The 60,948-nt window shown below is 41.3% G+C and overlaps 4 protein-coding genes across 4 annotated transcripts; 1 reads left to right on the forward strand and 3 right to left on the reverse strand.

Moving 5' to 3' along the window:
• Positions 1 to 4,868: 4,868 nt before the first annotated feature.
• Positions 4,869 to 7,277, forward strand: LOC146566124 (uncharacterized protein C11orf87 homolog). Its single transcript, XM_085289684.1, has 2 exons — positions 4,869 to 5,251; positions 5,730 to 7,277. The coding sequence occupies exon 2, from the start codon at positions 5,816 to 5,818 to the stop codon at positions 6,245 to 6,247; it is 432 nt and encodes a 143-aa protein (XP_085145810.1). The 5' UTR covers positions 4,869 to 5,251; positions 5,730 to 5,815; the 3' UTR covers positions 6,248 to 7,277.
• Positions 7,278 to 14,747: 7,470 nt separating this feature from the next.
• mybbp1a (MYB binding protein (P160) 1a) lies at positions 14,748 to 41,505 on the reverse strand. Its single transcript, XM_085289685.1, has 27 exons — positions 41,272 to 41,505; positions 40,592 to 40,687; positions 37,281 to 37,364; positions 37,124 to 37,198; positions 36,757 to 36,864; positions 36,471 to 36,661; positions 36,123 to 36,290; positions 35,508 to 35,625; positions 34,781 to 35,070; positions 34,559 to 34,669; positions 34,349 to 34,474; positions 34,013 to 34,219; positions 33,817 to 33,925; positions 33,625 to 33,718; positions 32,855 to 33,012; positions 31,848 to 31,970; positions 31,472 to 31,657; positions 30,540 to 30,713; positions 30,264 to 30,421; positions 28,419 to 28,553; positions 28,234 to 28,303; positions 24,947 to 25,078; positions 24,798 to 24,866; positions 21,948 to 22,061; positions 18,242 to 18,343; positions 18,036 to 18,160; positions 14,748 to 15,567 (listed from the first exon to the last, which is right to left on the reverse strand). The coding sequence occupies exons 1-27, from the start codon at positions 41,446 to 41,448 to the stop codon at positions 15,225 to 15,227; spliced, it is 3,843 nt and encodes a 1,280-aa protein (XP_085145811.1). The 5' UTR covers positions 41,449 to 41,505; the 3' UTR covers positions 14,748 to 15,224.
• A 667-nt stretch (positions 41,506 to 42,172) lies between these two features.
• Positions 42,173 to 48,260, reverse strand: tbl2 (transducin beta like 2). Its single transcript, XM_085289687.1, has 7 exons — positions 48,072 to 48,260; positions 45,877 to 45,998; positions 45,440 to 45,624; positions 45,007 to 45,158; positions 44,465 to 44,591; positions 43,972 to 44,124; positions 42,173 to 43,833 (listed from the first exon to the last, which is right to left on the reverse strand). The coding sequence occupies exons 1-7, from the start codon at positions 48,196 to 48,198 to the stop codon at positions 43,374 to 43,376; spliced, it is 1,326 nt and encodes a 441-aa protein (XP_085145813.1). The 5' UTR covers positions 48,199 to 48,260; the 3' UTR covers positions 42,173 to 43,373.
• Positions 48,261 to 50,741: 2,481 nt separating this feature from the next.
• Positions 50,742 to 60,096, reverse strand: pom121 (POM121 transmembrane nucleoporin). Its single transcript, XM_085289688.1, has 13 exons — positions 59,495 to 60,096; positions 58,632 to 58,838; positions 58,327 to 58,476; positions 56,554 to 56,634; positions 56,270 to 56,441; positions 56,091 to 56,179; positions 55,931 to 56,010; positions 55,115 to 55,233; positions 54,927 to 55,026; positions 54,265 to 54,543; positions 52,698 to 54,173; positions 52,050 to 52,148; positions 50,742 to 51,487 (listed from the first exon to the last, which is right to left on the reverse strand). Exons 1-13 carry the CDS (start codon positions 60,067 to 60,069, stop codon positions 51,387 to 51,389), a joined length of 3,528 nt encoding a protein of 1,175 aa, XP_085145814.1. The 5' UTR covers positions 60,070 to 60,096; the 3' UTR covers positions 50,742 to 51,386.
• Between the last annotated feature and the right edge of the window lie 852 nt (positions 60,097 to 60,948).

Below are 60,948 nucleotides of genomic sequence, written 5' to 3' on the forward strand. Positions count from 1 at the left end.
CTCCCCAATAAATGGCTGATGAGCCTTTACAGTGTAAACACCCCAAAGCTTCAACGAGATTAATGATAAAAAAAAAAAATATCGGGACATGGATATGAAACCCATTTGTTCTCATATTCATACCCAGCTCTTTTTGCTTTTATGCTTGTCAAACTTTAGTGAGTATTTCTTTCAAAAAAAAGAAAAGTATAATGTTGTCAGAACCCTCGAAAGAAAATGACTTATGACTTGTGAAAAATACATTTATTTAAAAAGGAAAATGTGAAAGATCAGCTCATATCAGCTCATCAGTAATGTGTGTGGATCTGTGATCAGTGCAAAAAAAATAAATAAAAAATCAAAGAATAAAGTAAACCAAACGACTTGGAATGAATGCAATGGAGACCGATTGCAAAGGTCCTCAGTTGAACAATTAACCCAGGTGACAAACATCACTCTAAATAAGCCACACCTCTAATCCAGGTAGCCGCCACAACCTGTGAGTGGATACAGAAGCCCCATCACATTGATGTTAAATGATGTTAACATGTTTTCCCTTCTTTCAAGAGGTTTCTGAGAACTTTGGAGATTATTAAAAGTCACATTAAGCAGTGACAGCTGTGCAGCTATAACACATGAATTTCTACTTAATATCTCAGATTACTCTGCTCTTATGATATGCAGAGACCAGTGCTTTCAATACAGCTGCTGTGGTTGCGTTTCAGAGAGGTGTGGGCTAAAGTGTCTGAAAATAACCAACTCTGTGGGGGACATCAGAAGAGAGAAGACTCACACCTCTAGCTCACCTCTACCCAAGGCTGTATAGGACTAAAATAGCAAGTATTCTGCACATGTAGAGCATCATTTAACCTTTAATAGGTTCTTCAAAGTGTTTCGGAGGAACGCACATGCAGCCAACTCTGCGATTAGCGAACACATGGGTCTCGGCCACCCACTTGTTGGCTCTAAGCACAGCAATTTCCTGTTGATGCTCTTATTGTTTCATAGGCTGTGTAATATGACAATGATTTACATTCATACTGGGCAATTCAGCATCTCTTGTACTGAAGTTTAATTCCAGTGTGCAAACCCTGTGGCTACGATAATGAACCCAAACAGATTAACTCTATTCAATTCAGAACAATTTAATTTTAAATACGCGATTTTAAATCATATGTCTCTCGAATGAGGTCAGCACTTTAAAACTAAGAGAAACCAAACAAGTCTCCAGTGAACATGGACTCAGAATTAAAACTGTCCTTTATTTGTGGAGTTTCTTTTTAGAGACTTCTAGCTTATGTTTTGCTTTTCCCAGCGGCCTCACTAGCTGCTTAGATTCACTTACAACTGGGGTGTCAAACATAAGGCCCGAGCAGGCTGAAATTACTCAAATCTGGCCTACTGGTCAGCTTTGTAAAGTCTAAAGGAGGACATACATTTCAGACATTTAAGTGCATTGTCATAGGTTTTATAGCTTTTTCTGTTAATAAAGACCTCCCCCATGGCCATTCATACTGTACCAAACTAATTAAGTAATTACTAATTAGTAAGTTATTGTAATTCCAGTGCTAAAACATTCATCTTTCCTATGAAATATGCCCTCCATACATTAAAAATAAAAAGACCAAAAATAAAAATAATAAAAATTAAATGTTGTCAAACAATAAAAACTTAACTTAAAGAAGAAAATGCACCCTGGAAACTAAACTGAATTAAAAACATATAGTCAAAGTGGAATAAAAGTAAAATCTAATTAGAAATTCCAAAACTACAACAACACTAATTTGTGGCAACCCATAGTTTTACAGACCTGCCAGATGTTGCCGATCCTGTCTATTGACAGAATCGATCACCTGGTTACTGTGTTGCTCTACGACGTGCTGAACCAGCAGCAGCTGACACCATCACAATCAACAAGACTCAACATGAGGAACTCTGGCTCTGTCCAGGCGGTGGGAGGGGCAGGCAGCACTGGATCTTCCAGTCTGCTTGAGGTATCATGAACAATGGCTCTCAACCCTTCGATGAATGTAGGCGCTATAAACTAGAATACATGAACTCCACAGAAGCTCCTTTTACGCTTTTCCTTATCTTTTGTCATATACCTATATACGGCTAAAATGGTGGATGCTTGTGAAACATCACTGAAGATTCAAATAATGAGTTCAGCGTATGTAAAAGTAACCTTTGCACTCTAATTGCTCAGTTTCAGGCAGAATTTGCTACACTTGGCTCTGTATCATGTTCATGAGAAGAAATATAGTTAATATGGGGCATCACTTAAGGCCCAGGTTCAAGTCTGACCTGCTGCCCTTTGCTGTGCGTCTTCTCTGCTTTGACCTCCACTTCCCTGACTAATCTTCACTAATAAAGGCAAAAAATGTTTTTAAAAAAACATACCTAATATGGTTACTTCACTCAAAGCTCCAGCTGTGAGCACAGAAGCCCCACCCACCTGCAGTTCAAACCTTCTCTTTGCAAGAAGCAGCCAATCAGAAGAAAGCTGGCTAAAAAGAAGTAACAACAACTCCTCTAACAGAGGGGACAATGATGAGTTGGATGAAGGCCTTGAATTATATAAATAAAGATTATAAAAAAAATTGTGTCAATCATGGAATCATGCACAGCTACTCCAGTAGAATTCAGGTATAAACATGGCGCTGGAAAATATTAATAAAGGCTGCCTTTATAAATAATAAAACATTTCATTTCCCCTATGGGGCATCCTGTTGACGTTATTAGCATCCTTAATAAAGCAGTCTGCAACACTCTGATGGCACAGATGTAATCTGAGGCCTCGAATCCAGTTTGAGTAACTGATCCAGCATTTCAAAGGTTAATGAACACCAAAGGGCTGCACAGCAGCTCCTGCTTCTTAATATTTTTTTTAATCATTCCAGCAATCATTTCATCGTTCCTCTCCCTGCCTTTGAGTTGAACAGCAGACATATGGTGATTACATTGCAAAATAATGTACCAGCCTGGCAATGATATTGTATCAAAGGCTGAGTGACTTTTAAAGCTGTGTTCACACCAATTTGAGAACAGTGCGAAAAAGTGAAGCCCTCTCATTCATTTGAATGACAACAGTCTAGCAACACAGGGAGGGTGTGAAGTTTATTGCCTGTTAAACCTCACAAATAGACAGCATAATGTTTACTGTGCATAAATTACCACTTTTCACACTACGAACTCAAACCCTCAAGCTGAGATACAAGGCTGCAGATTATCAGCGTTACGAAACAAAAGAAAAATGGGACTACGCTCATCATGAAATAAAACAGAAGCCCACTGTTTGCATGAGAAAGCAGTATTAGTGGCATACGGCATATTCTCACAATGCTTTAAAGTCTCAGTAGGTCGAGGTGTCCTCGTTGTAGAAGCGTCTCCTCACTTCTCCTTCACCCACACTTCTATATTTGGAGTTTGTGTCACAATGCCTGCAGTAATCTTCCAGTCAGGGAGTTGAGCTTATCTCGGTCGTGATTTCAATTAGAGGCTTTTTTTGTAAACTGTTTCTACAGTCATGTGAAAAAAATAAAAATATATTTGAACTAATAAACACCTGAATTTCTTTGAAACAGTAGTAGAAGGTGTCAAAAATCAACAAAATGTTAGTTTTTTTTAGTCATAATGTAAAAGAGTTATTACATAGATAAGAGTGAACAAAAAAGCCTGACGTTTATCACAAATTCAAATGCAGAAAGTCTGAATCAAAGGTTCAAGAGTCTGCTAAACGTTTTTTATCAACAACCTCCAGAGAAAATGAGCTGTGGGTGTCTTCGTGGATAAATCATTCTACCAAGTGAGGTATATTTCAAATGATTGTCTAATAGCACGTAAACGGCAAGAAGAATCTACCAGAAGTGATGAGCAATCCTAAATGTCTTCATAGGTTGGGCAGGTATCTCAATCAGAAAGACTGTGCACAGATTTTATTGTCGTGGGAGGCGAGCCATTAAGAAGCCCATTATGAGAGCTGGACAAAACCTGAACTGGAAAAGTGTCAGTCTCTGACTGAACTACAAATTCTGCTTGAGCATAATGAGATTATATCTGTATCAAATTAAAGCTGAACCAGAAAGTGAACTTTCATCAGGATAATTATGATCCTAATTGCACTAAAAAAAATCCACAAAGAAATACACTCGGTAGTCACTTTTATGGTGAAAAACTTGCAAAGAAAACTTACAAAAATTGTATTACTTACGCCTTGCTAGGACCAGTCAGACTCCCTTCTACCTTTACTTTTCATGCCACAGATTTAAACAAAAAAAACAGTTCAGTGGAATTTTGGTCCATCGCCACCAAAACCTGCAATCCATATTTAGAGGGCTAACTGTATCTGGCTGTTCTAGGCTGATATAAAACTTCAGCAGTGTGAAGATCATGTATTTGCCCCCAGAACCCACACACTGAAGCAGATATTGATTTCCAAAGTGTTTACTTAGCAGAGTTACACCTGCGACAGCTTGATTTAATGAAGAGTTAAACTGATTTTCAGCTGTAGATCTGTGATAAATGCACAGAGATGTTCTCCGAGCACAAATCCCATAAAGTCTCATGGTAACAAGTGTAGGTGTGGAGCTTTCTAGCAACTTTAGAAGCAAATGAAATCCTCACAGCATGCACAGACCTACAAATGAATGCAATTTCTGTTATTATAAAGAAGCTTAAAATCTTCATAGCATGTAGGTTTGCAGCATTTGACTGACCACACCCTCAGGAATGCCACTGATAGCTAATTTTCCTCCTTATTTAGTCACCAGGATGATTAGTGTTTATTAGTTTGCTGATTGGAATGAAGCGCACGCACCGGGGTCATGTTAATACATAAATTACATCTCAGGGTGAAGAGGGGGGGGAACAAACAACCCTGCCAGCTGACTGGTATAGGAGACCTTTAATGCAGCTGCAGCTCTTCATTCAGATGCTGAGTGGAGCAGCGGACGGCTGGAGGAGGAGGGACGCTTTTCCAGGAAAACCAGACACAGCTCTATTCTAATCGCATTTTTGAAAAGCCCACTTTGATGCATAGTGAGGGAGTTTCCCTCTCTACCTGAGATATTTAGCTGGGGGAAAGCGCCGTCCTAGATGCAGACTGAGCGGATTGCGGCAATCAAAGCGTCCTGAATGATCGGAGCTCAGCAGCAGCAGCAGCAGCAGCAACAGCATCACATTGTATGAAATGCGTCACCGCGATCCAGTTTTCCCATTTACACACATCGGCTCGCCACTCACGGACCGCTTCCCGCACTGACTGTTTTATCAGGTAAGACTCCAGCTTTTTTCCTCCTCCTGTTTAAATATAGCCTACCTGCCTGAGCTGATGCAGATTATTATACTCTGCGTAAAGATGACATTCTTATCTTAAAACGCTGCTGCGTGGAGCGCAGAAAAGGGCTTCTGTTGGGTCTAAATCTCGAAGGCCTACACATTACAATAGCTGATGTATTGTCCCGACTTCTGCTGTGTCTTACATTCAAAGCAACGTCCGAATTTAATTCATTCATTTATTTTCAACCTGACCTGGGCGTATTATCTGTTAGGAGTTGGCACATTTCATCTAACACTGGGATTCAGTGCCATCACAGTGCCATCACAGTGCCACTTGCCATCTTAATTGTCTCGGTTTGGTTTTGTTAATGTAGAATGGATCAGCTAATGGGGAAACTGGAGGGCGGGTTTCTAATGTTCTGCCTCCACTGGAGCTGATCAAGCGGGTCTCGTGTGTCTTCTTTTCGGTGCAGGTAACCACATGCGCGGGCCGGTGTCACCGCGCTGAGCCCGGAGAGCACGAAGGGTACAGGGGTCAGTGAGACTTGGAGTGGCCGGGATGACAGCCAGAACCGCCGAGGCCTCGGGGCTGTCGGTGCCGCTGCACCGCTGTCACGGGGGGTTCCAGGCCAGTAACGGCACCTGCGCGGAGCAGCTCAGCCTATTTCCGCCGTTCTCCTCCACCCTCGCGCTTCTCGTGCTGGTGGCCGTGCTCGTGGGGATCGTCCTCGTTTCCCTGGCAACCTTCCACTTCCACAAGAGGAAGCTTCGGAATAGGAAGATCCAACGCGCGCAGGAGGAGTACGAGCGCGACAGTCGCAACCCCGCGCGCGCCGGGGCGAGCGGGGAGCCCGTGAGGCCGTGCGTCATCGTCCGACCAGTGAGATGTGAGGAGAAGCTCTCGTGTCAGAGCGCGGAGAGCGCGGAGAGCGGGGACGTGGAGGCGGAGGACAAACAGGCGCTGCACGAGACAGTTTCTCTTGACTGTTAACTTAGTGCAACTTCAGGGAACGAGACTGTGGAATAAACAGGAAAAGCAATAAGGCACAAAGAACTCCCACACCCCTCTGCTGCTTGTAGATGAATTAGGAAAAAAATGCAGAATACTGAGCAGAATAGGCCTAGAGGTAACATTTCACGGACACACAGATTAGCTGTGATGCCACACTCCTCCCTAAAACACCACTATTTAGCCAACTCCTTTTGGGACTATGTAAAGTATTTGCCTGCTTTGACTTTTGGGCCTCCCTCTTTCCCCTTTCCCCCCCAGCCCTAAAATGTTGTTTAAACCTCAAATATGTTGAAACTTTAAATCCTCCCAGGGATGTGCACATCGTTGTGCTTAAATTATTGAGAGCTGGTGAGATAACACAGACCATAATGGCTCGCTGATCTTCCTTGGCATGTCCTCTGACACACTACCAGTATGTAGTTAGTCTATAATGGATGTTGTGGTGCTGTTAGGCAGTGCAAAGCTGCACATAGGCTATAGACAACGGCTTATTTGTTTGCTGTAGTATTTTTCCTTCAATCAAGTGACTTAGCATATTTGCATAAAGTACTGTCCTCCAATGTCTGATAGACATCTGTAGGTAGCTCTAGTTAGCCTGACAGGATGCAAAACCTTTTTGCTGTAGTTATGCACATAAGATTTTTTCTTTTTTCCTTTCAAGTGTCTTTAACGTAACTCTTTGGCGCTAATACAGTATTTTAATTTTTGAGTATTTATAATGTATTCTCTGAGATGTAATAAATTGAGAAATCTTCCAAGAGAGGCTTTCAGTTGAAGCCAGTCTTTTCTCTCTCTCTCTTTGTCTCTCCTGATCCTTAATATTGTATAATAGTGGGCCTACTAGAAATTCTGTGTCATTTATTATATGAATTCACTGTAAATGTATGCCATTATGAGAGCTGGAATGTTTGCAGTAACACCATCTTTCTGGAGTTCATTTAACCTGCCTTATCAAAGGAAAATGTGTAATATTCAAAGTTTCTAAATAAATACATGATATATATAAATACTTTATGTTAATCCCTTGAATGTGTCAGGACCACCTTTACTACTGAAGGAAATGTACAACTACACTGGAAACTGAATTGACAGGTACAATTTATCATCATGATTGCAGTACTGTATAGGTGACTGTCACGGCGGGGTGCGCCGGTGTGTTTTTTGAAACAGGACCCAAAAGCAGATGTGGACGAGGTGTTGCAGGTTTAAACAGAAAGTGATCCTTTATTTGGATGATTGCAGGGGTTAAACAAGGAACCCTAAGCAAACTAAAAACACACTAAGAAACAAATACTATGAAGGACAAGGACTATGACTATGACTATGACTATGGTGGGGATAACAGACAACCCGACAATGACATTCAGAAAACAGAGGACTTAAATAGGGGAAGTGGAGACACATGAGGAAACAGCTGACTAGGATAAACATAATGATGCACAGGGAAGAGTAAAACTAACCACATGAACACAGAACACAAGACCCTTTTCAAAATAAAACAGGAAACATGCAGACTTAGACACGACAACACAACTTAACAGGCCTAACACACGACAGACTAGACAAGGAACCAAACATAACCACACAGACATGACGTATGAACCAGGGAGACTTAGTACAGGGGAGATGACATAACTAAGAAACAGGACTACACAGTAATCTAGAAATTAACTAGGTGAACTAAGCTAAGGCACAAATAAATACAAAAGATACATAAACTCAAACACTGGGTCGCTCGACCCAGGACCATGACAGGTGACATTATGAAAATGTTTACATTTACATTCTTACCATTGCCCAATCCTCTTGGAGTGAACAAATGACCTTCCCAAGGGTCTCTAAGAACCCATGAGCCGTGAACTACTGGTGCTGAAAGCTGTGTCTACTGAATACAAAATCACATTCACTGCATATAGGGCAATATCGTCCATACAGACCCTATCAGTCTTGCCCACAGACACACCATCCTTGAGCTCAACTTCTTTCTGCAAGCCCCATCACATCTTATTGGACATTGGTGGCCATGAGTCGGCATCAGACAGCACGTTGGCTGGGTACCAGGACACCATGTTCCTAATTGTCCCCAGCAAAAATGCTTGGGAATAAGAAGCAATCTTTGGCAAGATGCCCCCTCTGGAACATGCACTGACAGCCCGCCCATCTATCTTATCTCATTGGCATAAGTGCAACAAAATGAAGCCATTTATCCTCACAGGAAAATTGGAAAAAGTCAGTGAAAGATGACTGATGCATCCTACATTTAAACATATGTTTACTTCACAGCAATTTATAGATTTGAAACCAGAAGGTCAAACAAATTATTGACATTTAAAATAAATACGTAATAATTAGAAGGATACGGTGCATTAAATGTTGCAATTCTATGTAGCTAGATCTGGCCACAACCTGCAGCAATCATACTCATAATTACCTTGTGCAACTCTTGCCTCTGATAAATGTGGATCTAAATTTTATTTATTTGGACGTGCAGGCATCTCTTGCCAACAAGGCAGGATGAGGAAGTACACTGACTTGGTGTCAGTAGCAGTGAAAGAATGAATGTGAGTGGGCATGGGCGGATGGAGATCAATGATAACTAGATAGTTTAAATGATTGAAGGTCAGTGTCTCAGAAGAGGTGGAGGGAAGTGGAACACAGTAGCTGGGGAGGGAAGTGGGTTCACCAGCCAGGACTCTATTGTGCCCAATGACTACAAATTAGTGGAGGTCTGTGGCTAAGTCTTTTATGATGATTAGTCCCTAAGAAGGGGAAGTCTGTGGCTGTCAGTTGTGGGCAATTCGTGGGAGTGTGTGTGTTGCAGTTGGTGTAGATTACTTGTGGGGTGCTACTACAAAAAGAATAGGGTGACTAGGCTAAGTACCCAGGTGGAAAGAAGTAGCAAAGGGTGGATAAAGGTGATTGACTAATGGTAGGGAGTTCAGTATCTAAGAATGGATAGAAGGCTCTGGCTATGAATGGACAGAGAAATGGAAGGAGGTCAGCTGCTATAAAATGACGAAGTATGTAAATAAGATTGAACAGAAATGCATGGCTCAAACTGTATGAAGTACTGGAAGAGCTTATCAGCTAGACTTGGCTAGGGTTGTCAAAGTTCAGTGACTAGAAATGGTTGGAAGCTTTGAATCTTTTAAAAATCTGAGTCTAGGAACTGACAGTGGAATGGTAGCTGGGGATGGATGGAAATCAATGGCTAGGAATCATTTGAGTGTCTAGGAATGGACAAATGAATGGTGGGAAGCTAGTAACCATAAATGGATGGAGGTTACTAGATAGAAATGGACAGATACATGGAAAGATATCGGTTATAGTGAAAGAATAGTGAAAGTCCATGGATACAAGTTAATAGAAGTGTCTGGCTCAAAATGTACATGGTAATGGAAGAGCTCAACAGCTAGGTTTGGATAGAGCTGTCACAGTTCTGTGGCTAGAAATAGTTGGAAGTTAAGAATCTATTAAAAGTCAGAGTCTAGGAGTTGACACTGCAATGGTAGGATGGCAGTAGCTAGGAATGGATGGAAATCAGTGACTGAGAATCAGTTGAGTATCTAGTAATGGACAAAGGAATGGTGGGAGGTTAGTAGACAGGAATGGGTTGAAGTAACTGGATAGTAATGGACAGACAAATGGTGAGGGATCAGCAGCTAAGAATTGATGGAGGTCAGTGGCTAGGAATTTACAGAGGAGTGGAAGGGGACACTAGGTAAAGATGGAAAACGGTTGGTGGCTAGGATGGAAGTCAACAGCGTACAAAAGGAAATGGAAAAAGGGCAGTAGCTGTGATTTAAGTAAAGTCATTGTCAGTGCCTCAGAGTCACTGAGGGTTGCCAGTCTGGAAAGATTTAAGGAATTATGAGGTCTGTTTCGAGGAATTATTTAATCAGTGAGTTGAAATGGATAGAGATCAGTTGACGAATGTAAGCTGAAAGTCAATAGCTTTGAAATGGAGGTCAGAAGCCAGTAGCCGGGAATGGATTGTGATCAGTAGTCAGTAATTGGGAATGGATGGCGATAAGAGGTCAATAATCAGTAATGAATTATGACAGCTATTATCTATTATCAGACATATAGCTGCATTAGAAAGGCAGAGACAGAGGGCAGACAGAGACTTTTGTGACATAAGTTCACTTTGGGAATAGCCTACTTATCGTGTATAACCTAATTTAAAATTAATGGGGCCAGTTTTCACGGTTTTGTTGTCTCAGGAGGCATGCTCATCACCGCTCCAAATAGACTCTGCAAGGTGCGCTGGTTGGCCAGTAAGTGGAAATAGGGGCTCTAGACATTGTTTAATGTCTCAATGATGGTGCCATTATGGTTGTGAGTACTGTGTATGTCACCTAAGGCAACATGCCTTCATATAGGTCTACACATCAAAGTAAAACTATCTATATTAGCTTGCACCACCTTCTCAAAGGAAATGACTGCATTTTTTTTCTTTCTTTTTTGTCTTGTGGGATGATGTCCCAGCATAATTAGTAACTAAACATAATTTAAGGCTAAGCGGATAGAGAGCGACATCATCCAAATGATGATTTATAAATTCAATTCTCAGTTGTGAAGTAAATGAAGTGAAAATAATACAGTAAAACAGCTGCTAGTTTCACTTCTTTTAAAACATTAAAGTGACTCTACGTAGGTCAGCAAAAGGGGTGTGGCAGTTGGCATAATCGTTGCACAGAGTGTGCGCTTGTGGATGAGTGAACTTTGTGGTGTAGGATGTAGCACTTAATGGCATAACTCGAAGATGCATGGCGGGAGAGGGGAGAGAAAGAAAAAGAGCTCTATTCAGACGAGGGTGTGTGTGTGCAAGGATTTATGGTATAGAAAGATGCAGTCGCTGGTTTGGCTTGTTTCTCTGTTCCACACTGAGACATTGTTGCAAACTGTGTAGCTTGATGTTTGAAAAGAAAACCCAGAACATAAGGAATATTACCTCTGAATTGTCATGTGAAAAACAGAAATGTTTCTGCAGTGCAGGTGTAACATTACATCGAGACAGTGTGAAGATTTGGACCTTCTCCAAGCGGTGAAAGAACTCAGCTCAGGTTGTTCCTACAAGGCCTGGCAAGTAAACTACTGGGCGTGCCAATTAATGGGCTTCCGGTTGCACTCAATATAAAACCAACGCTTCTGCCAACCTGCCTGCTGTGGAGCATCGGACTTTAAAGGGCTACACATTAACAGAAGCAGCATGAGTGGGGGATTAAAAAAAAAAAAAAATTGAGTGATAAACACTTCACAGTCCACTGCGTCAGAGATTGGAAGATTTCTCAGTCTTTGATATGCAGCAGGAATTCACTGGAATTAAAACATTTCTCAAGGTGAAGGGATGAATTAGACGCGCGTCCGGTTACAGCTTTCTCATGCTGATAAGGCTTTGCCTGCGACTTTACAGCTCGCTCCGATTATTCCACTGAGCTGCATTAGCAGATTGGTTCTGGGCTCCATATCTCGGCTCAGAGTGATGACAAGTGTCAGTTCACTGTCAGGAAGAGAGGGAACCACTGCTCCCGTTCTCACCCCTGCTGTCAGGGTTTGAGGAGGATGATTTGTCACCACCAGTGTCTGTGTATATGCTTCATTACTGCGGGTTCAAGCTGTGACTGTGAGGGTACATTACCAAGAACTCAGGCAAGTACCTTCATGGCTCTGTGGGCAAGAAAGAAGGAATCGAAAATAAGATTTGTTCAAAGTGTGTATCATTTTTGATGTGCTGTACTGTTCTGCCCTCATTCTCCTGTAATTCATATAGGCCTCAGTTTAACTAGAACATTACTAACAGAGATGCAGTGGTCTCTAAGAAAATGGGTGTTTTAAATGGAAGCCTTAGAGTCATTGAAAGAGTGGAGTAGTCGCATGTATGTGTGTGAACTACAACACAGTGTTTTCTGATCATGATAGTATGTAAGATGCTTGGTCCATAATTTGATCTAAACTATATAAACTACTGGCTACAATTGTAGCGACCAGATGATGACTCCAAATGTCTACATTGTCTCATGCAAATTATCTCTGCTGATCACAAAATGACAGGAACGCTCATGTGGTTATCAAAATATCATGCAGGGAAAAGGGCAAAAATAATCCTTATGGTCTGCATCTAGTTAAGTTCCTTAAGAGAGGTCTGTGATTTTTTTTAATGATTAAAATATATTTTTCGCTCAAGTAAATTATATCCATCTTATAAAAATAACTTCAAGTTAAAAATCACATTCGGTGGAAAACCAAAGCCTCTTTAGTGGGAATCGAAAAATTTTTGTATTTTTGAGAAAAACTCAACCAGTCCAGTTAGCTTCTATCAAAAGATTGTAGGGAAAAACAAATAAACAAACCCCAAAACAATGGCCTAAAAGAGACAAAAGTTCTGCAGAGCTGTGGGATTTGTTACTATGACTGATACAGGCAGTCACAAGATCTATAGTTAGTAAATAATTCAATAACAACATGTTATTGATCCATTGTGAGATTTTTTTTTTGTTTCTCCTGATGTTGTGTATGGCTGTGTTCCTCTTACCTTCACCTAAATAAAACTCATGATGTGTATTGCTTTACTGTGTGTTCACCCTGCTTGGGTATTACAGTGGGTGCATTTTACAGCCATCGAGGCCCCACAGGACACCAGAATGTGAGTATAGGCCCGAACAGCAAATATGTTTCTCGAATGTAAAACGGCTCCAGTTGATACCCTCCACTGAATTTTCTCGCGGTGGAGAGGGGCTTTAAGATGAGATTACTGATGGATGGGGCTGCTGCCTGTTCACACTTCTGGAGATTAATGGCTGCATGGCTTCATGTCCTGTATAGTAATCCATTTGTGGGACACTGCATCATTTTCTGACAGCTGAATTAGGGTTCTGTGTGATTGCTCACCTTAGTTTATAGCACAAAGGCTTGGAACATCATATCCTGTGAAAAGGACATTATGTAATGGATACACATTTCAGTCTACACACGGTGAAGTGAATTGTCAGAGGTTCTCCATTTCACAGACGAAATTAAACTATCCTTAAAGAAAACACAGATTATCGCTCAAAGCAGGAGTCTTTGATGATTTTCATGACTGGACTACAACCAGCAGTGAACTGGTTCCAACGCTAACATTATGCTGAACATTTTGATGGTTTTCTTAAGTCAAAATGGATGTGCTGTTTTTTGTTTTGTTTTTTTAATTAGGGCATTAAATAATGTTAAAAATGTTCATTTATAAATATGTGCACTCTGTGCTGTCAGACACAAATACCTCTTCTCCACTGGCACACTGCACATCTGGATCTGGTTCTAGCTTCTGAGAATGAGCCTACAGCTACTTTTTTTTCTCCCAAATATAATTTGGCTCCTACAAAAGAGGCTTTGGTCTTCCCCTGAAAGAAAATCCCCAGGGCTGTGATTTATAACCTTAAGGGATTTTTTGTTGTTGTCATTGTTTTGTTTGTTTGGTTTTTATAAATGGATATCATTTACTTAAGCTTAAAAATATATTTTGTTCACCCCCCAAAAAATTCACAAATCTCTGTTGAGTCCCAAACTTAACTCTATGCAACCCAATCAAGCTTAAGTGCAAAGCTACTACCACAAAGGCCCATTTTGAGCCACAAAGACCCATTTTTTCCAGCTGTACAAGCAGCAGCAGGGAACTACACTACCTGACCAATAAATAAATAAATAAATGAATAAATAAATTATCTGGAACTCTATGTGTCCCAAAATGAGGTCAACTAACTGCCTCCTTCCCCCCCCTTTCTCCTGGTCTGTCACTTTAACCCTCAACACACTTTCTTCACTACAAAAGCAGTAAATTCTTTAAAGATTTAAACGTTGTTTTTTTTTAAAGTAAGGTCTTATATTGCCATGAATACAAAAACAGCATACTGTCTTATTGAATCACACTGCTGTATTAATCCCCCAGCTACAAACAGTCCCCAACAAATGCACCATTTAGTCCTGCTGGAGTAATGTTTTCCAAAACTCCAGAGCGCAGCTGTTTTAGGAAAATTATTGAACCTAATAAGCCTGGAGTACAGACATAATGGGGAAATCTCAGTGCACCAAGAAAGAAACGAACATATTTTGATGCCAGAAGAAAATCAGAACATTACCATAATGCTGATTCTTTATCTCTACATTACATTACTCTGTGAAAGGGCTAAATTGTAGTGATAAGCCTCAAGATTTATTAGTATCCTGCTGTTTAGTTTTTGTTCTCAAAGTCTTTTTTTTTTTTTTTGTTTAAGCCTGAAAATCTGCTGCACACTACCTGCTCTGCACCAAACAGAAATGCAGCAAAAGAGCCCAACTTTGTGGAACAGCAAACCCAAAACAGAGCTAAAAGAGACGAGCTGGCCACAAAAGTGTGTCCAAAGTAATGACAGTGGGGGTCCATAAGAGTAGGATGAGTTAACCATTTGCCAACAACCTCATCATATTAATGAAAAAAAGGCAATGAGATGTCAAAATTGCATTCTCAACATACTTTTATAAAAATTTTACAGGTTTAAGATTATTTCATAAGCCCATGACTTTCCAGTATACAATTGGTTTGTAGCTCAGCCAGTAATCAGGAGCTCCAAAAACATTACACCAACACCTCAAGCCTGAACTTTTGATCCAATGCATGATGGATCCATGCTTTCATGTTTTTCACACAAGTCCTTGCTGTTTCTTTTTAACATTTTACATACCTGAATAACAAAACTACATAACTGTTCTGAAGTGGAGGCCAAGTTGATTAACTTCCAGGAGGAAACATCACATTTATTTTTCTCATAACAGCAGTCATATACTGGGAAAAATATAGTCTCTTAATTCACTTCCCACACATTAAAAGCCTTGTAATTTGACATAGAAAGATGTGAGAACCAGAGAAAGACGAAAACAAAGCGTCTTCAAAGGAAATTACAAAAACGTTTCTGTGTCCATTTAAATAGGAGTCTCCACATTACATCTGCCCTCCTCCCTCTTTCTTCTGTTTGGGCTTCTTCTTCTTCTTGGCTGCTTTGCTCTCAGACTCCGTTTTACTCTTTTTGGCTGGGTTGGGCTGTGATGCTGTCGCGCCACCATTGGGTCGTTTCTGTTTATTTTTCTTGTCTTGCTTCTTTTTGCCTTGTCCTTTCTCCGTCCCTGGTTTATCTGTGGAGGCCGTGTTGCCTGCTGCCGGCTCCAAAACAGGCTTATTGCGCTTCTTACGTTTTTTGGTTTCTGGCAGAAAACCCTTCTTCTTTGCGGGGCCCGACTCTTGTTCTGTCTCCTTCTCAGGCTTCGTTTTTTCAGCTTTAGGTTTCCTGCAACACACACAAGGTCAACATGACAGATTTTATTTTTAAAAAACAACTGCTGTGGTCAAGAAATAATTTGTTTATGTAAATAAAGTGCTGTATGAATCTACGGTTAAATGTGACTCGTTGTTTAAACTGTCGTCAGCAGGACTAGAAAAGCACTACATAAACACACATTAAGTATGCTAATGAATTTATGGAGTGCAACATTCGGCATCTTTCTTTAAGACACCTTGAGGTGTGGGCTGGAGTACCCAGGGATCGAACCACTGATCCTCCGATTTGCAGTCAAACTGCTCTACCTCCTGAGCATCGTAATCAAAGCACCGAAAACTGAATCATCAATCAATTTGAAACTCTATTAAAACACAGATTAACTACCCCAAACCTAAAACTTCAGAACAGTTTGTCCTTTAAATGTCCTTTACTCAGTATGTGAGGATTATGGAACTGAGGCAGGAACTTCTAATGGACATGAACAAAATTCAGAACAATCTAATCCAAAGAACGAGAAGACACTTAACATTCGTCCTTGATAAAATGCTGCTACTACTAACACTTCAAAATCCTTCCTAGTTATGACTTCCCATTTATTTTTACATTTTATTCTAGCAGAAATTACAGCAAGTCATTTATACCTGCAGCACACAAAAGAAAGGCTCAACTTCTTTGTCCTAGATTGGATCTTTGGATATTAAATACCATCACAGGCTGGCTTTTTTACATCCAGAAAAACCCGAGGAGATATAGAACAGATGGAGGTTTATTTAATCAATACTGGATATTCCCTTTGAGCAAAAAGAAAAAAAAGAAAAAAAGTGGATACTTGGCTCAAGGTGTAGAAAAGAATAGTGTCTTATCGCTCAGACAGGAAATAGTGTTTCTATTACTCAGTCAAAGGGTTTCATAATGGCAGAGAGAAATGCGTATGCTCATCATCTGAAAGTGGAAAAGTGATTTCTCTCTCCCCGTCTCTGTGTAAAAGTGTTTTGTTCTTTCCTTTTTTTTCCAATAATGCTGGTCATTCTCATTTTTTATGCTATCAAATAAAACATTTGTACCTTCAAATGCCTTTAAAGACATTTGAAAATAGAGCTTTAAATCACATCAAACGATACTGGGGTATATTAATAAATGAATATGAGTTTTTACTTTACCATCTTTTCCAATCTGGGCATTTGAACTGAATATCAATCTTATACAGACTCAGAAATTTAGATTGTGGATGGCTAGCAACATGATCCATTTATTTCAGTGTTATTTGCTGTGCTTACTATTCAGCAGCAGTGGCTGCTGGCTGATAGAAGGAGAGCTAACATAGCTTGGAGGAAGCATACCACACTGCTTTCCTTATCCTGCTGTCTTAAGTGTAAAGCGACTTGTTTCATGTCTGCTCCACTCCACACAATAAGGAAGAGAACTACTGCAACCATGATTAAGAGCAGAATGCAGGAGATACTCAGGAGTCAAGATACATTTGGTGAATAATAATGCATACATGCATGCATGCATTATTTTTACACTTTCATGCATTTATCTCCCAACAGAGATAGTAGGTGGGGGGGTCACATCAGGAAGAGCATCTGGTGCAAATTCAGTGTCAAATCAAACATGCAGAGCTACCCGCTGTGACGACCATTTGTGAATAATGGAGTAGCTGAAAGCCGCTTTGACTTTTGTTTTAAAGTCAGGAAAGCAACTGTTATTTGAGCCTTTATTTGATACCGGATCAGTACTCGGTCATCGGTAGATAAGCTGAGCTATCAATATGAGGATCCAAATTGAAAAAGTTGGATCCCCGAAACTTTAAAGTAATCAGCATATGAAAGGAAACGATGGTTTGCAGAAAGGTTTTGTGAGGTTACAGTCAGCTAGACCTTCAAACACCAAAATGTTATCAGTTCATCTTAAACAAGGGAAGATTTTTGCCATTTATCAACAAGACGACCCATAAATCAGAACTCCTATAATCAGTGCAGAAGCAAAATCATCGCAAGGATGTCCATCATTAAAAAAAAATCTCTGCCACTGAATGAATCTGTGCTGTTTAATACGTGTCAGTATTACAGGTTGAGAAAGTCTGCAAACATTAAAAAACTCCAGAAATACGACTTAGTGCACCGATCTTTCCCACTGAGTCCTTCTTGGGGGTTGGCAGCAAAGTAAAAGCCTGAGGATTACAATATGCACCCAAGCATGGTGTGATTTATACTTGTGAGCTCCTGGCACCCATGCGTAGCATTTAACAGAAGAAACGAGGATCGAGAACATACCCTTACATTGAGCTTCATTAATACGAGTTAAAATAAGCGACCCCTGGCACCAAACTGGTGTGTGTGGGCGAGGAAATCTGATTACTCACTTGCTGCACGGACACAAGGACTTTGCACAAACCTGATTTCTTCCTTTAATCTGATTTCTGCACAAGAATCACCTCTATAGCTCTTCATTTCAGAGATGCCGAAATAACTCACGTTACTCCAAAGTGTTTCATCACAGCCCAGTAGGTGTCTTCCAGCTTGCCGGTCTTCTTGAAAGCAATCACGCTGGTCAGGGACTGCAGGACCTGCTGGAGGGGCTCCAAATCCACAGACAGCTTCTACACATAGCATGCAACAGAGTCAGAAACTGGAAACACTTTACCTGCTTCTTCTCATCTCAACACTCCATGCAAACCTACCTGCTGGTGAACGTGCTTGACTATAAACTGGCAGAGCTCCAGAGTTTTCACCGCCTTCTCCTTCACCACCTTGCTCTCAGCATGACCAACTTGTCGAAGACTCTAGAAAGATGATGATAATGGGATTAGACTCATGTCCATGTTGGCCTTAACGCCTGATCCTGCTGTTTTCATTTGCTTCTGATTTGACAGCTTGGCCCATTATGTAACTACTGTTTATGGCCGCTGATTTAAACCTCTTGGTAGGTGAAGATGAACCTAATCAGTCAGCATTATCTTAACCATGTCTCCTGTGTTTATTTAAAACATGAGCTAATCACATATATACACTATACTCTGGGACCTTTTTCCTTTCAGATAATGATGAATGAAGGGGCTGCTCACAATCAGAGCGGTGTACCTGAGAGGACCATTTTATATTAGATCCACTCTCTTGGATCCAATAGTGGGAAAAAAAACCCCAGTCTGAAAGTGAGTATTTGGCTCACTTGCACATGGCTTCAGTATTTGAACTCCAGCCATGATTAATAGGAGTATCTACCATTATATTGGGCAGAAATAGAGGGGAAAACATAATAGCTCCACTTTAAGTTCTCTCTTTAGTTTCTCAACTCTAAACTGTCTTTTTATTCCATTTCTGCCACAACAAAACACAGTACAGACTATAGAAACCAACTGCATCTCAAACCTCCCCCCACCTCCCCCTTAGAGTACCAGATGAAGGATATAAACATAATCAGACGTCATCGAGTAATATATAAAAATAAGTGGTCATTTTGTTGCAAACCTCACGTACAATAACGACATTGTGGTTGCGTGTTAATAATAGCCGCTGCAATACCTCCAACAAAGGATATAAATGGTAGGATATAATTTCCCAGCAGATCGTCTAATGGTGAATCTGATCTTTTCTAAATGAATATGACACATAACGTCTCTAATTGCCAAATGTTAGAGACAAAGAGTCCTTTTCATCTAGAAAGAAAACAGAGAAGACATCACATTCATAACACGCTCACAGTAAGAGAGATATCTAATGGGATCTATGTAGCTTTGTACATAGCCAACATATGTAACAGTGCAGCTCTGGCCCATCTGCATTCATCACACGTAGCATCCAGGTCTATCTGCATTTCTGATAACCTGACCAATAAAGACCATGTGCAACCTTAAACTCCATTACTGCGTGTCAAAGGCATGCTGAAGATGTATATATCCTCTTTATGACTTTTTTTTTTTTGCCAAATTGAATCTGGGATGTTTTCCCCAGTTTCCTATTTAATTTAAAGATACTACACTGGTGAGCTGTGCATTGAATAAACGATACATTCTGCTCAAGATTTTCTTTGAGTCCATCTGGCCTTTAAAAATCAGATCTATAACTGACATCTGAGGACATAAAGGGAATCAATCTGAATTAGATGAAACAACTCGAAAACATTTTGACCTGACTTCATCTGGACAGCTGCTTTCTGTGGCACTGAACACTTCTGCTACACTCAGTCTGGCTACATGTCACTGCCTATCCCTTCATACAGATGGAGGTGGAACTGGAAGGTGAGCGGGGACCTTCTCATGCTACCAGTTAGGGCTGGGCCATATTATAACATGGTAATACCGGTACAATGTTAGGAAAAGATAAGAAAATGGAATATCGCGATAGAATGTGGGTAAAAGGCGAGTGCCAGTGCCTTCGTTTTCATACGCACACGGCCGAAAAAGCATGACGGCAACGGAGAATGAGAAGGGAGAAAGCGGATCATTGAGTGAAACTGATGAACCAGAATTAGTTTGTAAAAATGGTGCCACTTCAGTGATGTGAAATTGGAATTTGTCCGTCAGACACATTTTTTTGTAGAACATGCAAGGGGGCCGTCATTATTGCCGTATTTGTCGGACTAAGGCGCTCATAAATCTCGGAGTAATCTGGGTCCTAAACTCCCAAAGTCAAACGAACACTGCAGCATCACTGACAGTTAAAAAAAAATTGTCTAAATTCTTTCATCTGTAATAAAACGATCAGCATTGCTGCTTTACCAGGTGTAACTATGAAGTTTAACATCCAGGCATCCATAAAAACAGAATTTATTACACTTAAAGGAGTTAGAAGCTAGCAGGAAGTTAGCTCGCTAATTTCGCTAGTTACCTAAGTATGATATAGCATGTTCTGACTGAGAGATTTCTGAAAAAATTCAAACGTACAGCTCTGCTATCACTTCCAACATAAATGAAGACAGGAAACTAAACAGCAGTGACGTTTGTAAGGTTAGTGAAGTTGGGCTAGCTGGTTTATAATGATGTGCTACGTGATCGCTAGCGACACAGCTATGTTAGCATAACATTAGCACAGTGAAGCTGGAGGATGAGCGCTAATATTTTTCCACTCGATGAAAGTTAACGTGAGAGTTTCTGGTGGTTAGGGACAAATGCAATCACATGTCAGGATGCTACAAACGGACCAAACTTCAGTTAGGAAAACAACTGAGATAATCCATCCACAATACGAGGTTAGTCATTAATATACTGCACCAACACAGGAATAGAGCAGCTGCGAGAGAATTCAGCATTAATGAATCAATGGTAGGGAAGTGGAGGAAGCTCAGGTTTCGGCTTTCCCCATATTCCAAAAGTGCTTCGTCTCTTTGCTATTACTGCCGCCCGGCATAATTTGCAGACGATGTTGTTTGTAGCCGCTGCAATGCTTTCGACCAAAACAGGCGCAGCTTGATGATGACACCATCAACATGCTCTACCGCGGTAGAGCGGTATAGTCAAAATCTCTACCGTTGGCCAAATTTATATCGTTTCTACCGTATACCGTTTATACCGCCCACCCCTATTTAAAACACATTATAATGTAAATGTAAACAGCTAAAAGGACATTTTAATGTTTGCTCCAGTACTTTACTATCTATCAAAATAAAAGCCTCCAAGAACAGATTGCAGAGGTTTTTTAATTTAATAGACACTTATATTTGAGTACAACTATATCATGTTCCATTACATATTACCATAAATGTTTAAACATTACTTATAAATATTAAAACAGAGGAACAGCTTAGTTGGATAAATGAAAGCCTACACCTGCATTTTTGAAATATTGTTATTATATGATAAATAATTCTTGATGGAAGAGAAAAGCTAGGATTTATGTGCAATTTCTTTGAAAACACTTTTTTTCACGACTAAGTTTCTAAAGTAGTACAGCTGGTCGTGTCGTTTGGTCTGGGAGGAAAAAGACAGGAGGTGGGGTTATTTGCAGAAGACCTGCAGAAGCATGCAATTAGGCATGTCTTCACCCTCCACTCTCTGGAGGACACACAGAGGACAGCGAGAAGAGCAGCGGCTCTAATCATCATTTATCACAGGACGATGCAATCTCATAAACCTTCTGGAATAATATAATAAAAATGCGAACAAGCCTGAAGCATGCTGGTGTATGAATGCCTCTACTTACAGTGAGGACATGATGTGCAGCTATGGTCTCATGCTGCTATACTCAAGGAAAAATGACTTTCAATCAGTTCCACAAGCAGAGGTTTACAGAATTTAAATGAGGGAAAAGGCCTGCCATCGGGTTCAGTGTCTTGCCTGGGGAGGCTTTGTCATGTGAGGGGCAGAAGATCAAATCGCTATCTGTGTGATTAGTGGATAACTCGCTCTACCACCTGAGCACTGGCTATAATGCAGAGGTGTGTTGACTCACCGCTGCCAGCTGACCTTTGACCTTCTCGCAGAGCTCGGTCCACTGAGGGCCGCTCAGCTGCTGCTGAACCTCCCTGCTTTGCATCGCCCGCAACACCAACACACACGCTTGACCCTGAACACACACACACACACACACACACACACACACAAAATGAAGCAAGTAAGACAAAGAATTTAAAGTTAAATTGAGCACTTTAATCAAAAATTAGCATTTATGATTTTTTATAATGTGTCCATGGAATAAAAGGCAGCTCAGACACAATGCTAACAGAAAAATCTCACCTCATCTCATTTCGAGATAAGAATAAACATGCTGAAATGTTTTTTAGTTTATTTTAAATGTGTCAGACGCCACAGAAACACATTTCTGAGAAATGTATTATTCACAAGGCTGGTTATCTAGATCATACTCACAAACTCTTTCTTCGGGCAAAGTTACTTAAATTCCAGGATCTGGTTAATTACAATACATCCATAATTTTGTATAAAGCTTTTACTAAACTTTTACCGGCAAATTTACAAACTAGATTTGAAATTCGAAAAAAGGTTTATAATGTGAGAGGCTTTGGAGAATTCAAATTACCCAGAACTCAAACAACCCGTAAAGGCTTTTGTGCGTCTGTATGTGGTGTGAAAATCTGGAACAGTCTGAGTTTACAACTGAAACAATGCAAAAATATTCATAGATTTAAATTTCTCTACAAACAGTTGGTCTGGTCACAGTATACTCAATGATGGTTTTTAGTGTGCTCTATAATGTCTGTCCTCTTACCATTGCTGGTATGGATTCCAAAATAAAATAAAAAATAAAAAAGTGTGCGTATGTATGTACATATATGTACTTGTGTGTGTAGATATATATGTATGTATATGTATGTGTGTTTGTTACTTGTAGTTATGGGCGTAGCTGCGGGAAGTTTATTGTTTTTTTTGTTGATGAGTGAGTATAGGGGTGGGATTTAATAAGTTTTCTTCGTCCCACTCCTTTTTCAGGCAATTTTTGTTTTTTGTTTTGTGTATTTTATGTTCAATATAGGTATTTGTTGTGCCTGAAAATGAACAAATAAACGAATGAATGAAATGAAAACAGGAGTGGACAAAGGTGTGTAAATGGGAAAAATTGCCAGCAAATAACATTAAGTCTGAGGTTGTTGTTTTTTGGTTTGTTTGTTTTTTTAATCTCTTAGGATGCAGACAGTAAGTTGATGAACAAAAGCAGATTGCTGTTGTGTTTCTCTTTCGATTACTTTGTTATTGTTGTTCTAAAAAAAATGTGTTAATGGAAAAAAAAAAACATTTTGACATGACAAATAAGTAAAATGCATAAATTTGGATGATGGCTCAGTTGCTTGAATTTTTTTCCTGTTGGAAAATGACTGCAAGTACTTTGCGGCAACCAACTGGTCATCAAAGGTCAAGCGTGCAACACCGTCAACTTCTGGGGGACAAATTTGGATTGCAGGGCGACTGCGCTGGTTGCTTGGTGGGAGATAATCTGTCTCCAAACAATTGCAGTCTGATGCAGACAGACTGGTGAAGTTTAACAAAATAACTTTCAATTCAGTTCAACTGTTTTTAAATAGTGCCAAATCAGATCAACAGTTGCCTCAAGGGGCTTTATATTGCAAGGTAGAGACCCTAAAATCATACTGAGAGACCCCCCTTGGAGCAACAACTTGTCGACAGTGGGAAGGAAAAAGTCCCTTTTAACAGGAAGAAACCTCCGTCAGAAGCGGGCTCAGGGACGGGCGGTCATCTGCCGTGATCGGTTGGGGGTAAAAGACAGAACACGGGACAAAAAAAACAAAAAAAACATGCAGCTAATTTCTCACATAACTGCTGGCGTCTCATATAAATGCAGACAGATTGACGGCAGCATGTTGGCAGTCTCCACTGATGAGTGCAACTTGTCTGCAGTGAGTCCGTTTGCAATAGGGGCCTGACTCAACTGGTTGCCAGCTGATTGTATTCTGGATATATTCCTATATAAAAGTAAGGTTACGCTTATGTCATTTTCTAGTTAAATCACTGTTTTACAGCTACATTGTCACTATACTTCTCTTATCCTTAAAGGAAACTCTTTAAAGGATAACTCTGGTGATACTCTAGGAGCAAAACCAGCAATACATTTATTATAAAGCAAGTAAACCCTATATGGTATAGAGTCTGTCGGTGTATTAAAATGATTTGTGATGTCACATGCTTGTTAATGTGCATGGACATGCTGTCCTGCTGCTGTAAATACTTAGTAGAGCGATAAATGTAAATTAATGCTTGCCAAAAAAGTGCAGTTTGCTCCCAGCTGTTTCAGTCTTTATTTATTATAAATATTTGTGAGCTATTTTTTAGTTTTATATCTCATTAAAGGAGAAATAAAAAAGGGAGCTACTAAAAACAGTTGACTTTATTGCTTTTATGGAAACTGTTGACAATATAATAAATACAGAATATCACCAGTGCTATGTTTTAATATTGAAACACCATATGGTACAATAAGTCAAGGATCCAAACTCATGAACAGGTCTACTTATTCAGAGTGACACACCAACCGAGGACTGGGCATCACAGCTTTATTTGAAACTTTACTCTAGCAGACAGCACCATATGAGCCATATGTGCTCTAATTGTTTAACTTGCTCATGTGGGAGTTTTCCCAAAGTGAAGATGATCTTAAGTTCTCAATCAGTTAGTAAATGATATCATCTTTCAGTTTTATTCCCATGGCATGATGGGAGAAGAGAACTCTTTCATGTTTGTCATTTAGGATTAGGCTGCTTAACTGTTCCTATAGTAAACAACAAAAACAAAAAACAAAACAAACAAAATTGGGGGGTTTAAAACTTTTTACCTGCTGATGTTCTCTGACTCCAGATGTGATGTTCTGCACTGCTGTGTCCAACAGTTTCACGCATAAAACCTGCAAATAACACACAGGTGTCAGTTACTGCTTCAGAGGCGAGCGGCTGCACTCGGACGGAGGTGTGCGTTTTTACTCACGGGGAATCTGACGAATAAGTCGATGAACATCTGAGCAGTGAGTGGGCTCTTCCTCCGGCTCATGAAGGAGCACAGAGCATCTCTGAAGATAGTGGAGACCCGATCCACGTCGACATTACCCATGAACTTCAGCTGCACACATCAAATAGCAAACAGCAGACATCGGGGTTCAGATGCTAATTTAAAGCAAAAAGAACAAGCCTAAATAATAAAATTAGTCATGGCTGGATTCCAGTTAGCCATTTGTGTTTTTACTGGGAAAGCATGCGATTATTCAAGTAGACGATCGCTGCTACTCTTGCTACTACAAACACTTTCTAGTACAGGGTTGGAGCTCCTTTTGCTTTGAGCACTGCTTTAATTCTTCATGGCGTAGATCAAACAAGGTGCTGGAAACATTACATTTTAGTCGTTTTGATATGAGAGCATCACACAGTTGCTCAATATTTGTCAGCCGAGTACAGTGAACTCACTGAGTTCAAGAAACAAGTTTGAAATTAATGCTGCATCAGAAATCCAGACTCATCAGACCAGGCAACTTTTTTCTAATCTTTGATTGCCTAATTTAGGTAAGGCAGTGCGAATATTAGCCTCAGTTAGCAGCTGAAGAGAGAAGCTCCTGGTGTGGTCTTCTGCTGCAGTATCAGAGATGCTCTTCTGCATATCTAGGTTGTAACGAGTGGTTATTTGAGTTACAGCTGCCTTACTATCAGCTTGAAGTACTCTGGCCATTTCCCCCTGATCTACTGACATAAATAAGGCAATCAATAAGATGGGTATGTGGGAAAATCTCAGCAGATCAGCAGTTTGTGGAATACTCATACCCACAATGATGCCACATTCAAAGTCACTTAAACTGCCTTTCTCCCCCCACTCTGATCCTAGCAGTTGTCCAGGTGCATCTAATGAAAAGCAGTCAACTGTTTCATGTAGCCACTTGCCGCCAGACACCTCTCTCCATGACAGGAATTTGTATGCAAGCAAGACTTAAAGACATGACAGCACGACTAACTGAAGCAGCTTTGCAGTACTTTGATCTTGATTATGAGCAGCTGTGCGTAGGCTGCCTACTTGAATATGAGTAACTACATTGTGCACAGGTCTGTGGAGGGAAATCTGCAAGAAAAGAAATCTGCCAGTGCTACCGCGGCTAACATTAGCCACACTCAGCAAAATAATATTTGTTTAATAAAAAATGTGATTAATGGCTTCAATTAAGACTATTTTCTGAGTGCTTTAGAAAAGGTGATTAGTTAGTAGTTAGTTAGTTAGTAGGTAATTAATTTCTTTTCTTAATTAGTTGCTAAGAACAACTATAATTTTCACTTTGGGTATAAATGTGAGGAAAAAGTTGTGAGGTGAAAAATGTGGTGTATAAAATGATGTCAGAAAAAAAAAAATCAAAACACAGAGAACAGAGAACAGAGGTGCCCCCCGAGTTCTGAGCGCTGAGGATGTTAGAATTAGGACCAGCAGTATTTCAGTGTACAGGCACAAACAAACAGAAACACACTTTCATTTGCATGTTTTAACAGATATTTGCACATCATTTAGATTGAAACTTGACTACTGTCGTGTCTGCTTGAATATTTGAAGAGAGAAGAGCCATTATTTAAAATAAAAGGCAAAAAAACCCCAAACAGATTAACGGTAACACTATTTGTGGAAAAAGAACATCCACTCACTGGTGTGGAGGCGTGAAGAGACAGATATGTCAAAACTGGGACAAACAAATCCCAAACTGTCTGCTGGAACAGAAGCTTATTTAAGGAATCTTTGTCAATACACTTTTAATAACAAGTCTTATGAAAACATCTGACAGCAGCAGCATCACGCAACGCTGGCGACGTGCATGGAACATCTGGTGAATGCCCCCCACCACCACACCACCACCAATCAGCCTGTCATTAAACTGAGGATTCACAGGACTCATTTCATTATTAACAGATCATTTTCTTAATTAAAATCAATATAGACAAGTTGTTTGGATTTAACTTATTGTTATCAAGCAGTCACTGATTTCATGATGTCATCGCTACAGTTAGCACAGACAGCGCTGGCATTAATATTGGCTTTCTGTAGGGCTCATGTTCGTGCTTTTCTCCTGCTGGGTATTAGCTCTCTTGGGATAATTAAGGCTTGACTGCACAACCAAAACAGGAAGAAGAAAAGTGCTTTCGTCTTCTCTGTAGCTATCAGTAGATTCCCTAAGGTAGCTGAAATAATGAATGGTAGAATAAAAGCAGTAACTGTGGAAGTGGCAAGAGGAAAGAGTGCCCCACTGGCCGAGAAAGCAAGTAAAAAATGGAGAATCGAGGAAACTGAAAGTAACTCAAAACTGGACCACAGACGGGCAAACAAGTAGAAGAAGAAAACTTTCTACATTAATGCTAACTTTAGTACATCCTAAATAGTAATGGCTGGTATGGCTTATTTACAGTAAAATTAAAACTGAACTGGTAAAAACTGCCATGAAAATCACAGGAAACAAATGTTTCCAGACAACATAGGAACAAAAATTGTCATTCATCAGGCGCATAAAATGGTTAATGATCCCTCCTGTATCCTTTTTCACGGCACGAGCTATTACCCTCAGGGAAACAGTACAAAGCAAGCGGCTATAAAACAAACCGCTATAAGCTCTCTCTCCTCCCAGCATCTATTGCACTTTTAAATAGGACTTAGCCCAATTTAAAAGCTCTGGAGCCACATCATCGTGTAATCGAATGTTTGCTGGTGTCATATTATGGGATTTATTGTGGGAATGCTGCTATGTTTAGCACTGTTTGTCCAAAAAAAATTTTTCCCACGTGGGAAAATAAAGTTTATTCTTATCTTCTTATCTTAAAAGTTGAGAAAAACAGAAAATACTAAGAAGTGAGTAAGGACAAAAGTTCGTTCAAGGACGAGAGAATAATCTGGTCAAAAGGGGGCCGAGTTATCCAGGACACTCCTCTAACCCAGTAAAGTCCAGAAACAGACCTGGAATCTGGTGCACAGCTGAGCACAACATGAGAGAAAACATAAGAACAGTACCTGCCTGTTGTGTAAATGTTTAATTACCATCTGTCTACTGACCAACTGTGTGACCTACAAGCAAAAAAAAAAAAAAAAAAAAAAGGAAGCCTGTCCTGTCCTTTATGTGACTTGTTTTGGGTAAAACTGGAAGAAAAAACACAAAAAAACAAAACGTACACATTCTGATCTAGACAGGCAACCCCCTGCAAGCAGGTAAACATGATGGCTGAAATTAGTGTGTGTGTCTGTGTACTTGTGTGTGAACATACGTCGGCCTGCTCCTCTGTGGTCTCAGCAGGAGGGGCTCCTCGCAGCACTTTCACCACATACAGAGAAGCACTGCAGGGAGAAAACAACACACTTAAGGCAAAAATAACTCTTCTCACACATTTAGAAATACGGTAGTGTCACATCATCTTCTCTTCAGCTCCGTAAAAAAACATCACTGCTGTACCTGAAGTAGTAAAGGGAGACTGAGGAGTCAGACAGCTTCTGGGATTTGGTGACCAGCTTCTCCAGCAGGTCATGGAGCTCCCCCTGTCTGTCACCGGCAGTCCTGCAGTAAACCTTGGACCTGCACAGGTGGTTCCTATAAAAACAGAGACATCAAACACTCAGGAGGACCTCAGGGGAAGCTGTCATTACTCATCCATTCATCCACTTTCTTAACAGCTTATCTGACTTACAGTTGTGGTCAGAAGTTTACACGTACTTGTCATGGGCATGAACGTCATGGCAATTTTTTCCCCTTTGAACTGTTTTTATTTTTTATTCAGATGATTGTGCAGCCTACATCTTTAATGACTTCGAAAACAACAGGGAATTTGAATTTAATATGATTAATTTGGTCAAACTTATACATACACCCAGAAATATGTGGTTCAATGTCCCTTTGATGAGAGGTGCGCATCAACCAGATGCACCTTTGTCGGTTTCCTGGCTTTGTGGCCGAGTTGACAAAACCAGTGAAGGCTGTTCGAGAAACTTAATGTTAGCCTGCTTTATTTATTCCAAAACCAGTTTTAATGTGTTTTTGGGTGCACTGCCTTGTTGGAACACACAAATGTGTTCGAGTTTCAACCCAGCTGTTCATTTGAGGTGAAACTGAATTTTAAGGTACCGCTAGTCCTCCTTCATTACTCCACCATTCCAGTAACACTGGCAGCAAAACAGCCACAGAGCAGACCTACACCATGCTTGGTACAGTGGTAGATTTCTAAAGCCTCACCTTTACTCCTCCAAAGATATCTCTTGTCATTTTGGCCAAACAGCTCGATCTTTATCTCATCTGACCATAAAACATTTCCTGGGTCGTTCCTGAACATCCTAACCAATTTCCTCTCATCTGAGGATGATGCAGTTTGGATCTTCTTCCATACGTTGGCAAATTGGTGAAACATAAGAATAACTTGTACTTAATCTACAGTTTAAAAAAAAGGCTCCAGAAGACCTACCCAACTTCTGTAAATCCACATATCTCCTTAGATCACTTTCCCATCTGAGTATTGGTCAATCCAATGAGTGCTGTAACTGCAGTTTTGCAGGAGGGCTCGAGCAGCCATGTCAGTTCAGAACAGGGTTCAAAGACAAATACACAGAGGGCTGAAACCCTGACTGACCTGAACTTAGTACTTAGATTCAAAGACATGAGCTTGGGCCATGTTAAAATCTATCACCTTGTCTTTTAGATACAAGCTGGGTACCTGAAACCTTCAACCTACTGCTTAGCAGGGTAGGGTAAGAAGTGGATGTATGCACACCCTATTAATTCTGTGTGTGGTGGTGGGTTTGGAAGCCATCTGAAACCCCAGAGCAATAAAGTAAATTTTATTAATTTGAGAAAATCTGTTTTGTCTAATTCAGCAGATTAAATTGAAATTTACCCCACTGATGTTCATAAAGTCTGTTATTGTAAAATTGTTCCTCCAAACTGATTTGCTCTGCCCACGTCAGAGATCTAATACAGTTAGAGAAACTAAACGTTCAAAAGCAGCAATAGCCACTGTTGAAAGAACATAAGCCATTATCCTCTGAAATTCCTGCCATCTATGGATTTATAAATTGTCTCTCAGTTTCTCCAAATACACTCAAATCACCAGCTTTGAACTTGAAATTTTACAAATTGCAATAAATAAAATGAAGTAATACAAGCAAAAGTGTTTTGTAGTTGATCTCCAGTGGATAAAAACGCTGACGTGAACATTTCAAATTAAACATGAGACATAAATCGCAACACCAAAGATTTAAAATTAATTATGACACTAACAGTCAGCTCAGTCCACAGCTCACATGTGTTTACCTGAATATGTCTGCTGTCCGGCGCAGGAAGTCCTGCTCCTGCTGGTCACTGCCGGAGCTCATTCCTCGCTCGATAATGGCGAGCAGAGGCTCAACCAAGCCGAGGACGAGAGGGCTGCCAGCCTGCCGCGCCACAAACACTTCAATCAGGTCCAACACCTACAAGAGCAAAACAATGGGATGAGAAAGGTCTGTATTTTACTTCTCGCCGTCTCTCCTCTTAGTGTCATGCTGTGCTGGGTTAAAGATGTGTTTGACAGGACTGAGCTTAAGCTACCTTGATCTTAAACTCTCTGACCAGCGTCTTCTCCTTTTGTAGTTTTGTCTTTTCATCCTTCTTGGCCTGGAGCTTTTTCTTCTGCTCTGAGAACAGCGCTGACAGACTCTTATCCAGCTCCATCATGGCTTCATCATCCAGATCTTCATCACTGCTGGCATCCTCCACTGTGGCCTGAATATGAAGTACAACTGTGTTACTTTGACATTGAAGCACTGAATTATAGCTCTAGCCTGAGGTCTCTGAGGTGAAACATCTTCTGTTAGGCTCCACCTAAACTTAAATTATTCTAGCTGAGCTTCAAACACATGTAGTAAAATTAATAAATGGAACTGGGAGGGAGGTGGGTTGCAAAGAGGCTTGCAGTTATGCTGCAACTGAAGTCGGGCTAAAAGAGCTTAAACAGCAGACAAAATACAGAATAGTTGCTCAGTTTTTATTGCATCTTTCTAAAAATTAGCTGTTAAACAAGTTACTGGTGACGTTCTGTTGCAATTTTATCTTCCTGCTTTAGGCTAAAGGATGACGATGGCATTACAAAATACAGCCCAAAATGTGGTGCTGAGGAATACAATCTCGTCATCCTAATCTCTAATGAAGAGAGAGGTGGACTAATGACAAGATGTATGATGAATATTAATTTGCAGGATTTTGCTTTTTTGTAGATTTCATGCCGGCACTGTGGACGATGCTGACTTAACGGCTGTGAAATTTTAATTTTGGTCACGTTTTCTATTTACGCACATAAAATTTGCTCCCAGGATGACAAAGATTAATGCACTTAATGACCACGGTGTCTTTACACAGAACACTTTGGTGAATCCTAATGAACACTGCTGCTGTGATGAGCCTCTGCTCAGCCTTAGTGGGCTCTTTGTATTAAAAGTTCATTTGAAATCGGAGCGGACAAGCTGAAAAGCCTGACCACTCACCAGAGCATTCTTCTGCTGGAGGACCTTCATGAGCTCCATGCGGAAGTTCTGGTCCACTGGTTCCTCGTCCATCTTCTCATCTTCCCCTTCCTCCTCCTCCATTGCTTCATCTTCAGAGTCGTCATCCTCGTCGTCGTCGTCATCATCATCATCATCATCATCATCAGATTCATCAGATTTGTCATCCTGAAAAAAACAAAAAAAAAAACAACTGAATAACTAAAATAAACAACGTTTTGTGTCTAAAAGAATAAACTGTAACCGTAAAGATAGAAACAATCGGCATGTGAAAGATAAATAATTTATGTTTGAGTAGAATTCAGTGCATAAGACAGAAAAAGGTTGATAACAGAAAATGCGTTTGACAACAACTGACCTCCATCTCCTCATCATCTTCCTCGTCATCCTCCTCGTTTGTTTTCTTCTTTTGTGTTGCGTTTGAGTCATCTTCGACAACCACAGCGGCGTCCTCTTCGTCATCCTTCTCTGGGTCTAAAACCTACACAAAATGTTGTTGTTACAAATAACACCGACTTTGTGCGGAAATCGCTGATGCATTCCTTTTTTGGCTGTTTGGCAAAATTAAGCAGGAAACTCATTATTTTAGGCAGATTTTACAAAAAATAAAAATAAAAAATTGCCGTGGCTAACCAACACATTACTCTTCACACAGGCTGTTTACCTGCAACCAAAGCCTCCACAGGTCAATAGCACAGGTGCAAAACAATCGTAAACAAAAAGCGTCCAATACCAGAAATCTGTTGTGTTTATAGATAAAGGCATAAAATAAATTTGCTCCATGGCTTTACTTCTTCAGGTCTGTGTAATCAAAGCCGAAAATAGATATCTGGCCTAAAATTAGAATAACATTGCTTATCTAGTTCTCTACGTAGCTATTACATAAATAAATAGCTACAGTTAAATAGCTGTTTGAAAATGGTTCCATAGAAAAGGCGTGAAAACACACTAACTTCATCGCAAACACATGTTTTGATTTGGGGGTTTTATGAGCAAACTAATAACAGTAGAAAGCTGCAATCTGGCAGTTTTCCTATTAAGATGTGTATCACCACCCTGGAAATTTTTTTTCAGGGGAATTGGAGATGGTCAGATTGGAAGCATTTGCTCAGTTAATGTGGAATGAACCAAAAGTGTCATCAGGAAACCCTGAAAAATGCAGAAACCCCACAGCACTCTTGGTGTATCTTTGTCACATGACAAAGAAGTGGCCATATTTAGGTCATGTGATGAAAGAAGAACAGAAAAAAAACTTAACTAATAAAAGGCTCTGGTTAAAGTTACATTACACTGATAACCTGACTTATGTTAATTACACGAGTGTCTACAGGGAATCCCGATAATGACCCCGTATGTGTTACTTACGTCTAAGATGGCGGTGAGGGCGGCTGCAGTAACGTGGGGGCAGATGGAGGAGAAGACCGTCTTGCACACCTGTCTGATATGTCTGCTCTGCTGGGAGAGCAGCGACAACAAGATGTCCACCATCACCTCCACCCACTCGGGCTCCTCCTGTTCTGTGGCTGCATTTCAAAACATCCAACACATTCATACACTTAAAAGCAGCACTCGCTTATTCATTCTCTGGCTTCCTAAGAGAAAGCACAATAAGCTAAGAACACAAAATTCTTTTAATTTTAATTGGAATAAGCCGATTATTAAGAAATTCTGCAGAAGGTGAACAAAATTATGCCGAATAATCTGCTTTTAGCTTCGCTTTTGGTCTCCACCAACTGCATGGACATTTCTACAGGGAGTATGAATTAATTTAGTTGATTAATTTGATCAAAAACGGGAGTAATTACTGATACTTAAATACGGAAGTTCAGTCTTACCTTAAAAAAAAGGTACAGCTTACAGACCGTCAAATATGACGCTAAAATATGTTTGGATTTCTAGGTTGTTCTGCTCACTTTCATTTTCTGTGAGGCATATTTCAAAAGTTTGGGCATAGCGAGGTTGTCTGTGTCCTGCTGCTTCGAGTGTAGGAAGCAGTGGGAAGGTAAGCACAGACATGAAAACAATGTTGACCTTCTCATAACTCCTGGCATTGCCAAAAATGCTCAAGCATTTCTTTATATATATGAAAAGAGATGTGCTTCGTGATGCTGCTGCTTTTTATCACAAGGCCTGACCTTCTTTTTTCTTTTTCTTTTTGGCCTTCTTCTCCTGAGCCTTCTCCATACAGCTCTGCAGGTCTTTCATGATGTCCAGCAGCTCCTCAGGGGCCTTTGGGAAGAAAAGTGTTACTACGCTGCTCTTATTCAGCTAATTTAGGTTTAATGTGTACAAATAACCAACTGTAAACAAGCTGATGGATGCTGTACCTTGAAGAGGTGCATGCCGACCAATAGGAAGAGCTGCTGGAACGCGCTGCTCTCTGCTGTTTGGCTTTTCTTTGCCTTCTTCTTCAGGTTTGCCACAGACTCCAGCATGCTGGAAGAAAACAAATCAAAAATGGCACAGGTGAATAAGCAAAACTCCTTTAAATGTAAAGATTACATCATATTCCAGCTTCCCTACCTGTCCCAGGCTTGTCTCTGCTCAGGGCTGAAGGGCTGGCTGCTCTGGACGTGTTTTGGCTGGTTAAGCAGGGCTTGCGCATACTGAACCAGGTGGTAGATCCACATAGTGCCGTCAGCCGTCACACCCAGAACCCGCTTTTGGCTGACAGCTGCACCTTCGGTTGCGTCCTCAGTGAGCGGCATGTGGTGCATGGACAGGAGAAGTCTGGGTAGCGGAAAAACAGAAGACAGCTGAATGACAGCTCAATTTTTCTTGAAGAAAAAGATCAGAGAAATAAAGTACAGCCATCAGCGGGTGATATTTAAAAGCTGCAGAGAAAATGTCAATTCTCACCCGAAGAAAGAATTAACGAGCACGGCTCTGGTTTTATCGTCGATTGGGACAGAAAGCTTCGTCTTTGTCTCCGAGATGTCGGCCGAGGCCTTCTTGGCGCTGAAGAAAGCATGGAAAAAGACAAACCTGGGGAAAAAAAACAAAGAAACACTAGTGAATAACCTCCTCTTCATCAAACAAAGAACTTCACAGCGCTCAAACAAGTCTTACCTGGCCACATCCATGATGAGATCCTCTTGCTTCTTCACCTGGTGGTTGTCAATGATGGAGGCGAGCCGGGAAACAATCCACTTCCTCAGGCGGAATACAGATTCCTCCTTCCTGAGGAAAGATAATCAACAAGTTGCATTCATCCACTTTCCGTGCCTCTTTTGCCCTGTTCAGCACACATTCTCTGCACGATCTAGCAAAAACAACAGCAGATGCACTCACTGATCTTGTCCTCCCTTGCTGTCCTTCTTCTTGTGAGTACTGATGTCCAGCAGCTTGTCCAGCTGAGGCTGCAGGAATATGTCCTTAAGCCATTCCACATAGCCCTGCAGAGCTGCAGGCTGAAGGTGCTGCACCACCTTCCACACCGACGGCACCACGGGGTAGCCTCTGTTGGTGAGGGAGGAGAAACCCACCATCACTGCCAGCTGTTTGTCTGAGTCCCGACAGCCTTCCAAGAAGTCCGACACAAAGACGTCCATCTCAGGGGCCAGCTTGAAGCGGTCCGGTTTCTAAGAGTGAGAAAAGATGGAAGCGGACCTACATTAGCTTTAATATGTGTGAGCACGGCTTTAACATGGTGACTTGGCACTGATTCTGCAGGAAAGAAACCCTCATCAACAAGCTGGAAGTGATACAGTGCTTTACAAACCAGTGATATTGCTGCTTGGTGTCAACTAAAGTAAAATGATCACATGACCTCTGTGTTTGGTGAAAGACTGTAGGTCATTTGCTGGGAAATTTTCACTTTATGAATTATAGGCATGGCACATTTTACTACACAAATTACTACAAGTACAGTAACACTAGGCTCATTTTAGCAGGTCTTGTAGCAGAAAGCATTGCAAGCAATCTCCTCTAGTGTGCAGATTTTATTAGCTCGTCCCATTAGATGACATTGAAGAGTGGAAGCTGTTCTTTATAGTCAAGTCTAGACGGTGGCACTGACCTGAGCAGACACTACGTGTTCCCCATAGTTCATCATCACCTCTCCAGACAAGACGTCCTTCAGCTGGGCTGTGGACAGCAGAGGGAGGGTGCTGCCCAGCAGACGGAAGCTCATGTAACTGGACACAGATGGGAAAGCAGCAGAAGGGCTGAGCACAATGACATAATAAACAGGACAAATCAAAGAAAAAAGAAGAGTAAATCCTGCAGAAACAGGTGTGCTCTCTCTCCACCTCTGTCAAGTGTTACTAAAGCAAAGCAGCAAAGTGAGCACTAAACACAGCGACAATATAGTGTCAGATTTGCTGTTGCAGATTAAATCCTACACCCTCCTGCTCCAAGTTTGACTTTAAAATCAACACAAACTGCTGAGTTATTAATTTTCATGCTAAATTCCTGACATGAAGATGTCTGCACTTACGTCTGATACAGGATAACGAAGTCAGTGGTATTAAAAAAGTGCTGTTTCATCTAGTGCAGCACTCAGTTGTCTACCACAGTTAGTTCACATCTGATAAAACCATTTCCAGTGAGCATAACAATATTTAATTACTTCATTTTAAAGGGCTAACTGTTCAACGTGCTGCAGGCTCCCTCTAAAGCTGACAGGACTCACTGAGTTGGCCCCGGCTGTTCCTTTAACATGCCATCGGTGATGGCTTTATTCCAGAAGAGCTCAAAGCTGTCTTCCTTCAGAGAGAGCTTCAGGAGGTCCAGGACCACTGCTGGGAGGATGCGCTCCTTCTTCACAGCGTGGGCTGCCGTCTTCAACACTTCTGTTATTCTGCCAGACATCAGATTAGACAGTTCAGTCAGAAGCTGCTGATTAGCAGACCCAGAAGGGGAAAGTGGTGCATAATTATAGGATGCACTTACAGTAGTGTAGCCAGCACAGAGCAGTGCAAGCTAAAATGAACATTCAGATCAGCAGCAGAAGATGTGCGTGTTTGTGAAAGCTTCTTACTTGGGTATGTTGTCAGCGTTGATGATGGTGGAGGAGCCCAGCAACTTCTTCAGTTTCTTGGGTTTGAGGGTTTGTGGGAAGCGCTGCAGAGCTACCAGCAGCAGCTGCAGCTGCTCCGGAGTCCTGAAAGCAGATTCCAGGTCAGTCTGCAGGGCTCCCATGAGGACCTCCTCAAACACCTCCTCAGGGACCTGATGGACAGGATGACATACACTAGAGTCAGAAAACCCCTGAAAATAGTTGAAAAACACTATTTTTGTAGCAGTAACTAGGCTGCAGCTGTCACCTCAGCGAGGATGTCCATCATGGTCTTGGTGGGTAGGTCCTTCAGGTGTTGTTTGTGCTGACTGAGGCTCTGCAGGAGCTGCACACATCCCAACACCACCTGCGGCTCCTGCACAGAAACAAGACAGAGAGCTCAGAGACCACAACGTATTTGACAGAGCATCAGCTGTCCTGGATCTCCTCTGTCACCTGGATCTTAAATCTCTCGTGAAATTTACAACCGCACAAAGATCTGAAAGTGATGATGATGACACGATTGGTATCCCTTAAATATTTGCAGGCATCCTCAGTATATTGTCTCAGGCACATTCTCCTCTTTAATGCAGCAAAATTTTTTCCAAGTATGCTAAAAATGTGAGAAAACTTACCTTAGAGAGGCGGTTGGACTGATGAAGGGCAAGAACACCAAACACGTTTCCAAACATAGCATTTCTGGAAAATTTCTGAAAGACAAAAGATGAAACAAGTTCAAAGATTGCATTCATCGATTTTGGTGCTAAAAGAGACCAAACACCCAAAACTCACCTTTTTAGCTCCTTGCAAGTTGTGCTTTTCTTTGATTCTGTTGAGTATACTCTGCAGGGAGACATCTTCAAAGGCACTCAAAACCTAAAAATAAGGGAAACTTTACTGCTTAGCTCAGTTATTATAGAGCACTTTCCTAACACTAGCAGCAAAACAGCATTTGTACACACTTCAAAACCCACATTAGGACCAATATATTCAGTTCAATACTCATCTTAAAATAAGGCAAAACTAGCACTTTAAATTGCATGACGCTGTACAGAAGGTGATACACAAATAAAGGGAGACTGTCCATGCTAGACAGAAAGCAAAGGATGATTCATTCAGGAGGTATGTCCATGTTTGACAAGGGGGAAAAACAAATTCCAGTGTACGTAATGACACCCTGGAAACTTCTGGCTACCACCCTAATTTAAGATGAATATAAAGCGGGGCTTTACAGCTGACTGGTTAGCTTTTAACATGATCACATCTACTCCTTAGACTTTTGAATTTGCTCTTTAATGAAGAGTAACAGCAACACATCTTGACCACTTTATTAGGTATATGTGTACATGCTGATGTCATAACCTATTGCTATACAAAGCTTATAGTGACACTTTTGTACGTACAAAAATGTGCCAAAAAAAGGTGTGTATAAGTCTTTTACACACAAATCATCGCTTCTCTCTCTTTGTCTCTATCTTCTTTGTCTTCTTCATCTGCTTCTGTGACATTTGCCTCTTTCTCCTCATCTTCATCTTTGACATCTAAAGGTCATCACGGCAGATCATCTGAACATCCCCCCAGCATCTTCCTCTGTCGTGCCAACGCTCTGCAATGTCTTCCTTATCTACACATCATCATAAACCTGCTCTCTGGTCTTCCTCTTTTCCTCCTGGCTGGCAGCTCCGTATTAAACATCTGTTATCCTTCCTCTCTACATCTCTAAACCAACCTCAGCGTCACCCCTCTAACTCTTTAACATCTTTGAGATCAAAGCAGCTAAAAGCATCTACTCCCAGAAGCTGGAAGAACGGCTCTCAGCCAACGACCCTGCGTCAGTGTGGAGGGGCCTGCAGGAAATCACCAGCTACAGACGCCCCCCACCCACTATTGAAGCAAACAAAGACCTGGCCAACGAGTTAAACACTTTCTATTGCAGGTTTGAGACGGACAGACTCCCACCCCCCACCCTCCCCTCCCCAGGGACATTGCTTCAGACATTGACCCCCAACACACCTTCCACCTCTCCCCCCTTCACCCTGCCCCTCCCCAATCCAGACTCAACGACCACCACCACCCTCTCCAATCCAGACTCAACGACCTCCACCACACCTTTCACCCCCCTTTCCTCCTCCAGGAAACTCAGAATACACACTCAGGATGTGAGCCGACTATTCCAGAAACAGAAGCCCAGGAAAGCCCCCGGACCAGACGGCGTCTCTCCCTCCTGCCTCAAAACCTGTGCTGAACAGCTGGCTCCCATCTTTACTCGCATCTTCAACAGATCCCTGGAGCTGTGTGAAGTTCCCTCCTGCTTCAAACGCTCCACCATCATCCCTGTTCCCAAGAAACCCACCATCACAGGACTGAATGACTACAGACCTGTCGCCTTGACGTCTGTGGTCATGAAATCCTTCGAACGACTGGTGTTAGCCCATCTGAAAGACATTACAGGCCACCAGCTGGACCCTCTGCAGTTTGCCTACAAACAGGTCGGTGGATGATGCAGTGAACATGGGGCTGCATTACATCCTGCAACACCTTGACCGCCCGGGAACTTATGCCAGGGTCCTGTTTGTGGACTTTAGTTCGGCTTTTAACACCATTGTGCCTGAACTTCTTTCCTCCAAACTCTCCCAGCTCAGCGTGTCACCAGCTACCTGTCAGTGGATCACCAGCTTCCTGACAGACAGAAAGCAACAAGTGAGGCTGGGGGAGATCACCTCTGAAACCCGGTCCCTCAGTATTGGTGCCCCTCAAGGATGTGTCCTCTCACCACTACTGTTCTCCCTCTACACTAACGACTGCACCTCCAAGAACTCGGCTGTCAAACTCCTAAAGTTTGCAGATGACACCACTGTCATTGGCCTCATTCAAGATGGTGATGAGTCTGCATACCGGCAGGAAGTTGAGCGGCTGGTACTCTGGTGCAGTCAGCACAATCTGGAGCTGAACACTCTTAAGACTGTAGAGATGACAGTGGACTTCAGGAGACATCCCTCAACTCTGCTCCCCCTCACCATATCAGACAGCCCTGTGTCAACTGTGAAGACCTTCAAGTTCCTGGGTACAACCATCTCCCAGGACCTGAAGTGGGAGACCAACATCAACTCCATCCTCAAAAAGACCCAGCAGAGGATGTACTTCCTGAGACAACTGGGGAAGTACAGTCTTCCACAGGAGCTGCTGATCCAGTTCTACACTGCGGTCATTGAGTCTGTCCTGTGCTCCTCCATCACAGTCTGGTATGGAGCAGCCACTAAACAGGACAGGAGCAGACTGCAGCGGACTGTACGGGCAGCAGAAAGGATCATCGGCACCCCCCTGCCCTCCATCCAGGATCTGTACCTCTCAAGAACCAGGAAACGGGCAGGGAAAATCATCGCAGACCCCTCACACCCTGCACACAGACTTTTTGATCTGCTGCCCTCTGGCAGACGGTACAGAAGCCTGCAGACCAGGACCACCCGACACAGGAACAGTTTCTTTCCCCTCGCCATCTCCCTTCTTAACAGTTGACCTGTCACACTGCTCCCACTGCAGCTGCACCTTATGTACATTTTGTAGTATTCATTCCACCTCATTCATTTCTGTATTTTATGTATATAAGTTTAGATTCGTTATTTATAGTTGGTTTACACAGCTTTGTGTATGTATGTGTAATGTGTATATATAGACACTTGTGTGTGTGTGGGTGTGTGTGTGAGATTTACATTGCTGTGCTTGAGAGCCACCATCTACCGGAACCAAATTCCCTGTATGTGTCTGCACATATACTTGGCCAATAAACACGATTCTGATTCTGATTCTGATCTTTGGTTCTGCCACCTCCAACTCAGCTTCCTATTGTTTTGTCAGTCAAAGTCTCCAAACTATACATCATAGCAGGTCTCACAACCATCTCTTAGCACATAAAAGCCACATCCAGGAATTTTTATCACTTATGAAGATAAATAAAGAGGATTTTTGTTATTAAAAGTAGTGTTGAACTCCTGCACTGTGTTTATTACCCCCAACCCTGAAACAAAGAGATGTGGCTGAAGCTGTGGATGTGTGCGCAGAGGCAGGGCTGCAGACAAAGATAGATGGGGATAAACTCCACTCACCTGCCCCAGAGCGAGGCTGAACCCAGGTCTCGCAGTCTCCCGTGTGTGAGCCAGTCCATCCACCAGCCTTTTAAAGGTGTATTCCAACTCATCCTCCTGCAAAACATGAAGAAAGATGATTTAAAACTTTGAAACTACAGACACTTTAACACTGTGTGGAATCATATATATGCTGGAATATACTTATACAAGAAATACTACATACTAAACCTCAGACATTTTTATAAGTGCACTCTTTATGCTTCATCCTTGACCCTTGACAGTAAAATACTTTACTGTGCTTTACAGTATTTCTGCTTGCAGTACGGTAAGAAAAGGTTTACTATATTTTTAAGTAATTTTATTTAATGTTTTGATTCTTATACTGTATACAAGGTATTTTAACAAGTTTTGATAAAGTAGGTAGTTACGGTAATAGTGCCTTATGTTAATAATATAGGCCTGAAACTGTTATATGAGTATTTAAATTCTTGATACTTGAAATACTTCAGTGTGCCAATGACATCCTGTATGATATCCAGTCATATAATCAGTTACATATGAAAACATCTCCACCTCTCCATACGACACTATGTGTACAACTACTACTTCTAAAACTACTAGTGGAAAACTTCTGAGGAGTACATGTGCAGCGGGACCACGCTCCGTCTCTCAGTGACACCGATCGCAGTCTGCCTCACCTTGTTGTTGGTTTTTAGGTACTGTATCAGGTTTTCCACCGCCTTCAGTCGGACCTCTTGATCCGGTTTGGCCAGGTCCCAGAAGAAGTCGAGGAAGACCCGGTTCTGCTGCAGGTTACCGGCGGGCCGGAGCGGTTCCGCCGCCTTCACTGAGAGCTCCACCATCTCTACAGACATCTGTTCCAAATGCCACCACCACCTCAACTCATGCTGCTGCAGGGGGAACACGTGCCTCACTCACGGAAACTACATCCGGGTCAACTCACCAGCCATGTTTTTTTTTTTAAGAAGAAAAAACTTTATTGAGCGAGTCACAGAAGGGAATATATAATATAATATAATATAATATAATATAATATAATATAATATAGTTAAAAGAGTTGTTAGAAAATGAGCATATATAGCCACATATTCAAATAATAATAATAATAAATAATAAAAATGTATCAATGCATTTATTTATTGAATTACATTTAATTAATATCATAAAACATGTTTTTGTTACCATGAGCCTTGTTTTAAGATTTATTTCATCCAAATGGTTAAAATAAATGGTAACTTTTTTCATTTGATTTTCCTTGATTTGTCCATCCATTACATTTTCACTAGAATTGGAACATTTTATTTTAATTTAACATTGCACTTTGTGTGCCTTTGTTTGAATATAAAAAATTCACTTTATATTTTCAATCTTTCATATTTATATTTTCAGTGTGAGTAACAAAACAATTTCCCTCTGGGATCAATAAAGTATTCTGAATCTGTTCTCCACCCTATAAATGACTTATAATTTTTTATATAAACTACTCAAGCCACGCATTACACTGGATCACCCCGTTTTTCTGATTAATATAACAGGCCCATGTCTTGGTCTGAAAGACTGGAAAATAACTGATTAATGTTGTTTAAGGGAATATTATTTATTTTTTTGGTGTTGTTTTACAAAATATTCATTCTGACAGTCTTAAAAAAATACCAAAAAGGGCACAGAGATTCAGAATGTCTTCTATTAAAGCTACAAAAATTAATCCAGACTGCACAATTGAATTAAGATACTTAAGGCCTTATTTTATACCCAAATCCTCATACACAAGCACACTGTAATCAAATATATGCCTTTATTCAAAACAAGTTACAAATTCTGCAAATCCTGAGGATTATTTTGATATGCTTTAACTTTCTGGGGATTATAGGACGCTCCAGACTTCCCCGCTACAACTCTGTTTGTGAGGATCAAATACACCTTCAGTGGGCTGCTAGGATGGACTGAGGAATAAGCTAGTTTTTCTTCCCCAGTTTCAGTGACTTTGAAGGTTATTTTTATCACTCTGACAGATCCGAAGAGGTGGTTTCACCTGTGTTTTCAAGATGCCGGACATCTTGCTCACACTTCTTTCAGTTAGTTGTACTTAAAAGGCACCTCACAATTTACGTTCTGCTCTGAAGTCAAATCCTCTTATGGTATTTGCACTGAATTGTACACCCATGTGAGAGTGCACAGGTGTCAACTGAGGCCGAATTTTTAACTCTCAATAGCAATGCCATTAGATAAAGCTTTAAGGATTTCAAAGAGGAGATTTCCAAAGATTTACTTTGGCTGTAATAAGCAGAAAAGGAATTTTACTGCAGCGCCACCCTCTGGGAAAATATTACACTTTTAACTTTTTTCACAGCAGAAATTTTGACCTACCACAGTAGGAAAAGCAAAGGTGGACATTAACATTAGTTTGTGTTCAAAGTTTCACAGTGAGTCAGCACAGACAACACCTGGACTTGGAAATGAAGCACCCAAACCGACAGTGGCCATTAGATGTTAAAGGGACTGTTAATCTGTTCCTTTTTCCACATAGTGACTCTGAAGAACTATGAGACCAATTTCACAAACTATGACAAATCAAACACAATCACAGCACATCACACTCAGAAGTCCAAATGTCTCAAATCAAACGAAGCACTTCCATAAAAAGATACCTTTTATTAAACTGCATGCAAATCTCATCTTCACAGTCCAGATCATTAAGAGGCAGAGGTGACTATGCAAACAAATGATTAGCAGAGTCTGACACTGTCACATTCAGAGTGTGATTTCCTGTTATTTCTGTTTAGTTGGAGGGGGCAGCGAGCACAGCGTCCAGGGCACTCTGAGCCTCTTTGATCTGCTGCTGCAGTCTCTGCTTCATGGCCTCGTTCTGAGCCTTCCTCAGCATGTCCTGCATGTCTTTGATGGCAGCCCGGTAGCCCGGAGCATTGTGAAACACTCGGATAGCCTTGTCGCCACTGCACACCAAGAAGCGTCCGTTAATGTCAAACCTAAGGTCCGTGATCTCCATGCTGTGGACGCCGTGCATCTCCTCCTCCAGCTTTCCGCTGGCAGCATCGTACATGGCCACGTTGCAGCCATCGCTGACGGCCACCACCCGGCCGTCTGGAGACAAGGCCACCCGGCTGCCTTCAGACGAGCTGCAGGGAACGGTTTTCAGGAGGTAGGGATCCTGCTGCTTTTTGTACTCCACGTCCGTGTTCCATAGCTTCCACGTGCCGTCTTTGGAGACGCTCACCATCCTGAAAAATGAAAAGAAAGTATTACTGCTTAACACAGCAGGCTTCTTTACTCTCACCTTAACGTTTATATGCCATTTTATGTTGTCTCAGCTTATAAACAACCATTTATTTTCCATCTCAAATATTGCAGCGTATTACCTGCGAGAGTCGTTGGAAAAGGCAAATGCGTGGACTCCAGCAGAGTGGCCCTTCAGGTCAAAGGCTCGCACCACCTCTCTGAAGTCTCCTCCTTTGCCGAAGCAAACCTCCCACACCTTCACATCAGGAGTGAAGCCGCAGGACGCGACAAACCTGAGCGAATAGATGAAGCAGGATCAGAGCTCCCAAAGAGTGACACGCAATTCAAACACTTATTTTTATTTCGATTTTTATTTTACTGAATGGAATTTAAAAGTAAAAACAATATGAAGAAATCATCTTACATGTGGGAAAATTACTTTTCAGACCTTTACTTTTCTCAACAACAGTTTAAAGCAGAAGAACCTACAGCTCTTACTGTAAAACATCGCCTATAGACACTTTTTCTGTTTTAATGTCATGAAACAGTAAAACAATAAACTTACAGAGTAGATGTATATCATTTCTAAGCTTTCAAGTGTAAGCTGTGCAGTAAATAAGGAGTGGGACTGACCTGCCACACGGGGAGATGGCAGCATAAGAATTGGTTATCTGGTTCGTGTTGATAGAGGCCAGCACCTCTCCTTTCAGGTCCCAGATGTTGATACAGGTGTCGGTGGAGGCACTCATGATAAACTTGCCTGTGGGTGAGAAACACAATATCAGCCCCATAAACTGGTGACAAATACTGAAAAATCAATAAATCAATAAATCAATAAATAAGGTTTTAACAGATATTCCCTTTTTTGACAGCTTTCTTCTCATGTGAAACTAGAGTCAACTTTTGTTGCTTGTTGGTGGGTCGATTTTTTTCTTAAAACAGTTAGGCTGTCAAGAGGCTGACTAACCCAAAGACTGGACAAATAATCAGAGAGATGGAGCAGATGAATAAAAGAAACATTGAAATGAATTTACTGATTGTTAAATACTAAACCACAAATGGTTTCACACACTTTCAAAAACCCAGCTGGTGATAAAAACAAACCCAGCTGTGTTAACTGCGTTACTAGCCGATACTATAAGTAAAAACTTTTAAGTTATTTCGGCATTCTGTACCTGTCTCTGCGATGCCAATGTTGAGGATGGTGGCCTTGTGCTTCTGTGGGAAGTCCTCGGGAGCAGCTTTGAAGCTCATGGAGCCGTCATCCTTCTTTGTCATTTTGAAGATTCGTATGCAGTCTCCGTTGGCCAACCAGGTGATAAACGCCCTGTAGAGAAAAGGAGAAAATCAGTGAAGATTTTCTGAAGATTACCTCACCATAACTCTGGTTGTGTATAATACTTTGAAACGGTATTGGTCCACTTACTGATTACTTTTCTTCATATTTTACATGCTTACATGTTTCAGATCATCAAACAAGTTACTTCACAAGTCTTTTCTAAACCTCTTTGACCTGGTTTATGTTAAACTTACACTAGCTCTTGTGTACAATTCACTTTCCTTAGGAAAGAGAAGAAATGCTTTATGTCAGTAAGTGTAGTTAAAGACCTGGAGTCAGGGCTAAACCGGACCAGCGTAGCGTGATCCAGCTCCACATTGGCTCTCAGACACTTGTGCTCGCGGTCCAGGAAGTCCTTGGTGCTCCAGATCCGAACAGTGCGGTCGTCAGCACAGGACGCCAGGTACTTCCCGTTACTGCTAAAATCGAGGCACGTCACATTTCCACTGTGGCCCTAAAAGGCACATGGAAACAAGTACACACATGCTGAAAAATGGCTATGGAGAGGGTGCAAGTGAAACCTTGTTAAATTATTTCAGAACAGCTCACTGAGCTGAGCGGCATCTAGACCAAAACAAAAGCAAGGCTTTTAACTCGCATAACCTACAGTGACTTAAAACAAACCAAACTCCGGTCTCTTATGAAAACTCTTCCTTGTCCTCTGAGGCTTTTACAATGTGTGTGTTTGATGATTGTTTCAGTTTACCTTCAGAGAGGCTGCCAGCAGCGGATGGCTGAAAGTGTGTTGTGTAGGTTTATCCTTGCGGCCACGCTGCTTCTCCTGCTTCTGCTTCTTGGATTGGGAACCCTTCACAGCACTGGCTTCAGCTGGAAGACACACAGGAAAAACATGACCATTGATGCCCACTAAGACTATTTTAAAAGGATATATACAAACTATTACTCAGATGGCTGTATATCAGGAGAATAAGCAGTTCTACTAATTGGAGCTTTGCTGCTTTGATCACTGGCTGCCTCAGTCTGCATGCCAAAGTATCCTTGGGGAAGATAGTGAACCCCAAGTTGCTCTCCAATGGGCTCATAGAGCATAAATATTAGGTAGTAAGTAGTTAGGCACAGGAAAAAAGTGCTTGTGTTAATAACTCTTGTAGTACAAAGCACTTACAAAACAGAACCAGTCCATTTATAATGCTATATGTTTAGCATTATATAGATAATAACATATCATATAGAATTTGTAATTTTGCACAATTTCTAACATAAATATAAACAAAATACACGTACTCATTTTGTTTTTTAGGTTTCCATTTTATTTCTTTACTTTTTATTATAAGTTTTTCTATTATCATTATTTAATTAAGTTGTGTGGTTTGTGTGGTTGGTCTTCTGTAATTTTACTAACAATATAAGTGTATCTAACTTTAATAAGCAGTCTAACAATAACAATGTACTCTTGTGAGCTGCTATGAATCCGTTATCTCTGGGGAAAAATCATTGATGGAAAGCTCTTGTTTATGGATCTTCTTCAACAAGCCTGCACATTAGCATGTATGTCAAAGCCCAGTCATAAGGAAAAGGCTAAGAACATAAAAAAAAGTTTTATTTCCACACATTTCATTTTAGAATAAACCATTGGTTATGCTATTTCTGAACATGATCTGGGTGTTATGAAGCATTAACAAACAGCTAAAAGATAATTGATGTGTAATTTTCCAATCCTTGGTATCATGACAACCCCCCCCCCCCCCAAAAAAAAAAACAAACAAACTCTGGAAATCAGGGAATTAGCTCTGGGAGGTTTTCTATTCACTGCATGCAATGTTAACAGAATGTGGAAAAACACTCTCAGCATGATTATTATAGTGAACTAAAATTAAATTAAAAGCCAAGAAAATTGTGGAAATAAGCTATACGATTGAAAACTAAGAAAATGAAAAAGTAACCAAAATAATTTTTTTTTTAAAAACGAATTACTTAACTTCCTCCTTTAGTATAAAGACATACACATTAGGTTAACTGGTGACTCTTAATTGGCCATAGGTGTAAATGTGAGTATGGGCAGTTGTCGGTCTCTAAATTAACCCAGCAACAGAGTGGCAACCTGTCTGGGATAAGTGGAAGAAAATGGATGGATGTGATGGATAAAAATCTAAACTAAAACATCCAAAATAACTCAAACTATCCTCAAAAGAAAAACAAAATTCAAAATGAAACACAAACAAAACCTATTTAGACAACACAAAACTATAATAAGTTACTATTAAAGTGATTAACTCCAAGGTTATAAAAATTATGCCCAGGATTATTACTGTATTATTATTCAATTATAAATCCTATTACCTGGAGAAAAAATAATAGTCTAACTACGTCTTTATTAGTCCAAAATTTAATTTAATGTAAATTCTTCTTCAAACATAGTTAAACAGACTCAACATCAGATGAATGTGCTAACCTTCCTCTGTTTTATAACTTTTAAGTACTATCTTTATACAGTGAGCTATTCTACTTTACGCTGTAAAGCGCTTTGGGGTCCTTAGGGACTAAGTAAAGCGCTATACAAATACAAGCCATTTACCATTTACATGTACAGGAGTGTTGTCATTAACTAATGTTACGTGCTACAGATACCGATTTGAACCTTTGTCATCAATGAAGCGTTAAAAAAACAGGCAGTGACTCGACAGAAAGCAGTGCACCCATTGGTCTGTTAATGTGACAGTGACAGCCACTCAAAAGTTACCGTAGCTTGTACTTCTAGCTCTGAGTTCGTGTTAATATCGTTGGCACGGAGCTCTTTTGTTGAATGAATCGATTACTGAGTAAGTGAGTGAATGAATGAATGAATGAATGAATGAATGCAGTATGACTGACTTGCCGCCTTCTCCACAGTCTCCCCCTTCTCCAGCTAGCTAGAGTTACGTTAGCCTGAGTGGCTCTTACCGGCAAACTCCGCTGCCTGCTCCGTTTCCTCTCTTATTTCTTCTTTCCGTCTCCCCACCGCTAACGCAACCAGAATAACCAGTGCACCCAGTAACAAAGTTAACGCGGCCAGAGCAGCTATCTCCATGTTGACACCCTTCTGCCACGTATTTTGCAACGCTAACGTCTCCTAAACTAACCCCGCACGACTGGGGCACCGCGCATGCGTCCTAATAGCACGCTTCATCTAAGGCTGCGTTCAGTTTACGACTGCAAATAGTAAATACGAGAATCCCCCGTCCCCAAACATTTCCGTGAAAAATATACAGTTTATTTTAAATGTATAAACATTCCGTTTCCATTCAGTTTGGCTTGCATGATTTTAACATGACGTTAAAAGACAACTTAATCTCTTAGATTATTCGTTTTCGTTTTTTTCTTAGTTTTAATGGCGTTACCTATCGTAACTGCCATAATTTTCACATTTCCTGTTCTGCGTGTAGTCATGAATGCAGCACAATCCGGGTATCAAATCGTCTCTAATGCCACCTAGCGGACTGGCGTGTGTGGAATGTTTGAAAACTTTTCAGGAAAAAGGTTGGAGCCATGCTTCCACGATGTTTACACCAAAATTTATATCCTACCATCTGAGTATTTCTGTAAAAATCAAGACTCACCAGACCAGGCAAATTTTTTTCCAGTTTTTTACTGTCCGTTTTCTGCGATCCCGCGTGAAGAGTATCCTCTGTGTCCTTTTCTGAGCTGACAGGAGTGGCACTGATTGTGGGGTGTCTGCTGCTTTAGCTCACCTACTTCAAGGTTTAACATGCTGTGCATTCAGAGATGCTCCTCTGCATTCCTGTGTTTGTAACAAGTAATTAAATGAGTTTTTGGATCAGTTCAAAGTTGTCAGGCATTTTCACCTTTCAAAGTTTCTTAAATTACCCATCCCCATGCTGAGTTGAACTTCATTTTGACCATGTCTACAAGCCTAAATAAATGTGATTTAGATATTTGCATCAAGTATACCTGAAATATTTAAAGTAAAAGCATGTATTCTTCAGGAAAGTAGCCATTTACTGTTCCGTGGCAAGTGGTAATACTTCCAAATATGCTTTAAAACGCAGTGTGATTATTTTCTGAGAAGAAAAAGAAGTTTGGACTTATATCTAGTCTAACGTTATATTGAATCTGATTTCAACTCCAGCTTTCTTGAAATTAAATCACTTAAATTTATTGGGACTAACTCGTAGACACAGTGCCCAGTAAAACACTACTTAGATCTCTCAGAGTATGTTGGATATCAATTCTTGACATTCTTGTGCTGTAAGCAGCGTGTCATTAACAAAGCATTTTTCCAATGTGTTTCATGTTTTTGGCAGGGGAGAAACCCAAATTCAGAAGAGAAACCCACAGAAGCTTGGAGAAAAAAAAAATCCAGACTCCATAAAGAATCACTTTCCCTTCTTGCTCTGCTGTTCATCCACCATGTGTAGCAAACCCCTCTTTAAGGGGCTCTTCTGATTGGATGCCCCTCACAAAGAGAGGTGTTAAGGATTACTCCTCTCATAAACATCATACAACCAGAAGTAGTAGAAGAAGAAAAAAAAAAAAAAAACTATCAGAAACTGTGCGTTTGGAGAAGTTTGACGCCTGACAGGGTTTACTTGTTCATAAAGTGAACAAATTACTCAAAACTCTGGCCAAGTTTAATACGAGGATCCACTATTGTAACAGTATATACATGACAGAAAATAAGAACAATCATAACAGGTCCTCTTTAACTTCCTGCAACATTACTAAGCAATACTTGTATATCCACTACAAAAACAGCATACTGCTAATACACAGTATGAAGTATAGCCTCCACATCTTGGGAAGAAAATTTGGCGATCTTTAAAGGTTTAATGTGGAACATCCACAACTCACATTTTTATTTATTCAAATTTGACCATCCAAATAAAAAAAATAAAAATAAAAAAAAGAAGAAAAAAGAAGAAACAAAGACAGACCCCCCCCCCCCCCCCCCCAAAAAACAAACACAAAACCCAACTGGTAACGGCTCACTTTTCACAATAAGAGGTGATTATTACTGAGAACAGAGATCATTTGAATAAAACAGCTGACATCAACTGCTTTACTGTCCATGTTTGCTGCATGCTCAAAAACAAAAATAATAATAAAAACAAAAACAAAACAAAAAAAATCCCTGTATCGCTGTGAGAGATCCAATAGAACAGACTGTAATTTTAGTAAATCTGACATAAGGTAGCAGTGACATTTCTGAAGTGGGGATGTGTTGCTGTGCAGATATTTAAAAACTCACCATTTATCACAGTTACATGTGCATTAACAGCAGGTAGGCTGAAGGTAAAATGTAACTGATTCTAGCAGATTTGTTACGTTTCAGTGAATTAACAAGGATTCAGTGCCTGGGCGCAAAGAGAGGTAGTCTGGCACAACAAACACACACACAAGCACACTCTCATCTCAAGATTCTTTTCACAGGGAACAAGCTGAAGAGTTGGCTTTGGTTTGTCAGCGCTAGTCGAGTACTCATCCTACTCACATACTGACCTGCTAATTCAATCAGTTGGCAATCACTATCAAAAAAGGCCATCCACAGGAGGACTCTGGGAATGCTTGCAATGACAAAGAGTACGAAACAAGAACACAAGGGTCTGCACAAACTACGTTAAGACATTTACTAAGTCACCCTTTTAAGTGCAGAAACACATTATTCATTTACAGGGTCAGAGAGCCAATTAAAAAAATAATTTAAATGCAAACTTTACATTTACACTGCAGTGTTGTGTACCTTATCTGAATTGACTGTGCATTTCATCCCATTCAGACTCAGTCAGAGAATGTATTCAAATATCCAGGTAACATACAAACCAGCGAGCGTTTCACGTAAAAAAATAAATGTCTGAGCCGCAGCTCCACCTTTAGCTCGACTCAACTTTCTCCTTAAGACGAACCAATGGGAGTGTCCGTGTATGGTAAAAGGAAAAAGAACTTTGGATATGCTTATGTTCAGCATCTATCAAATAGTTTTTTCTCTTTCAAGTATAGTACATAATTGTGGTTTCTCTCTCCTTACTGCTGCATTCCCTCACTGGGTCATGGACTCAGTAGGCTAATGTGCTCTTTCTAACTCGTCTGCAAACTTCGGGCCAGCACAACCCACTGGAGGAGGAGACTGAGGAAGCAGAGGGCATGGTGGTAGCCTGATGGGGTGGGATGTTGGGCTTAGAACAGAGCAATGTTAGCCAGGTTAGCCATAGCAGCAACAGCTGGAGTCCTCCGAATGCGTTGTTGGAACGACGTGGCAGGCTACTTCTTCCTGTTGTGTTGTCGCCTCGCCTGCAGCCTCTGCCGTGCTCCGGATGTTTTCGATCCAGCTCCGATTGAGAAGGAAGGAGTTGCTGGAGATCCTAAACAAAATAAAAAATATATGGATATGTAACAATTTCTGCTACAAAGTATCCAGTTCTTAACAGTGGCATCAAATTTTCAAACTTCAAAACTGCCTCTTAATTTCATCTAAATTAGGATCAATATCAGGTGTGACAAGGAATTCTTATAGTGAGGCAACATGCTTTTAAGTATTTGGCTCCAATAAAAATTCCCATAAGCTTGCCTCAAGCCCACCTTTAATAACAGAACCCATGTGTTTCCACTTCGGCCTCACAGCAGTAGATAAACAGGCTAAATCCCACTACATTGCAATGCATAATGCTACAGTGTAGCATCCTATTACCAACAGAAGAGGTATAGAGTAATTTAACAAATTTATCAATAAAACTTTGTGATGGTGCTGCACTCTCACTAAATAAAATCAGAAGACTAATTTGTTTAAATCACTGGGTTACAGCTCCTTGAGAGCAACCATCGTTTAAACATCTAGCCACACATCCCTACTAAAGCCCCAGCTGGGCATCACCTCTTAAAAAAAAAAAAAAAAAAAAGAAAAGAAAAAGAAAATTGATGCCTCACCAAACTGAACAGCATTGAAGCCTTGGAGTGGAGTTCCAGGACTTCCAAAGGGAATTGGACCTCCAGCAGCACTCTGGCCAAAAGATGGTGTTGACGTTCCTGCAGGGAAAACAGCATGCAACTTCAAACACCCAACACCTAAAACTCTGATAGACCAACATAGTAACCTAACCACAGAAATCTTTCTGTCAGTGTGTGGCACAGTAGGAAACCAGCACTCACACATAAGTGCAACCATACAGCGATGTAAACAAACAAAAATGCAGCCCACCCTCCCCACTACTGAGACCCGTTAATTCAACTACTGGTTATGTTTCACATACCAATCATTTCAATTAATTTACTATCATTTACTGGTAATCAAAACTAAAATTATTTTAAGATATTCGCAACAGACAAAATTAGTGTAGTGGTTAACATCTTTGCCTAACACGAGAAAGATCCCTGACTTGAGACCAGGAGGAGACACAAAAAGGTCACCCGGAGTAAAATCTGTGCCAAATCAAATGTCTGGTGTGATAAAAACCCTTTCAAGCAAGGGAACAGCCAAAAGAAATAGCTAGCCAACATTACATTCATTGCTTGAACCGCTCTACAGGTGGGCTTAAGACATAAACAAGCAAAACAACAACAGTCTTAATTCCTTACCAAAAGCTGGTTTGTCTGTAGCAGCAGCCCCAAAGTTGAAGCTTCCCATCTGTGGTGCAGGATTATTGGAAACTGGTGTTCCAAACTGAGGGCACGGCATTCCAGAGCCAAAGTTAAATCCACCGGATGCTGGCTGAGCTGGTCCAGAGGGAGCCGGCTGAGGAGCTGCACTGCCAAATCCGAAGGTGGGTGTGGAGGAGCTCTGAGCCTGGGTTGCTGCACCGAAACTTGGTGGAGCTGAGGGTGCAGCTGAGGGAGCGGCAGTGCCACCGAAAGCAAAACCAGCAGTGCTGGCTCCAAATGCTGGTTTAGCTGGGGTACCAAAAGTGGCTGCTGTGGTGGTAGGAGTTGCCCCAAAGTTGAAAGGAGCTGGGGCAGGGTTAGAAGCAGGTGTGGATGACGCGCCGCTGCCTCCAAAAGTGAATGGCTTTGGCGCTGCTGCTGTGGAGCCAAAGGTTGTCTGAGCTGCTGGGGCTTCAAAAGATGACTTTCCAAAGTTGCAGGTTGACTGTGTGGTAGCAGGAGCAGCAGTGGAAACTGTGTTGCCCATGGCAAAGCCTCCAAATGAAGCAGTGGTTGTGTTCTGATTGGGTGCTGTCTGGCCAAATGTAAATACTTTCTGGCTGGCAGCCTGAGCATCTGGCTGTGTGGCACCAAATGCAAAGGTACCCTGGCTGGAGGTTGTGGTTGAAGCAGTAGCAGGTCCTGGAGCTGGGGCCGTGGCTGCTGCTGTAGTAGTGGTAGCAGTTCCAAACTGAATTGTGCCGACAGCATTCTGAGCCTGATTCAAAGCTGAGTTGGTGGTACTTGTTGTAGATGTTGTGTTCCAGTTTCCAAAGAGGGATTTCATAGCTGGCTGTGGAGCAGGCTGTGAAGTGGGAAGGGAGCCTGTGGATGTGCCAGCTGTGGTGGTTGAGCCAGAAAACAGAGATGGGCCAGCTGTGTTGCTGCTTGTTGATCCACCAAATACTGAGGCTGTACTGGTTGTGCTTGAAATTGTAGAGGCTGCCTTTGCACTTGCAAGGGATGGAGGCTGTCCAAAGCCAGTAGCCGCAGTGGCATCTCCAAAGATGGGTTTGAAATTCTGGACAGGTGGTTTGCTTTCTGAAGCTGATGTAGCTGAAGTGGTGGTGGCGGTTACAGCAAAGATGGGCTTAAAGCCTGAAGCCATTAGTGGGTTGGTGTTACTGACTGATGCAGAGCTGCTGGCTGGGGCTGCAGTAACAGCAGTTGAGTTAGATGTTGAGGAAGCAGAGGAGGCGCTGACCTGACTAGCCACCCCAAATAGGCTTGCCATAGGTGGGGTGCTGCTGGCAGCCTGGGAGACCTGACCCAGCAGGACCTGAGCAAAGGCGGAGGACTGCTGCACAGACGCAGAGGAGGACTGGGAGACTGCAGGGATTTGTGGGGAAGCCACTGTTGTTGATGCCTTTAGGATTGAAACACTGGGTTGTGCGGGTGTGGTTGATACAGACACTAAGGGCACATTGGGAGGAAAAAAACATGAGTGTACAGAACAAAGAAATTAAAGGTAGTCAAAATTAAATCAAGTGAAGAGCAGTTGTACCTGAACTTGCACTGGTAGCGGATGTGGGAGAAGGAGCACTAGCTTTCTTCAAAGCCTCCAGCAGTGGGTTGGGGGCTGCAGGCACTGTACCGGCACTGCTCACTGGATTGGGATCCAGGTTAATGACTGGGGTGGCAGAGCTAGATGTGGGCAAGGGAGCTGCCAGAAGGCTGCTCAAGGTTGTGGTGGAAGTTGTAGCAGTAGCAGTAGAGCCAGCAGAGGGGGCAGGCAGGGTGGAAGTGGTGGCTGAGGGGGAGACAGTCTTCTCAGGCTCTGGAGCTAAAAGAAAGAAGAGGGTCACAGACATGCTAGGGCTTTTTCCTCCATTTTGGTTGAAACACATTTATGTAGATTGACTTCTTTCACAATGGCTCTATAGTAATATAGATATATTTTATGTACATTTTATACATATCTCCATGCGATTTTTCTATACACATTTCTGTACATTGTTACCTGTATATGCGGACTTCAGTTGCTTATGTATAAACGACCACTTTGTGTCTTTGTTTTATATTCCCCTTACTATAAGAGCTGTGTAACAACAAAATTTCTCATCCGTGGGATAATAAAGGTTTATTCTTTTCTATAAATATTTTTTCTGGTGTTTAAATCTTTACATGTGAATGAAGGGTTAACAGATTGAACTGAATGCAACTTACCAGGTGTCTCCAGGACCTTCTGTATCTTACTTATACCAGCCTTTTTCTCCTCATCTAGATCTTTAACAGTAACTGTATAACCCAGTTCAGGAGGTGGGGGCTGCAAGGAAGCACAAGGAGAGACTAAAAGCACTGTAATGGCTAAGCATGAGAACAGAGGTTTCTAATGAGACTGCAGTAATCCTTACCAGAGAAATGTGATCATCCCGGTTGCTGGACACCAGTTGAATCTTCCTTTTTCTTTTCCCACTACCACCAGAGTCTGACGAAGTATTGAGTTGGACCTTGGGCAATGGAGCCAGTTTGACTGGAACATCATCATACAAGGCACAATAAATAGAAAGCAATTTAATGTCTCTGAAGGTTTTTTTCTTTTAAGTCAACTGCATTCATGTTAAATTTTTGGGGCACACGGATTGAACACTGCACAAATCCCAACTTGTTGTTCGTTCATTCAGACCCACTGAATGAATGAACATTTGCCACAAGAAGAAAAAAAACAAAAACAAAAAAAACCAAAAAAAAAAACCAACAGCCTTTCTTGGGATGTTTCTGGAAACCATTTTCTTAAACCGAGTAATGAGGGGTCAAACTGGCTAATCAATTTCTCTAAAAGTAAAGAAGCAATCTGAATTAAGCACAATTGCAATGATAATGTTCAAATGCATGAGTTTGAGTCCCATTTGAAAACTCTGATAATATTCTTCAACAGTCTTAAGAGTTAACTTAACAGTAGAGGGCCACTAAGATAAACCCCATGCTGGAAAATGGGTCTTTAGGGTACAAGTGAATGAATTTCTGGGATAAGGAATGACTTTGTGTAAATAAAGTCTAACTAGCATTACCTATGATCACTTCCCAGAAAATTAGCTCTATGGATTTTTAATTAGTAGTAGAACTTTTCAGTCAGTGTTGCATAAATCTAAATAATCTGCTGCACAGAGCTGCATTTCTAGGACAGATGAATCCCTACACAACACAGCTACTCAAGGTATGACACTCACAAGAGACAAGTGTGTTGTCCATAGACGTGTGATCTGACTTTGCAGAGGATGCTGAGCTGGGAGACTGCGTGTCGTCCTCTCTGGAAATGAAACTTAAGGTTACAATCCGCAATACTGGATTAAATGTCAACAACTGATCAGAAGCCTAACAGAGACACACCTGGGTCTTTTTGAGATGCCCTCTGGAGTCTGACAGCGAGATGATCCAGGGCTGGACAGAGGGGAGCTGGGTGCTGACGGCTTCTTCCACTGTGAAGGGAAAACAAGATTTAGAGTGTCATAGCTCCACTGTTTCCTCTAGAATCCTGTGCGTCCTTTAATGCAGCAGAGAAGAGTTACCTGGTTGAGACCCAATGAAGAGCTGTAGGAACTCTGGATGGCATTTCTCCTGGTGCCCGGGGTTCCTCTTGGAGCATGAGCTCCACTGCCAGAGCTGATTGAGGATGTCCGAGACCTCTTCATAATGGACTCCTCAGTCAGTGAGGTCATCCCTCTTTTCAGACTTCCTGGCCTGGGAAAAGGAAAGTATTTCTCTTAATGCACAGGTAGCACCACACTATACTTCACCCTGCACCACAGGCTTTCATAAGACATGATCTAACTGTATGAAAAGTTTAACTTACTTAGGAACCAGCTGTGACGGCGTGCCATTGGGCAAAAGGGGTTCAAAAGCAGAGTGTGCACTTCCACCGCTGTCATTACGTCTTAGGAAGTAAAAAATTAATTAAAAAATAAAATGGAAAAAACCAACAACCATTTATTATTTTGAAATATAACAATAGAGAAAACTAGAGCAGGGCGATATGACCAAAAATATTTATCACGATATACATTTGAAAATTTGCGATAACGATATAACTGATGATCTAATTGACACTAGACAAAATACTTTACAATTCCACAACTTTATTATTGCAAAAAACCCATCAATGTATTTTCACTTAAACAAGCAGCTGTTTTTTATGTGCATTAAAGTTATATAAAAATGTAACAGTGCAAATTCCTTGCTGACAGTTTAATCAAAAGGCATTTCCAGTGGAAACTGGCCGACATATCATCAGCATAACCATGTTTAATATCCACAAAACTTAAAAAGAGGTTATACACACACAATACGGTAATATTATGTTGAAGCACAGTACGTATCACTCCGCGAGGCGCCTGCCTAACATAGCCGTAATGCTCCGACAATCAATCAAGCGGTGCGGGTTCGTAGCTTAGTCGTACTAAAACATTTGACAGATTTTCGAGCGCCGTGTACGACATAAAATCGTTTCGAGGTCAGTAAACACAACCAGAATTCATACACAAGGCACACGGGATTATAAGGGGCACTGTCGATTTTCAGAAAAATCAAAGGATTGATTTTAAGTGTGCCGTATTTTCCAAACAACACGGTGATGACGACGGCCCGCTAACATGCTCTACCAAAAATAGTGCTTTGTTGTGTATCTGACGGACGAAAGCTAAACCAGTTCCACACCACTAAGGTTGCAGCATTTTTACAAACCAATTCTGGTTCATCCGTTTCATTCAACGATCCACTTTCGCTCTTCTCATTCTGCCTCGTCGCCATGTGCGTATGTAAACAAAGGCACTACGCACGCGTGTTTTACCCATATTCTATTGTGATATTTCATTTTCCTATCGTTGCCCAAAATTACACCGGTATTACCGTGAACGGTATGATATAGCCCAGCCCTAGAGAAAACCTATGTAAAATGTGCTGTGTTAAGTGTTAGTGATATTTCCAATTTTCTTGGCATCCAGTAACTCAAAACTGCATTTGAGCTTCGGTAATGTATTTATAGAAGACTTTAAGGCCACATTTGTACGTGTGATCTGTATCTATTCAAATTACTGGGGGAAAAAGGGAAGAAATGAATACAGCATTATAATGCAGATGTTATATGCATTCATAAGAATGCAAGGCCCCATGTGGGAGTGTATATTTTGTTGGAACATTACATTAGAAGAGTGAGCTTTCCAAGTGCACCACAAATGGACTGGGAAATGGTGTTAATAGGAAAAAGCTATTCATCCATTCTGTTTGCAGCTGTCCGTAAAGCTAAGAGACCGAGACAACTAAAAGCATCAACAGGCTGTTTTTCTGTAGCCTTGCTAATAACCACACTATGCATTACCTACAGACCAAGAAGGTTTAAACAAAACACATGATACTTTTTATGTCTTAGGTTTGCTGTGCGAGTATAGGAAGTCCTTTTTTTTCCAGTCTATTTTTTTAATTTATTTCAGTTGAAATGTTTTTATACCTACTTTTAGTTTACTATAATAACCTTACAGCTATCAGACAAAAAAAAAAAAAAAAAGTGTCACCAAGCTACATAAAAAGGCAAAAATATAAAGCTTGTCAGCATTCATGTGCTGCCTCATACCTTCTTTTGCTTTTCTGCTCAGTTGTAAAGCTCCTGTCCTCGTCGTCCACTTCTCTCTTGCGGCTTTCCTTCAGCACCTTGAGGACACTCTCTCTGGAGCACGGATCGGCAGGCGCTCTGGGGAGAACGGCATAACTCAAATGGTCCATGCTGAAACAAAAGAAAGGTAAACAGCCATTACAAAAGTTTTATCAAAAGGGTTTTGACATTAATCTCTTAAAACAGGTTATGTTAGAGTTTAAAGAGATCTGACTCAAGCTGATGATCTAGACTGAAACACTGTAATGCATAGATCGCACAGAGACCTGGGGGAGCTGTGGTCAGGCCTGGCGATCTTCACTGTGACAGGGCTGAGGGCAGCCGGGGAATTGCGAGGGCTGAGGATGTTTTTCTTTCTGAAACCGTCCCATTTGACGGGAGGAAGGATTCCCACTGACGAGACACCCGGCTGCTGCAGGGGGTAGTGGCGCTGGGGTGTGATGGTGAACCTGCTCGCTGCTCCCGGTGTCTCCCTGCAGGACAGAACAATTAGAGGCCAAGGCAAAATGAAGGGTCTGAAAGTCTGCTTTTCGTAATCCCACAAATGGCCATAATAGATTTTTCTGGGAAAACCCAAACATATAATACTCACTAATATTACAGAAAACGTGAACTTTTGTTCCTGTCTCTGATATTTCATGTTAAATACCATTCGTCAGTCTCTATAATGGTTGGGGCGATAGCGGAAATAAATCCGATTGTCAGGTAAAAGTCTAATGCTTTCTAAATACATTACTACATTGCCAATACAGCAAACCTGCTAAATATGCTTTTCAGTACTAAAGTAATTTATATGGCCAACAATTCAAGTTTTCTGTCATAACTGTTCACAGATTGGAAATGCCGGTACTATATTAGTAGTAAATTACTGTAATGAGAAACTCTTGCACATGACATAACCTGTACAGATATATACGCATAGGGTTGCAGTAACGTGTAGCACATTTGGATAGCTGTGTGGAGCTACAGAGATCGCTCTGACGACTCGAAGGTTAGTCATTAAAAACCGCCAAGCTGCACCTTTAACCTTTTGAATTACAACAACTTAACCGCCTCCATTCAAAAAGACCGGGCTGTATTACGCCGGTAAAACCGAGATGTGATTGATTTGATTTTAGCCTGAACATACCCAGCAAATGAAAGCCTTCTGTTTGGAGTATAGACGGCGTGGTTGGGTCTGGCCAGCTTTTCCCGGAGCTGCTCTCGGGGATTTCTCACAGCTCTCCGCCTCCCCGAGTCGGCGGTTGGGCTCTCCGGTTTCCCGATGTAACTCCCCATGAGAAAATCCCGGGGGCTAAAAAGAAAAGACTCGCTTGATAAGGATTCCTTTCGATAAACTCCGCTTTCAGCGAGTCTTTGACTTAAGTGTCCCTCTGATTCCCGGAGCTCGGCTCTGTTGTTGCCGCTGCTCTTCGCTCTCCCCCGTGCGGGTACCGAGACGCCGGTCGCCTCCCAGCCCCACAGCCAGCGCCGCAGTACGGCCGGAACGTTTAGCCCACCCCGAGGATTCGGGCCTAACCTGGCGGGAAGCGGTTCTCCGCTATGATAATAACAGACAATACAACAAACTGCAAGAATTAAGGTCACATAAAGAAAAGTGGGAATATAATAAAAAGCGAGAATAACTAGGCCTAGAGCAGAGAGAAGCAATAAATGTTTTTCTCTAGGAGACATGGCGGCAACGCGCCGCCGGAGGACTCTCATATCCCATCATGCTGTTCTTCCGACATTACTTCTTGGATTTATATTTGTATTCACGCGCATTAGCGCCATCTACCGAGGTGGGGCTGTAAAACGCCGCCAGTGTTACTGCTCATTAAATTAATCTTCCTTTTGCTGAACCTTGGACAAATGTAATGTAAACTCTTGTGTAAAATATATGTATGATTATTATTTTTATTTTTTGCATATTGGTCACACTTAAATGTTTCAGATCATCAATTCAATTTTAATATTAATTTAATTTATTTAGGACAGTGCATGTTAATGAACATAAATGTAAAAAAAATTACATGAATGTAAACATACCAGATTATAGCCAAGGGCTAATTTCCATCTGTTGTCCATAAAACATAAAGACAAAGTTAACTGGAGTAAACATAGCATGCAGTTTGTGAAGGGGATCCTGATAATAGTTTGGGAATGGTCAGAGAGGAGTCTTTCCAGGGTCTGACGTGGAAAGTCAGCGCCACAGGTCTGTAATCCCGGGGGCCGCTGTGACGTCTTCCACTCTGCGGGCTCAGATTCACCATGAACAGTTAATGAAAGACTCCTCAAAGCTGGGAGCACAGGCCTTGAGGACAAGGGGACTCACCCTGTCTGGTCGAGCAGACTTGCCTGAGTGGAGTCTTCTCTGTTCTCTTTGAACCTGGTCACGATCGAAAACGATAGGTGTGGGAGGGGTGTCAGGATTTTCTCAAGATTTTATGGTGCAATGTGTAGAGAGAAAGAGAGTGAGTGGCTTGGCAGTGGATTGCAGGCTAACTACAGGTAGGTCAGTGGGGGGGGCATTTACTGCAGTGTCAAATCTGTTGAAAACAAATCCAACTCATGGGATCTGCCCTCACTCAGGTGCTGAGTCTG

The sequence above is a fragment of the Mchenga conophoros genome, linkage group LG10 (assembly GCF_057382185.1).
Source record: "Mchenga conophoros isolate Kocher_MC1m ecotype Shallow Benthic linkage group LG10, M_conophoros_male_GT1.1, whole genome shotgun sequence".
NCBI classification, from domain to species: Eukaryota; Metazoa; Chordata; class Actinopteri; order Cichliformes; family Cichlidae; genus Mchenga; species Mchenga conophoros.

What these genes read in the sequence shown, in the direction of transcription:
- mybbp1a (XM_085289685.1), bottom strand. Translation starts at nt 41,448, where the DNA reads ATGTCTGTAGAGATGGTGGAGCTCTCAGTGAAGGCGGCGGAACCGCTC. An exon ending in ACCTAAAAACCAACAACAAG is followed by an intron (nt 40,688 to 41,271) that starts GTGAGGCAGACT and finishes CATGTTTTGCAG; the next exon opens with GAGGATGAGTTGGAATACAC. An exon ending in CCACAGAGGAGCAGGCCGAC is followed by an intron (nt 25,079 to 28,233) that starts GTATGTTCACAC and finishes TGATGTGTGCAG; the next exon opens with CTGAAGTTCATGGGTAATGT.
- LOC146566124 (XM_085289684.1), top strand. Translation starts at nt 5,816, where the DNA reads ATGACAGCCAGAACCGCCGAGGCCTCGGGGCTGTCGGTGCCGCTGCAC.
- tbl2 (XM_085289687.1), bottom strand. Translation starts at nt 48,198, where the DNA reads ATGGAGATAGCTGCTCTGGCCGCGTTAACTTTGTTACTGGGTGCACTG. An exon ending in TGCTGGCAGCCTCTCTGAAG is followed by an intron (nt 45,625 to 45,876) that starts GTAAACTGAAAC and finishes TGTGCCTTTTAG; the next exon opens with GGCCACAGTGGAAATGTGAC. An exon ending in CGGTTTAGCCCTGACTCCAG is followed by an intron (nt 45,159 to 45,439) that starts GTCTTTAACTAC and finishes TTTTCTCTACAG; the next exon opens with GGCGTTTATCACCTGGTTGG.
- pom121 (XM_085289688.1), bottom strand. Translation starts at nt 60,069, where the DNA reads ATGAGAGTCCTCCGGCGGCGCGTTGCCGCCATGTCTCCTAGAGAAAAA. An exon ending in AGAAGGCTTTCATTTGCTGG is followed by an intron (nt 58,839 to 59,494) that starts GTATGTTCAGGC and finishes TCTGTCCTGCAG; the next exon opens with GGAGACACCGGGAGCAGCGA. An exon ending in GGGATGATCACATTTCTCTG is followed by an intron (nt 55,027 to 55,114) that starts GTAAGGATTACT and finishes GCTTCCTTGCAG; the next exon opens with CCCCCACCTCCTGAACTGGG.